Below are 59,467 nucleotides of genomic sequence, written 5' to 3' on the forward strand. Positions count from 1 at the left end.
ACCTAATAATAAGATCTATTTGAAACAATTGTTATGTACCTAATGACAGGATCGTTTTGAAAATCTCTTGTACACCTAATGATAGACTCTTTTTGAATACCTAATGATAGAATGATTTGAAACTCTCTCTTGTATACCTTATGATATGATCGTTTTGAAACCCTCTCTTGTATACCTTATGATAAGCACGTTTTGAAACTGTCTCTTGTATACCTTATGATCGTATCGTTTTAAAACTCTATTGTATACCTAACGATAGAATGTTTTGAAACTGTCTCTTGTATAGGCTACCTTATAATCGGATCGTTTTGAAATTGTCTCTTGTATACCTTATGATAGGCTCGTTTTGAAACTGTCTATTGTAGGCCTATACCGTATGATCGGATCGTTTTGACACTGTCTCTTGTATACCTTATAATCAGAATGTTTTGAAACTTTCTCTTGTAGGCCTATACCTTATGATAGGATTGTTTTGAAACTGTCTCTTGCATACTTTATAATAGGATCGTTTTGAAAAAGTCCTTGTATACCTTATGATCGCATCATTTTGAAACTCCCTCTTGTAAACCTCCTGAGACGTGACTGTCCACGCTCTCTGCACCATAATCTCAGGCTGTTCACGATTGGCCGACAGCTCCATCAAGTTGAAGCTGCAATCAGCGTCTAGAGGCAGGAATATAATATCACAATCCTGTGGACATTGCAAATTCATCAATTCTTTTCATATTATGTCTCACTTCAACACCAAAAACACACTACAATTTTTTTTTAATTTAAAAGTAAAATAATTCGGGGAATAAGAATCTTAGATTGTTTCTAATATAGTAGCTAATATAGTAGGTAAAGTAGTAAAGTTCCCTTTCAAATCTGACGGTCTATGCGGCTGGTAAGTAGAGCCCACTTGTTTCTGTGACCGAGGCATATGAAGGGATAGTGTGGTCAGCCGCCTTTACTTACCCTAACGGGAGTTAGGTACCCATCAGAGCTTGGTGGACTCAGAGACGGTCTACTGACTTCAACCCGGATTCGAACTCTAGACTTAGAGTAAGCAGTCCAGCACCGCTAGGCCACTCCGTCCGAAAAAACTAATATACATTATTGCAAATTTTCCAATTCATTTTGTTTCATACATAAAATAAAAGTAAAACAAGTAAGAGCCCATCACACATATTCGATAGAAAAAAATTTGAGATATAACCTGACATCATCACAACGGTGACCGGAAAGACGCACCACGGAAAATTGCGCAACCGAAAAATGCTCACAAAAAAAGCGCGCAAGGGCAATTTTTTTTAAATCGAGCATTTATAGATATTAACAAAGAGTGACTACGTGTACATTGTAGCATAAGAAAACATTTCAATAAAATAAGACAAATTTTAACTGTATTTGTATAATTAGTTTTTATTTGCGCATTTTTCTGTTTGCGCATGTTTTCCGTTGCGCATTTTTCTGTTTGCGCATGTTTTCCGTTGCGCAATTTTCCCATAGCGCAATTTTCTGGTGAACCCATCGCAACATCATGTACTTGCCTGTTCATCAAAGGGAAAGAACTGTAAATTATTGGAGCACATCGTCTCAAGCACCAGCCGTGTTTTGAAGTAGACGACGCTGCTGGAGGTGAAGACTAGGAGGTCCGCAGTCGGGCTCATGGAAGAATGTGAGTTGTTTACCGAGTTCAACACGAAAACTTTTGGATGCCATATTCTAATCAAATGTTAATTATATTAAATTTCAACATCTTCAAATATCAGTTATTATTTATATTTTAGAAGTATTTTTTTAATTACAATTTTGTTTTAAACTGAATTGTTTTATAGAAATTTATTTATTTTTAATCGAAGCAAGAAAAGCTGAATTGAGATTTAACATGATTTCTTTATACCGTTCGTAACACATGGCGCAGATGAAGTAGAGTTTAACTATTTCAATGACTGCAGCAGGGGGATAAATGTGGTCAGCACTATGCCCGGCCGCCTTTACTTGCCCTAACGTGAGTCAGATAGTCATCAGAGTTTAGTGGATACCGACACGAACCCAGGATTCGAACTCGATATTTTTGAGTTCGCAATCGTAAACTCTACCATTCGACCACGCCGTCCCCAGAACTTACTGATTAGAACTGATTTTAAGGCTGGTTATGGATACTTTAGGTTCAGTGGGCCACGGAGTTGCGGACTTCCAGGAGAACTCAATGTAGGCCCTCGTCTTCAAGACACCCGGGCTGTCTAGCGATATTACCTGGGACACGAGAGGGGGGCAGGTAGAAACGACGTTAAGATAGACATGAAACTGACATTTTTAATGACATTTTGACGCAAACACTTTTTATTACGGGGTCGTCCATAAATGACGTCACACTCGAAGGGGGGAGGGTGGGTCGGTATTTTTGTGACGGTGTGTGATGAGGGGGAGGGAGGGGGGGGGGCTTTCAGATGGTGTGACGTCACTTTTTTTTCATTATAAAAAAGCAATATTAGAAAATGAGTTTTAGCCGTTATTTCGCGTTTTAGAATTGTAATATGAATTGATCAAAATACTCTATGTTGACAAAATTCTTACAAGATTTTGGAAAAATATCGATCTTTTACGAAATATTCAACAGCAATTTTGAGAGGGGTTGTAGGCTGAGGTGTGACGTCATTTTAGGGGGGGGTGTGGCTTTTTGTGACGACGTGTGACGGAGGGGAGGGGGGAGGTAAAAATCGTCAAAAAAGCGTGACGTCATTTATGGATGACCCCTATAGACATCTATCAAAGAACTGTGGTTATGATACGTGCATTCACACGTATTGGACTTGTCTTTCAAAAAAATAGATGAAAAGGGAATTTTAAAATGTCAAAAAGACATTGATTTTGCCCAGTAAAAAAGAAACAAATACGAAGAGGTCGCTATTAAGACGCAATTTGATATGGACTATCTATAAAAACATCTTTGACAAAAGATCACAAATAAGTAGCTCATAACACAGTTCCCCAAAAACACAAAGTCACTTACATTGTAATTACATTTCACCAAAAACATAATAGTAGGTCATCAAAATATTACACACGTCACCAACATTACAATTACAGGTCACCAACAACATAATAGTAGGTCACCAAAATATTACACACGTCACCAACATTACAATTTCAGGTCACCAACAACATAATAGTAGGTCACCAAAATATTACACACGTCACCAACATTACAATCACAGGTCACCAACAACATAATAGTAGGTCACCAAAATATTACACACGTCACCAACATTACAATCACAGGTCACCAACAACATAATAGTAGGTCACCAAAATATTACACACGTCACCTACATTACAGTTACAGGTCACCAACAACATTATACTAGGTCACCAAAATATTACACACGTCACCAACATTACAATTACAGGTCACCAACAACATAATAGTAGGTCACCAAAATATTACACACGTCACCAACATTACAGTTACAGGTCACCAACAACATAATACTAGGTCACCAAAATATTACACACGTCACCAACATTACAGTTACAGGTCACCAACAACATAATACTAGGTCACCAAAATATTACACACGTCACCAACATTACAATTACAGGTCACCAACAACATACTACTAGGTCACCAAAATATTACACACGTCACCAACATTACAGTTACAGGTCACCAACAACATAATACTAGGTCACCAAAATATTACACACGTCACTTACGTTGCAATTACCGGTCACCAACAATATTAAGAAACAGGTCACGACAACAAATTTCACAAGTCACCAAAACATAACGACACAGGTTACCTATTTTACAATGATACGTCACCAACATAATACTAGGTCACCACGATATAACTACACGGTTCATTACTATCATAATAAGACAAGCTGAAAATAAAAAAACAATAATACAATTTAGAATCCATCTGTCTGATAATCAGGTTCTCTTACTAAACATCGTTTATATTTTTATACTAAGTAAAGTTCCCTTTCAAGCCTGATGATCTACGAGGCAAGTGAAGTAGAGTTCACCTGTTTCAGTGGCCTCGGCATATGAAGGGATAGTGTGGTCAGCACTATGCCCAGCCGCCGTTACTTACCCATCATAGCTGGGTGGACGGTCTGACTTGAGCCCTGATTCGAACTCGAGACTTACAGGTTAGAGGTCCCCCTTTTATTTTTATGAACTTTACTTATTCTTTAAAACTGCCCAAAAAAAAAAAAAACTTTAGACATTCTTAATTAATTCTCACCTCGTGAAGAAAAAATGTGAAGTTTATTCCCACATTGTTGATCTGTGAAAAGGTAGGACACGCCTTCAATGACGGGGTTTTCAGTAAGTTTGTCCTCAACACATTGATGTTACTTTCTTCTTTCCCCCTGGCTATCCCTATACACCACGTCGACAGCAGGCAGATGTAGACTATGTCAGGTGGGAGGGCATACATTTCTGGCACTGGTTCTGGTTCCTGTCTATACAGAAGTTTTTAATGTGTATACACACACACACACACACACACACACATATATATATATATATATATATATATATATATATATATATATATATATATATATATATATATATATATATATATACTCCCCCCCCCACACGCACCCAATGTATGCCGAAGTCATTAAAACAGATGAACTCTACTTTATCTGCCTTAAGAAGCACAAACCGGAAAAATGATAATGAAGCTTGTTTTCTTTCGATATCGCTGTTGCTGTTAAGGTATGAAGTTGGATAATATTCAGTGCTATGATGTCTAATAAGGTCAAGGTAAGAGTTAGGGTTAGTGACAAGATTGTTATAAGGGTCATTGCCAGTGTCAACTAGCTAAAAATATACCTTCGGATAGATCCGGTCTACAAATTTTTAGATCGCTCAAACTCAAAACATTTATTATTTTAGCTTAAATCAAGGTACATTTCCTTTCTTTTCTTGGGTCTATCAAAAATATGTATTGTATTACTGTATATCTACTATGTATAGATTCTAGATCTAAAACATAAGATAAGATTCTAGAACTAGATCTAGATCTAGAATCATCTAGATCTAGATGGGTTCTCATTTATTATCAATGTATTAATCTTCTTTTATGATCAAGTCACCTAATCAGGAGAAATTCATTTGCTGTGTTAATGTCACACAAATTTTAAAAATATACCTCGCTGTATATCACAAACTACACATTCTCACTCACCCGAATACAGTGTGTTTTATTTCATCACAATATGATGTTGAATTGAATGATGGAAGAAAATTCGGAAGTCTAACGCGTTGTGATCTTATGACTTTGTGAACACATTTAAACTTCCATTAGACATAGCGGTGCGCAAAAAACTTTCACAAAAGTACAAATCTTTATTTGGCTTGGACTAAATAATTTGTTTACCTTGAACTTGTATGTGACCTTTTCCTCTGTTTACCAGTATATTTGAACCTTTCTTGCATATCTGTTCATCTGCTTACCTTGATATGTGACCTTTCTTGTATGTGCTTACCTGATTCTGTAGCAGAACTAAATACAAGAATTCTAATCCAGATCTAGTGCACTTCCGATCAAGACCATGTCTGACTTTTATCTCTGTGCAATGCAAAATACTGGCATCTGGTCAAGCAGTAGAGCATCAGGGTATGTGCGGTGTGTGTGAGGGGGGGGGGGGGGGGTTCAGACCTCAGGGTGAAACGAAAACACACCCATTGTACGAATATCTGCTCCGTCGGTTTAAAGTGAACAAAGCATTAAAGTTACGTGCAATGAAAGCAATGAAATGACTATATGCACATAAAAAATGACCTTAGGGCAATTATTCAATCGGGCGTTGTCGCATTCGGGCAAGTCTCTTTCGGGAATTAGTTCTAGACCCATATATATATATATATATATATATATATATATATATATATATATATATATATATATATATATATATATAACATGTTTCTAAATTGCTTGTAAAAAATAAGGTCATGTTTATTCAAACAAAACGTCGCTAGATGATATTCACGCAATAAATAACAACATGACAAAGTTGAATTAAATGTCGTTTTTAATTTTCATACAATATTTTTGTTATAGAAATGAATACAGATATGTGTGCACCTTCAAACAATAAAGTTACGTAAACCCCCTTGTTGCCATTGCTTATTGTACCATTCAACATCAGTTACATTCACGTAGTGCTGTTGTTACCATTGCTTATAGTTACATTCACGTAGTGCTATTGTTACCATGCTTATTGTGTCATTCAACAACAATCATGTCAACGTAAGCGCTATTGTTACAATGTTTATATTGCTAATCAACATCGATTCTGTTAAAATTCAGTTTGTTTGTTTTATCGACTGACTAACGACAACTAATGATGACTGATGTCTTTAATTACAACAAAAACATTACAATCTTTTCAGAGTTATTGAACACCTGTTATAACTAATTGAACAATAGCTGACTTTTAAGTATGTTTTAATTCATTGGTTACCTAACTACAATAATGAAACAAAGATACAACGGGTTGGTTAATATGTTTCGATTAACTGACTAACTACTGACAATAATGAAACGTAGTTTTTAAAAGATAGTTAATGCATTTTAATTAATTGATTATTTTTTTTACAGTAACGAACCGAGGTTTTAAAAAAGAATGTTCATGTGCTTTAAATTTGTTAACTAATTAAAGTAATGAAATGAAGCTTTAAAAAGTTACGGTATAACACAAATGAGCAGTGTGGAGGTCTATATTTTTTGTTGTACCTACTTGATGATGCAAAGTAGTATTTTATTACACTGCCTCTTTATATTTAATCTTATGTCTACTAATTTTAAAACTTAAAATTGTTACGCAGCTAACCCACATTTTATTTTATTAAACACCAAATTTAGTGTCTGATTAATAATCAAACTAATGATTTTAAAATACCCAATCCATGAAAAATTTTTAATCTGAATCAACAAAAAATGTATTTAACCTAGGTCTATATAGAAAACTTGATAACAAATTACTCTAGCAAATGAAGCAATTAATACAAAAGGATGATGCAAATTACTGCTTTGGTTGCGGGAGCTCAATATAGCCACACAAAAAATAGTTGACTTTAGTCTAAAGCTAACAGCAGCACGAAAAACGTCGTGCATGTCACGTGAAACAGAACAAAGAAGATCACGTCCCACTGTTTAGACGTGATCCCACAACACTGGCTGTTTTTAGCTTTAATCTCCACGCTCTTTTTTAAATGGATTATTTCCCTTTCATCACTTTGCACTTTGTCCCAATAAAATTTACCCCGAGTTTCCATGTCCGATAACTCGTGCTTGATTTTTCTGGAGTTACCGGAAATTACTTTTTTATTTTCCAGTCCGACACCGACTAAATCTCCTTCGCTTGAACTATCTTCAACATACAATCGATGCAGTTTAAAAATCGACCTTTTAACGTCTTTTTTCACTTTTACAAGCTTCTGTTCCATATTGTACTTTTGCATGACGAATATCGAAGCAATCAGTGCGAGGAAATTTCCGACCAGCACGAAGGTTAGAAACAGCGACAGTCTAGGCAGGTTGGCCACGGTGATACTACGTGGCATGGTCGCCCTAGAGAAATAAGTAAGACAGGAGCAGAAATGTTAAAGACAACATAAGCAAAAAAATTCATAGACAGATTTGGTCTCTCTCTCTCTCTCTATATATATATATGAATATATAATAAATATATAAATTATATATATATATATATATATATATATATATATATATATATATATATATATATATAATTTATATATTTATTATATATTCATATATATACTATATATATATATATATATATATATATATATATATATATATATATATATATATATATATATATATATATATATATATATATATATATATATATATATATATATATATATATATATATATATATCCCTAGGGGGGGGGCGCAAAATGCTTAATCGCTATTATCAAAAAGTACCTAATAATTAATAACTTTTATAAGAAGTAGCGATCTATTGGTGGAACCCAGGACGAACTATTAATTTTGCACCTACACCCCAAAATAAGGTCTATATAGGCATATATTTATTCGCGATGGTGAAAATGCAACCCTACATCCCTAATTTGGAAAGGTCGGGGCGCTTTTTACCAGTCACTTTGCCTTTGTAATTTGGTGTCACATAATTAATGTAGAAAACGTTTAAATAAGTTCGTTAGTTAAATTTTAAACATTTCAAACGGTTATTTAATTTTGATAGGACTTGTAAGTCTCGTTTTCTCTTACTTTGAATTAGATATTTTTCCTGGTGTACAGAGCTTTGTTATGACGGGGTGTTCAAAGTAGTGTACTTGTTTGGTAAGTTTTGATGAATCGTTTAGATTTGGGAGTAACGGCTGAAGGCTGTTGCTGATATGGTTTAGTAGGTATAAAGTATCGAAGTGTTAAAGTGTCATAATTTTTATTCGGCTGTTTTTTAGTTGAAGGTCTAGTGGAATCTGATTTGTAATAGAGAATGAGAATGCAAGTGATGAAGTATTTTAGTTCTGGAGTTCGAGAGTATCGATTATTGTGGTATTAAGGTACCGAATTATATTGACTTTTAAAGTGTAGTAGTAGGTCCAGTGAAATCGTTGTTGATTGGGAGTATCGTTTGTAGAGCTTGGTGAAGTCAAGCGAGTTGGTGTCGTAGTTCTGGAGCATCGAGTCTAGTTATGTTTAGGTATCGAAGTTTGATATGTGTTGTGAATGTAGTAGAGTACATCGAATAGTTGAGTTTTTGTGCGTTATATGATTTCAATTCAATAATTGTTTTATAGGTAATCAACAATTCTAGCCATGTCTAAACAGTTTCTCGTATTAGATTTTTAGATAGGCGTCCCTTTATTTAGGGGATCCAAAATTTTTGTTTGTCTAATTGTGTTGCGCGAAAGTGAAAATAAATGCCATCAAAATTGAATGGAAGTATGTTATAATAAAGCTAACGTTTTCAGACTTTCAAACAAAACCTACAGTTAAGTATTTAATACGTAAAATAAATGTTTTTCACATGGTTTCATAGCTAATATAAAATATTTGATATAATGTTTACATAATGAAATTTAGAGCGTTTTATTGTGAATTTCAAGCATGTCTTAGTGACACTTGGTTAATTTAGCTATTCTTGTTAAAGTTATTCCCCTTTAATAAAATTTTGGTATTTGGATTTTTAAATGGGAGATAATTCGTTGCTTAACTTTACATTCATTTCAAATTCCTGCACCTTAGGTTGACAGCGTAGATATAAATACAACTTTAATTTATTATTTGCTACGAGCCGACCCGCGATGTATCATACGCCGCTATTTAGTTGTTTTTTCTACTTTTCAGTAATTCATAATTTGTGAATTCGACAGTACCAATGCTGCCACTGAAAATATTTGCTTTAAAACACTAAACCCCCCTTCCCCCCCCCCCTTCCGTGAAAGCAGCCTCCTCTTAGTTACCTCCTCTAAGTTTAAAATCGTTTCAAACTAAATTATCTGCCCCTAATAGCCGTCACCAAACCCTGCTCTACGATTGTTTTGTAAACATTTAGCGTGAACCACAGCTCACCTGACCATGTGAGGGGGAGGGGGTGGGGGTGGTAGCGATAGAGAGGAAGAGAGGGGACTGCAAGGAGCGCTTGCAGCTTGTTTTCTAACGTCTCCCAGAAGAGAATTGTATATATAGATTGTTAAAATTATATAGAGCTTAAGATCTAAACAAAATAGTTTGGTAGGTTTTTTTAGCACTATCAAGTTGAAAGACAAATACATCAGTAGCCGTTATAGATTGCAATACTTAATGATAGTAGACATACAGTCGTAAATTAAACATCTAATTAATTGTCTTTTCATATTTTTCACCCTCTCCTAAAGGATTTATATATAACATTTTAGGCTGGAATCTATATTATTTATAGCATTTTATTTTTCATAAACCAAAAAATCTTTGAACTTACCATGGGAGGACTGCAGGGAGCCCAAAACTACAAGAACTTTTTTTGTTTCTGTGTTTTTTTCCAGACTTTTTTCCTCCCGGGAGCGCGGAAAGGGAAGCATTTAAAATTTTCTAAGGGGGGGGGGAGGGATTGAGGAGGGCTATGTCGTAAAGTATAAAATAGACTCGTGCACTTAGCAACAATTTCAATAAAATGTGATTACGCTTGCAAACTGGAATTGAAGATATTAGTACAAACTTCTGGGACGAAGGAGGCAAGTAAAATTAGATTATTTTGATGTCTACTTATTACGTGTATGCAATTGATAATAAATTAATATGTCACTTATAATTCATTATTTTCTTATACATATGTTTTAGTAATTATATTGTGTGAAAGGGGGCGTTTTAATAAGTTTTGCCTAGGGCGCTAAATAACCTGGCGCCGACACTGCCCCTCCCACCCAACGCAACGTCTTCCATTTACATGACATTATACACAATATACACAGGGCGGAACTACAGTGCCGCCAGACCCCGCAAGGCGGGGGGGAGGGGGGCACGCCATTTAGGGGCCCATAGCCGACAATAATAAAATTTTAGAGTTAAAAAACAATTTTCTTGCATTTTTGACTTGACGGTGAAAGCTTTTTATTTAAATAACAAACAGAACTACTACAGTAGTGATGTTATACAGTAGCTAACACATGCTGTTGCGTAAAAAAATATATGCCTGAGCTGTAGTGTGAAAGATAGGCAAACCTTCAAAACCCTTATATATATATATAGGGGGGGGAGGCAGAATATTTTTTTGCGGGGTGGCCCTTTATTTCTAACATATATGTTAAATATTGTAAAATTTGTGAGTTTAATATGTGATTTAATTTGAGTGTACACAAATGTATAGTTATATTAATGTTACTTACCCAACATGTTTAGAAAGAGTGCATTGGATACGAAGATTGTCACCAAAAACTTACCCAATCGTGTTTAGAAAGAGTGCATTGGATACGAAGATTGTCACCAAAAACTTACCCAATCGTATTTAGAAAGAGTGCATTGGATACGAAGATTGTAACCAAAAACTTACCCAATCGTGTTTAGAAAGAGTGCATTGGATACGAAGATTGTCACCAAAAACTTACCCAATCGTGTTTAGAAAGAGTGCATTGGATACGAAGATTGTCACCAAAACTTACCCAATCGTGTTTAGAAAGAGTGCATTGGATACGAAGATTGTCACCAAAAACTTACCCAATCATGTATAGAAAGAGTGCATTGGATACGAAGATTGTCACCAAAAACTTACCCAATCATGTTTAGAAAGAGTGCATTGGATACGAAGATTGTCACCAAAAACTTACCCAATCATGTTTAGAAAGAGTGCATTGGATACGAAGATTGTCACCAAAAACTTACCCAATCATGTTTAGAAAGAGCGCATTGGATACGAAGATTGTCACCAAAAACTTACCCAATCGTGTTTAGAAAGAGTGCATTGGATACGAAGATTGTCACCAAAAACGAGACTTTGCCACCGAGGCTAGGAGGGATCCAAAAGACAAATGACGACATCAGTGACGTAATCAGCATGGGCGCCACCACGCCCACAACATAATAAAGAGAGCTTCTGCGAATCTGCAACTCGAACCTATAGAAACATAAACAACAATACAACAATGTTAGACTTTGGTTGAAGATAACACTATTTAATTGCTAACGTAATTAGTTAAGTTCTCTTTCGAAATGGACAGTCATGTGACTAGGGAAGTAGAGTTCACCTTTTTCTGTGCCCTCGGCATTTGAGTGGATAGTTTGGTTAGCACTATGCCCATCCGCCTTTACAATCCATAACGTGCGTCATATACCCATCAGAGATGGGTGGACGCAGGGACATTTAGAGTTTTGAACCCAGATTCGAAAACGAGACTTTCGACCTAGCAGTTGTAAGCTCTATTGTGCAGCCGAGGTCACATAAACAGGTCAATTCTGCTTCACATGACCTATGGACTGCCAGGTTCGAAAGTGGAATGTAATTACTTGAGTGCTATTCTAATGCAGTGTTACTTGACAGTTGGATTCATATTCTCTGTGAGCACCTATTGATGATTCTCAAATGCAACTCGGGGCTGTATTTTTTACACACCAGTGTAAGTTCTGTTTGTCATATTAACTTGTCGACCATTACTAAATAACAACCCCCGAAAAATACCTGAAAAAAACATTGTCTCCCCTCCCCCCCCCCCCCTCCCGAGCAATACATCAGAGCAATGTGCAGTCTCCCCCCCCCCCCCCACAATAAATTTAAAAAGGAAAAAAAAAAATTTAAAAATATAATTAATTAGAAATTAAACTCTTTAGCCTTCCTCATTTCCTCCCCCCACCCACCCCCACCCACCCCCACCCCCTTAACGAATTAGAGAAAAAAAATTATAAAAACGATTAATTCCTCATGACCCCCCCCCCCCCCCCCCCCAAAAAAAAAATTCTGACAAAAAAAACCTGAAAACGAATGTACACCTAGTAAATAAATTACCTAAACGTCGGAATGTCGACTAGACCAGGGGCGTACGTGTCCACCCCTTGTCGTCTGGACACGATGTCCCACTCCCCCACCAGCTTGAAGGGGTCGGGCATCTCCATCTTCTGACTAAGACTGATGTTAAATTCGATGTCGTCATCGAATGGGAGGAGAATGATCTCACAACGCTGTCGTGTTATGTAATGGAAACATGGTAATGGATATATAGTAATGGAAATATGCTAATGGAAATATGGTAATCGAAATATATGTAATGGAAAAATAGTAATGGAAATATAGTAATGGAAATATATGTAATGGAAATATAGTAATGGAAATATAGTAATGGAAATATGGTAATGGAAATATAGTAATTGAAATATAGTAATGGAAATATAGTAATGAAAATATTGTAATGGAAATATATGTAATGGAAAAATAGTAATGGAAATATAGTAATGGAAATATATGTAATGGAAATATAGTAATGGAAATATAGTAATGGAAATATATGTAATGGAAATATAGTAATGGAAATATAGTAATGGAAATATAGTAATGGAAATATGGTAATGGAAATATAGTAACGGAAATATGGTAATGGAAATATAGTAATGGAAATATAGTAATGGAAATAGAGTAATGGAAATATGATAATGGAAATATAGTAATGGAAATATAGTAATGGAAATATGGTAATGGGAATATAGTAATGGAAATATGGTAATGGAAATATAGTAATGGAAATATAGTAATGGAAATATTGTAATGGAAATATAGTAATGGAAATATACTAATGGAAATATAGTAATGGAAATATATGTAATGGAAATATAGTAATGGAAATAGAGTAATGGAAATATTGAAATGGAAATATAGTAATGGAAACATGCTAATGGAAATAGAGTAATGGAAATAGAGTAATGGAAATATAGTAATGGAAATATAGTAATGGAAATAAAGTAATGGAAATATAGTAATGGAAATATTGTAGTGGACATATAGTAATGGAAATATACTAATGGAAATATAGTAATGGAAATATATGTAATGGAAATATATGTAATGGAAATATAGTAATGGAAATATAGTAATGGAAATATAGTAATGGAAATATATGTAATGGAAATATATGTAATGGAAATATATGTAATGGAAATATATTTAAACATTCAACAAGTAGAATAATTTGATTAACAAGCGAAAATGTGTTTTTACTTTCTCGTATATGCAAAGTATAGAGAAAGTATTGTAATCGTGCAAAACAAAATCGAGATTTTTACAAATCTCGACGTTTTACATCTCACTGATACGGAAAAACATAATTTTGCAATCTTGTCCGTATGTCTGTGTGTCTGTGTGTGTGTGTGTGTGTGTGTGTGTGTGTGTGTGTGTCCGTGTGTAAACACGATAACTTGAGTACCGCTACAGCTAGGTTGATGAAATTTCATATATAAGTATTTTATCAAAATCGTAGATCCGTATCAACTTTTGAGCGATTTCCGATAACCGGAAGTGGTACTTTTCCTACTTTGAAATTTGCAAAAGCCTATAACTTGAGTACTATTTCAGATAGATAAACGAAATCTCACATGTAAGTAAAAGATCTAATTCTCTACCTTTTGTTAAATTTTGAGTCATTTCCGTTGAACGGAAGTAGTAATTTACGCTACTTCCGATTTCTCAAAAAAACTAATGTAAATTTTTAAAGTACTAATAATATTGCGCACTATTATGCTCTTTTTTATTTAGCGTTCACTTGGTGTGCAATTCTTTTGTCTACGAGATTTTATTCTATTTTTAAAACCTTAAGTATTTAAAATGGATTAAAAATCATGTCTATAGCCCGAGTTCCCATCCCCTGTTATTTTATATAAGAATATTCGAGAAAGTTTAGGGGAGATCACTCCCGGTTTATTTAATTAATAAATTATTTCTTATTTAATAGATAAATTGAAAATATCATTATCATCATCGACATCATTATTGTCATCATCATCATCAATGTCGGTCCCCTGTGGGATATGAAGTTGCTACCATACATTTGCTTCTTATTAATTTTGTATGCGATTCCCATGACGTACCGGCCTTACGTGGCGTGCAAGCAGCCGAAAGGTTTTCGTGATTTCATTTTTTTTTAAATTCATAAAAATCGTTTTAATAATAAGCGGGTTATTATATAATCTATTTAATACTTTTACTAATTTTTCTTTATAGTTATTTATTTACATGACTTCATGTCTTGAAACGAATCTGTCAGTTAGGAGTGCCCGAAATTTCGCTCGGGCGTTTCGATCTAGACAGATAGACTGACGACAGACTGACGACAGACAGAGGAACCAAGTTAAATAAAAGCTTGTAAAAACCACATAAAAAAGTCAAGTACGCTTTACAATGTATATCAGTAGTATTTCATATAAAATAGAGTTTCTGTTTATCGCCCCCCCCCTCCCACACATTCGTAAATCAAATGGTAACATGTAAGATCAATCGAGGCAGGAAATTTTTAAGTCCTCCACTTATATATTACACGGGTAATACCTATAATCAATAAAACAGGTAGTTTTGGGGTCCCCCTATAGTATATCAAATGGGTAATGTCTATAATCAATAAAACAGATCAAGCAGGTAATTTGAAGGTCCCCCCCCCCCCCCCACACACACACGTATATCAAAGGGTAACGTGTAAGAGGCAGGAAATTATTAGGTCATCCACTTATATATAACACGCGTAATGTAGTTTGAACGTTTTAGTCCCCCCCCCCCAATTCCACACACCTGTATATCAAACGAGTAATGTGTAAGATCTAGTGAGCAGGTAGTTTGAAGGACCCCCGCTTGTATATTAACTGGAAATGTAATCAATAAAACAGGTAGTTTTAAAATCCCCACATGTATATCAAATGTGTAATGTCTATAATCATTACAACAGGTAGTTTTAAGGTCCCCCACCTGGTAATCAAACGGGTAATGTGTGAGATCAAGCGAGCAAGTAGTTTGAAGGATCAGCGGCGTACACAAGGCTACTGTGCCGTCATAGGAAAGAAATAAGGTGTCGCTCTTGGGTCGGACGTAGACCAATTCTGCCTCAGCCGAGTTGGTGACTAGAATGTGTGGATGCCAGAGCCTTTGGAATAAAATGTTAGATTAAAATGTTTATTTAAAAAAAAAGATTATGTAACAGAAATAAAATGGAATCTCATCCATTGTTAGTTTTCAATAACTCTGGAGAAGACACATACTTAAATATTAATAAATAGTGGTGAGTATTTACAAAAATTATTATAATGAATGTTTTTTTTTTTTTTTTTTTTTGAGAAAAATGAAGTTTTATTTCTTCATTAAAAAACATCTAAGTTACTTTACAAACATATCTAAATCTACTACTTGCGAACTAGTTTAATGAGGGTTTCTTTCGGATATTTCTCTCCTTGGATGGGGCATTTGTAACCCATAGATGTGTAGGGACACTGGTTAAATAGGACAGTTTTATTACTATTTTTTTTGTAAATGTAAGCACTCACGAATGGTAAGGAAAAGTCAAGTTTGTCACGTTGTTGTAGTCAGCTGGTTCCCAGGCTAGGTCAAGGTCATGCCAGAAGATTTGCACATAGTTAACTGATGTGAAGGACTGCTCGACCTCGTCTCCTTTGAGAATCTAATAGGTAAGTTTATAAATATACTTAGTTAAGCCATATACGAACGTTGAAAACATTACATTAATAAACTATGTGTTAATTTTATCAAGATTTATTAGCATCATCCAGAGGCGTAGCTAAGTGAGGGTGGATGGGGTGGCCGCCCAGCGCGTTAATCGTAGGGGGTGCTGAACGGTGTTTTTAAAAAAAAAATGAAACGTTCATTCTGATCTGCATTACTGAAGTATACACATTCAAATTTATTTATTTTTTAAATTGAATACTATTTTGTTTTCGAGACTAATTTCAATGTTTTGTGCGACATGAACATTTTTAAAATTCAAGTAAAAGTAGTACCCAAGCTTTCCAAATAATGTAAGGGGAAGAGGCGCTTTTTTCTCCAACATGAATAACTTTATATACATGGATACGGGGTGCTAATAAAGTAGTTAACCCTGGCGCCGGATTGGGTCACTACGCCTATGCCAGTTTTTTCCCTATTCGTTCCCAGGACACATGGGACAGATGAAGTAGAGCTCATCTGTTTCAATGACCTCAGCATACGAGTGGTATTTGGTTAGTACTACGCCGCTTTTGTTTCATAACGTGAGTCATGTACCCATTAGAGCTGGGTGGACTCAGGGACGTACTACGTCTAAATCGCTTCATGAAATCAAGTTAATTCATAACCTAAGGAAATTAAATTGTATTTATTTCATCGCCATTCAGAATATCGATTGTTGGGTATGTACATAGATGAAATAGCTTTCCCTGCAAACAGGGCAAACTATTGAAGCACACTTTAAGGCTAATTAGTTCATTAGCTACCGAGAAACTGCATGTCATATAGTGTTTGGTACGTTGACGCGCCGGTACTAGAGATATGCTGAATTCTAAATGTCACAAAAGCATTACAAAATCGCATCTCCACCAATGCTCCGCCTTTCATCTCAACACAAACAGAATTTGTTTCATATATATTTCTCCGGTGGGGACGCACTCATTTTTCCGTTGGCGATCGGTGGTTAAAGTATATATTTTCTATAATAAATTTATATTATTTTATTATTTTGTTCTGAGGTCGGTGAGTGCTTAGCGGATCACTGCCCCCCTCTCCCCCCCCCCCCCCCCCCACCCCTCAAATCGAAGAGATGCCTGAAAGAAACTGACCACAAACATGAGAATAACAGTAAAAATATAATTAAAACAATAACTCACATACCTCGTAAGTCCAAAACAATATGTTCAAGTTCACAACAGGGGCCGGGCTCAACTTGAGCCGCACAGCTTTGTGGCTCCAGATCTCATTCTTGAGCCGAGCCTTAGTCTGGCGCCAGGCTGACATGTTTGTGTACAGGGAGGTCGAGACGCCCAGCAAGCTTGATGTCATGTACACAAGTACACATAGAGGAATTGGACGCTGATACATTGTTGCAATAAGTTATTTTACTTGATTCCCGGCGCTTCGTCCATCCAACTAGTTGGAAAATTGCGAAAGGAATTTCATTCACTTTTACCGAACGCAGTTACTACAATGGTCAAAGCCAGTTAATAATTAAAAAAAACATAAGCTTAGCGAAAATTAGATGTTTAATTATTTTTAATATTAGTAAAAAAAATTACAACATAAATTACAAATGATCACTTCATTCCACATCGAGATCTGTCCTAAAAATGTCAATCTATGTTACCTTACATTCTGCCAGCGGGATTTTACATAGGACTAAAACATCAATCCCACAAACAACTTCATCGCTTGTCTGCCACACGTTACCATCTTTCACCCAAGTCCTTATCTCTAAATTATTTTACAACTGTTATCTTCTGTTATTCAATTAAATGAACCACTATAACAGCAAATCAAAACAAATGTCATTTAAAACATCACTATGGCTGATATTCTTATCTACAATCAACACTACTTAAATTTCCTTTTAACCGTTGGTTGCCATCCATTTATTGTAACTTTTTTTAATGTAAATAATTATTCAGTATCGCTTTTTATTCCAAATGGCGAAGCCTGTGTTTAGAAAATTAAATTCTGGATGTTTAATCTATAACCGAAATATTAAAATCTGTTAAAATAGTGTGATTATGTTAATTTACACCTTTTATATTTGTGTTTGCCTTTCCGTTGTGTTTGTGTTTGTGTTTGCGTCTGTGTTTTCTTTTATGTTTGCGTTTGCGTTGTATTTGTGTTTGCGTTTGTGTTTGCGTTTGTGGTTGTGTTTTCTTTTGTGTTTGTTTTTGTGTTTTCTTTTGTGTTTATGTTTAGTTTTGTTCTGTTCCCAAGTTGGTACATTAAAGAATGCACGATCGCGGGTATGCAGATAGTGTATATATATATATATATATATATATATATATATATATATATATATATATATATATATATATTACAGTTTTGGGCTTGTTATCCGTGCTTATTGTGCCATTGATCAATAGCCTGACCCTTAGGCGTAGTCTAAGTCCAATCTCTATTGCTTAGACATAAGGGTATTATTGCTTGATCAGTAAAGTAATGGTAATTGATTTTAACGCACTTATCGATTTTTAACCATGCTATCTGTGCAGTTGATGCACCTAAAGGACTATAAAACAAAGCGGTTTTGTAAACCAAATACTAAAGCTGATATGGTATATGTTGCAAGTTGTGTAATATATTAATTCAACTTAATTTTGAAACCCAACTACTACTCCCCACCCCCTCACGCACACACACAAACTCTCTCTCTCTCACACACACACACACACACACAATAACCTATTCTTTTATCTCAATCCATTAGCGACTTTCTAAAACAGAGCAGACCAATAACATTTTAATTGATGTGATATTGCTAGACGTTAAAACACAAGCGTCCCATTAGTAAGGCAAACACTATTTCTATTCATCAAACGGTGCTCACGGCAATCTGCATGATACGTAAGCTACACAACATTAATGACGGTTATTCAATAGTTGCTACATTAAATGTGGCGCTTTATTATATTTGTATAACTTAATTATAGTCAGATAGCTGACAAGCTACGCTTGTTACATACAGTGTTTCTTTCAGTCATTTCTCCCGAGGAGAAGGGAAGGGCAATGACCTAACCCCGGAGCATCACCACCATCCCAGAAAAAAATTGATAAAATATACAACGTGTATAGAAACTATAGAAATTATGAATAAGTTCGTAAAGTTCCGTTTCAAACCTGATGGTCTATGGGGCAGGTGAAGTAGAGTTATTGAATATTATTATCTTTCCTGAAAAAAATTGAGACATTTTGTATATTGACTACATTTCGTCGCCTAGCAACTAAAAACAACAAGACAGGACATTTTCTCGAAAGAAGCATAAAAGTAGAGTTTCTGTGACCTCAGCATATGAAGAGATGCCCAGTTAGTTACCCGCCAGAGCTGGGTGGACTCAGGGACGTTCTACTGACTTGTGTTTGTGATTCTAACTGGAGACTTACGGGTTAGCAGACCAGCGACCTACCTGTAGGTCACTCCGCCCCATATATATATAAATACATAAATAAATATATATATATATATATATATATATATATATATATATATATATATATATATATATATATATATATATTACAATTTAATAAGTATCTGTCCTCTCCCGAGGAGGTTTCAAGCACCCCCTCCCACGGCAATAAAACGTCCATAAGAGTCCCTGATTACAATTGTTGACAATAAACTGCTGAGCGTGGCAAGTTTTAAATACAAGTCTTCAATGGCGACTAGAATACTGACAATGCAATATTAAGAACTTGACGTTTGACATTGTTCAATGAGCAGTGGGCGGTGTTGGACAACAAACTGTATGAAAACTGAGTTGATGGTTGATTAGACTAGTGGGGTAACCCAGGGAGTGTTGGGGGTATGGGGTTATATTCCCCCAACCTCACCACATGTTTACACAATATAAAAAAAGCTCATCTCAAGTTAAAGCTATTAGCGACGGTGCGCTCGTGACATTTAATAGTTTTTACTAGCCACACCCAATCGTTAAATTTACACAATACTTCAATTATGGTTTTACGCCTAACCCTAATACTAAACATATAACAAAGGACGTTATAAGCAATACACATGATATGGTTGGAGCCAATCTGTTAAATGAGATCAATAATATCACGTATATAGTTTATTCTTTTTGTTTTACAAGTTGCAGTATTAATTGTTCAAATATTTAAAAGATATTGATAGGTTTCTTTAAATAATTGAAACATTTTGAATTTTGACCACAGTCAGTTGCCTAGCAACTAAAACAATTAGACAAGACATTTTCTAGACAGCAGCATAAAAGTAATGACATTAGCAAACGGCCAAAATAATAAGGTAAATAATTGCCATGGTATCCAGAGCAACAAGATTATCACTTAGCAACCAGTACAAAACAGACGTTTACCTAGCAACTTTAAATATCTTAACCAATAATTTTTAAAATGATTTTAATTTTACTACTTTTCTTCACTTTAAATACTAAACTTTCAGTCTAATATAAACAACAAAACATAAAATGGCATACTGGTCACGTGATACAATATAAAAAACACCATGTCCCATTGCGTCGATGTGATGCCACACCCTTTTTTCTCCGGGGATTTCTGATGGTCCTTTTTCAATTCTGTCTTGTTTTGGTTTTCCAACGGCAAAACCCTGTTCCGCTTTATAAACATTTCTTGATTTTGCACACCCTTATTTGATTGTGTACCAGATAACTCTCTGGTAGATTTATTATGTTTATCAGTAGCTTCCCTTTCAGAGAGGGGATCCTGTATGACGTCACCATTCCCATTATCGTTCAAAGTGTTCGTATACTTAATTTTCGAACCATGCTGGTTCAGGGCCCTTTTCTTCTTGACTTCCTGTTCCTGACGATATTTTCTCATGACGAATATGGTGGCTATCAGCGCGAAAAAACTTTCCATCAAACCTACGACGAGAAACAACGACAGCCTGGGCAGGTTATCAAGACTCATGGTGCGTGGCATTGTGGTCCTAGAGGGTAAAAAGTAAGAAAATGTGTGTTAGTATTGTTATAGTTTCTTTCAGGCATCACTTCAGGAAGGTAAAGCACGTCTAACCCCCCCCCCCCCACCCATAAAAAAAATAATAATTTCAACAGCCCTTCGGAGAAAATAGAATAATCTGAAAGAAACAATGATAATTGTTTAACATTACATGCTATGTGTGCGTGTGGCAGTGGGTGGGTTGTTTTATTTGCTGTTTGCTTATATTTTCAATAACTGGCATACTATGCTAAAATACATGGGTCGACGCAGTCGGTAGAGCACCTGACTGCTATCCCAAATGTTTCGAGTAGTTCGAATGCAGGTTCAAGTACATAGAACGTCCACCCAGTGCTTATGGGTAACTAACTCACGATAGGGAAACCAAGGTCACAAGAATAGGTGAACTCTACTTCACTTGACCAATGGACAGTCTTCACAATTACTAATTATTGACGTTTCCGACGATACCCCTCTCTCACACTCCCACTCCTTGTAACGCATTTTACCTTCTCTATAGTGTGTGGAATAGCCTGCATTCAAATTTTTCTGCATAGATTGCATATTATGTGTCAAAAAACACATCGACTTACGCGATGTAATTTAAGAAGACGGCGTTGGAGACGAAGAGGGTGACGAGGAAAGAAACCTTCTCTCCTGAGGCTGGAGGGATGTAGAACACGCATGACGTCGTCAGGCTCGTGATGACCATGGGCACTATGACGCTGACCACGTAGAACAGAGATGACCGGCGAATCTTAAGCTTCGCGCTTATAGAGAGAATAAGACTCGGTGCTTTAATATTGGTCTTGTTTTATTGGACGAAGGGTGTGTGATTCAGTCTACGTCTATATGTGTTATTTTGCTTTTCGTTCTTTGTTGTTGTTTTTTTCTTTTCTTTTTTCGTTTTTTTTTTAGTTTTACAGGTTTTAATTTACAAAAAATACTTGTGATCATTGTTATGGAGGAAGAATTTAATTTACATAAGGTTACATTGGATTTATGTTATCTCAACTTTGTATGAAACGTGTGTGCACCTGTAGGTAATGTCTAAGTGGTTTATGGTATCGTGCCCTTACTTAACTCTAAAACAGTATTGTCATCTTTTTCTCTAACCTATTCCTACACTTAGCCCTGTTCCTAGCTATAATATTAACAGCTATTTTTGCTGAAGGAACTCTATACAACAAACTAGGAGTCAGTGGAGGAGTCACAGGGAGGGTGCGGGGGTGCGAACCGCACAGGGTGACACCACTTAGTGGGTGACACCACGACGAAAAATCGTAAAATCCACTGTAAAAACATTGTTTTATCCAGTAAAAATAGAAAAATAGTAGGGGAATAGGGATGATACCAAACCGAAATGCAAAAGTAGTAGGGGATGGGGGTGACACCCTCAGTTACTGCTCCTCGTGACACCCGACCTAGTGACGCCACTGCTATGATTTCTGCTCGTTGCCAAGCATATGAAAACTTCCTGGTGGTATTCACTTGAATACGAACGTCCAAATTTTACTTTGTTCTTGCACTATGAAAAACTTGTTAACATGTACTTATGCAAATAATTCGATGAAAGTAAAGGCGGTTGCAAAACAATTCTATCCACACGATCTCTTTTCATGCGCTGAGGCTAATAAAATAGGTCAACACGACTTCATCTGCCCTGATCTGAAGAGAACGTAACATTGTAATTTAAAGATGTGACAGAAGGTAAACGTCAACTGAATCACAGGAACAGGGTTCAAATCCACCCAAGGGAAATGTTTTGCCTGAAAGTGAAAGTACAATACCAAATTATATTTGAAATTGAGAGACGTTAGAAGATATCATGTGCGGGTGTAACTATATGATCTGTTGGATACCATTACTGAAATTTACTAAGAGATCCACGCTTTTCATTATAGTAATTTAAATAGTGTATTTTTATATATTTAAAGAAAATCATTTTTTCACCTTTTTTAGTTCATTATTATGTAAAAGTTTGTTATTAAAACTGTTTTAATGCAAATTTTTTTCAGTACTTTAAATTTATTATTTACAATAGAATTGCATGACTAGAAACTAATCCGCACCAAATGAACATGATAATGTGCGTATAATAATGCGGAAAGAGCATTACAAGACAGCCTACTAATTTTAGAAAATTTTAATTAATTCATAAAAAAATAATTAGGCATCCAATTAAGTGAAGTTTAATGTCATATTATATTTTCTTTAAGTCCAGACCCATGTGCCAACTTTGAAACGAATACGGTCATTTAGAAGTGCCCGAAATTTTGCTCGCCTGTTTCGATCTATGACGACAGGCCGACTGTCGAGAGACTAACGACAGAGGCATCAAGTTAAATAAAAGCTTGTAAAATACTAACATTGCGATTGGCATGTTGTATATAGACGGCATGTAGACATCTGTTGCCATCTGCCTTTTGATGATGTTCCACTCTCCGGTCAATTGAAAAGGATTGGGCATACTGTCAATCTCCAAGACTTTTAGGGTGAAATTACAGTCGTCAAAGTATGGAATAAATATAATCTCACAGTTCTGCAACAATAAAAAGAGAAAGAAAAGTTTTTATGGTAAAAAAAATCCTTTTAGGCTACATGAGCTACTTTATCTTTCTTTTTTTCTTTCTTTCTTTCTTTCTTTCTTTCTTTCTTTCTTTCTTTCTTTCTTTTTTTCTTTTTTTCTTTCTTTCTTTCTCTCTCTTGTTCTAACTTTCTTTCTTTCTTTCTACTTTCTCTTTTTCTTTATTTTTTTTCTTTCTATAAGGTCATTACGAAAAAAAAAGAAAGAAAATAGCTACTAAAGGTCCGTATGCGGCCATCGGACTGTTCCTAAATAAAACACCTACCTGGACATCGAACGGATAGTGTGTGAGATCAAGCGAGCAGGTAGTTCTGAGCAAGGCCGGTACCCTAAATAAGACAGTCCCGTTGTTAAACACTATCAGCTTCTGACTCGTGGGTTGGATCATGAAAAACTCATCCTTGGCTGAATTTGTTACAAGGAGCTCTGGGTGCCACAATCTATAAAAGAACAAGTAATTAGGCTACGTGGTAGCAGGGTAGCAATGTTCGGGTCATTTGAAATTGATATTTCTTTATGTGTATAGTATTTTTATTGATTATAATATTCGTAAGGCTAGATTACGAATGTTTTTATATTAACATATATTACACTTTAAAAACCATTGCATCAAAACTTATAATAAAGTTTATTTTATAAAGTCAGTTGTTTTTTGACAAGAACGTAATTGACAAACATCTCTTAAAGCATAATACCATAATGATTATATACGCTAAATGTTATTTTAAAAACCATTGCATCAAAACTTATAATAACATTTATTTTATAGCGTCAGTTATTGTTTTTAACAAGACCATTAAAGGAATACTTTACTTAAAGCATAATGCCAAACCCTTTATTTTAATTATCATATAAATGGGTGTTGTTGATTTTTTTAATTGTTACTGAGATGATCATAATGAATAATATGTCTAAGTTAGAGGCTTTATATCTTTAAACAATGGATTCAATTTAGTTTTCTAGATACTGTTTGGTCCCAACATTTGCTATTCTTTTTCGTAAATTTATATTTAGCACTAAAAAGATAATGTTTACAATTGTAAAGATAATAAATCTTTAAAAATCATCAGATAAAATTTAAATTTAAACAGATTAATAAAATTTATGCACGATATTTAATTGTGTTGATTGAATTGTTATGCACATTAATATTACAGCTATGTTTAAATTGTAGAGCGTTCGACTGCTAACGCGAAAGTCTCTAGTTCAGATCCCGGGCTTAAGTCTGTACAGTGCCCCAGATTCCACCCAGCACTGATGGGTACCTGACTTATGTTAAGGAAAGCAAAGGCGCCTGGCCATTGTGCTGAAAACACTATCTCTTTGCATGCCGATGTCACTGAAACAGGTGAACTCTACCTGACCTCCCTTAAGGATCCTAAAGTGTACTTTACTATTATTTGTTTACTTTTAATTAAGAACAAAGAAGAAGAAGAATCAACTATAAAATAATTTACTCGTCGTAGTCGAAAGTTATCTTCGATATATTAGGATACTTCCCGATGTCCCATGTAAGATCCATGTCATCCCATCTTATTTCCATGTAGTTGACCGTCGTGAATGATTGCTCCACTTCATCCCCTTGTAAAACCTGGAGATTGTTGATGTTGTTGTTGTTTTTAGCAAAATGTTTAAAAATAAATCCAAAACGTTGTTTCCTGGAGATTGTTGTTGGTTTTTTTTTTTTTTTTTTTTTTTTTTTAGCATAATATTTAATAATAAATCCATAGCGTTGTTTCTTTTTAGAAAACCTTGTGCCAACATGTTTATTATACTAAATTTATGTTAATTTTTTAACTGTTTAATAATACATGAAAGCATTACAATGTTATTAATTTTTTAAAGACCTTGTATCAATATTTACTTACATAAAAAAATTTCATCAACTTTAAACTAACTAACAAGGCATATATTTAAGTACACACATTTTTTTATATTAGCTGGGTTTAACGCTAAATAAGAAAGCCCTCTGTCAACATTGTTAGTCTACAAAAATTAATATGAACTGGTTTAAACATTACTTTATGCATTGTGCCAACATTGTTATGCTACAAAATTACAACTTAATATTAACTGTTTTTTTATATGACATTAGTTTTTTTAACAGGATAAAACATTCTTTCTACTGTGAACTTTACAATTTTTCAATACGGTGTCACCACTTAAATGGTGTCACGTGATGCGGATCGCCACGGTCTGGGATAGTTTGTTATTTACTCAACTTATTGACATCTATTTTTAATAGATCTATGTATTTAGAGCAAAACACTTTGTTCAGTGTTTTAAAAAACAAAACAAAAACTTAAAAATATCCCTTTACACTTCGCACATTAGCTTTACAAGTACAGAACACTTGAACATACGAAATTTAATTAATATAAGAAACATAAGCTAAAAAATATGTACCATATCCCTTTACTGTGCGCATATTAGCTGTACAAGAACAGAACCGCTAAACACGCAAAAGTTAATCTTTGGCGTAGCCAAATAAAATCAAAAGCAGAAAAAAAAAGTATTAATTTTTGCTAATTTTAATAATTATGATAACTAACGGTATTTGTACTTAAGAAAAATAAGCTAACAACCTACCTGATACGCGTAAAACTTAAAGCCTATGTCCACAACTGACGCAGGACTTAACTTAGACTTGACGTCAGGGTTTTCCATGATCTGACGTTTGATTTCGGACCTTGTTCTTCTCCATGTGGATGTGGATATGGGTGTGGGTGTGGTGTTGGTGCTGGTTCTGGCGGTTGTCATTGAAGTCACGACCAACGTGGTCAGTAATAAGATCAACATCATGGGCATGTTACCCAAAAAAAATGTTAATTTAGCATTTTATCCTATTCCTGTGTTGCTAGTTACGTTGGGTGGGGAAGGGGAATTAAAGACACCTAACGCCTAAAAGCCCAAATTGTGTTTCCTACTAATCTAACAATAAAGTCTTATTTCCGTAATGTGTTAAAAAAGTAAATATCTATTTATTAATTGAAATATTTATAAAATGAAATTTTTAAACACCAATCACAGTAATATATCATCTTACTAGCTCCTCTTTGTAGCTATGAATTGATTTCGCTACAAATATCCTAACATCACTAAAATTCGAAAATTATAAATCCAAAATATGCAATGTGCTCGCGTTAATTATATCCAGACTGTCCACCCACATTTGTATAAAATTTCGTCAAACAGTCAAACAATAGGCTTTTAGTTTGTTGACGTCATAACTGTTTAATGTCAATTCATGTTTTATCGCCGCTAATACACTGATGATACATGTTCTTTCAACACCTCGTATTTGATTTATTGATTTAATCTGCCATTAAATTATAACACACACACACACACATTTAGAGTTGGCTTCTTTGATACAACATAGATTGTTAAGCATTTCTTTCTGATGTAATTATTATAAACATTATATATATATAGGCCTTATATATATATATATATATATATATATATATATATATATATATATATATATATATATATATATATATATATTAGCCGTCATTGGCTAGGCGTTGCTCCAGTCATTTATATCCATACTCAAATGTAAATGTTAACACATAAATGTACGTTTTTTTGACAAAGTATTTCAAGAAAAAATAAAGAGCATTTTATCATTCTACGCTCTAAACAGCAACAGCAAGAACTTTAAAAAAATTAACCTACACAACACCTGCCATTCCTTAATACCACGTTTCTTTACACAAATTTACTAACCATCAGGCTCAAATCATTAAATAGAAAACTGTGTGTTACTTACTTTCTCGCTCCTAATGAGCAGCAGCACCAAATAATACAATTCAAATATACAAACATAAAATATCGGAGAAGTATAAAGCTTTTTAAACCTTATAATCAAACAATCGCAAAGCGTAACATTAATGTAACCAAAAACAAGCAGTGAAAAAAATATTGGAAACTGTAACAGACTATTGTAAACATATGCATACTCTATTTCTAATACATAAATAATATCCACCAGTACGTATTAAATTTTAAATATTATACACATAAATGCTAATCTATCTATCTATATATATAATTCTCTTCTGGGAGACGTTAGAAAACAAGCTGCAAGCGCGCCTTGCAGTCCCCTCTTTTCCTCTCTATCGCTACCACCCCCACCCCCTCCCCCACCCCTCTCACATGGTCTGGTGAGCTGTCGTTCACGCTAAATTTGGTGACGGCTATTAGGGGCAGATAATTTAGTTTGAAACGATTTTACCTAGAGGAGGTAACTAAGAAGAAGCTGGTGGGGGGGGGGGGGGTTAGTGTTTTATAGCAAATATTTTCAGTGGCAGCATTGGTACTGTCGAATTCACAAAATATGAATTACTGAAAAGTAGAAAATAAAACAACTAAATAGCGGCGTATGATACGCCGCGAGTCGGCTCGTCTATATAATTCTCTTCTGGGAGCCGTTAGAAAACAAGCTGCAAGCACCTCCTTGCTCCACTTCATTTCTTTCTCTCTTTCTCCCTATCACTGTCACTACCACCCCCACCCCCACATTGTCTGGTGAGCTGTGGTCACGTTAATGTTTACAAATCGTAGAGAAGGTTTAGTGACGGCTATTAGGGGCAGATAATTTAGTTTGAACCGATTTTAAACTTACCGGAGGTAACTAAAAGGAGGCTGCTTTAACGGGGGGGGGGGGGGGGTGTAGGGTCGGGGTTAGGGGAAAGGAGGGGGGTTAGTGTTTTAAAGCAAATATTTTCAGTGGCAGCATTGGTACTGTCGAATTCTCAAATTATGAATTACTGAAAAGTGGAAAATAAATCAACTAAATAACGGCGTATGATACACCGCGGGTAGGCTCATCTATATATATAAAGCAAAGTGGTCGGGTGCCCGATAGGGCACTTCCCGGCGCCGCAGGCGCGTCAAATTTGGCACGATGGTGCCTTAGGGCAATAGAACACGAGGGCCGGTGACGGTTGGCCGAAAAGTCGACGGAGAGGGGGTCAAAACTGACCTCGACTGACCGGCGCCTTATATGGGCTATATTACGAAAAAAAATTTCCTCCGACGACCCCCCTTGATAGTTTGTGAGGTGGTAGGAGAACACCTTGGGGTGTCACAAAAAACTCGGCATATCTGGGAAAACTTCGTAAAGCGGTCAAAACTGACCAGTTGTATTTCCCTATATAATCTTTGTATTTTATGGGAAAAACAGAGGGTCATTTCAACGCAGACTTTAGGGTACTTAAACTCAGTATATCTGGCTAATTTTTTGCATGCTCCTAGGTCAATGGCTTGACCTTTAGGGAAAACTGTCGGTTACACTCAAAGCACTCGACGAGGGCTAAAAAGTGACCGCGAGTGAAATTCTCTTTATATGAGCTCTATTACGAAAAAAAAATTCCTCCGACGACCCCCCTTGAAATTTTGTGAGGTGGTAGGAGAACACCTTGGGGTGTCACAAAAAACTCGGCATATCTGGGAAAACTTCGTAAAGGGGTCAAAACTGACCAGTTGTATTTCCCTATATAATCTTTGTATTTTATGGGAAAAACAGAGGGTCATTTCAACGCAGTCTTTAGGATACTTAAGCTCAGTATATCTGGCTAATTTTTTGCATGCTCCTAGGTCAATGACTTGACCTTTAGGGAAAACTGTCGGTTACACTCAAAGCCCTCGAAGAGGGCTAAAAATTGACCGCGAGTGAAATTCTCTTTATATGAGCTCTATTACGAAAAAAAAATTCCTCCGACGACCCCCCTTGATATTTTGTGAGGTGGTAGGAGAACGCCTTGGGGTGTCACAAAAAACTCGGCATATCTGGGAAAACTTCGTAAAGCGGTCAAAACTGACCAGTTGTATTTCCCTATATAATCTTTGTATTTTATGGGAAAAACAGAGGGTCATTTCAACGCAGTCTTTAGGATACTTAAGCTCAGTATATCTGGCTAATTTTTTGCATGCTCCTAGGTCAATGACTTGACCTTTAGGGAAAACTGTCGGTTACACTCAAAGCCCTCGACGAGGGCTAAAAATTGACCGCGAGTGAAATTCTCTTTATATGAGCTCTATTACGAAAAAAAAATTCCTCCGACGACCCCCCTTGATATTTTGTGAGGTGGTAGGAGAACGCCTTGGGGTGTCACAAAAAACTCGCCATGTCCGGGAAAAATCGGGAAATGGGTCAAAACTGACCAGTCGTATTTCCCTATATAATCTTTGTATTTTATGGGGAAAACAGAGGGTCATTTCAAAACGGATTTTATGGCACTTACCCTCTTTACATCTGGCTCAGTTTTAGCATGCTTATAGGTAAATGGCTTGACCTTTAGGGAAAACTGTCGGTTACACTCAAAGCACTCGACGAGGGCTAAAAAGTGACCGCGAGTGAAATTCTCTTTATATGAGCTCTATTACGAAAAAAAAATTCCTCCGACGACCCCCCTTGATATTTTGTGAGGTGGTAGGAGAACGCCTTGGGGTGTCACAAAAAACTCGCCATGTCCGGGAAAAATCGGAAAATGGGTCAAAACTGACCAGTCGTATTTCCCTATATAATCTTTGTATTTTATGGGGAAAACAGAGGGTCATTTCAAAACGGATTTTATGGCACTAACCCTCTTTACATCTGGCTCAGTTTTGGCATGCTTATAGGTAAATGGCTTGACCTTTAGGGAAAACTGTCGGTTACACTCAAAGCACTCGACGAGGGCTAAAAAGTGACCGCGAGTGAAATTCTCTTTATATGAGCTCTATTACGAAAAAAAAATTCCTCCGACGACCCCCCTTGAAATTTTGTGAGGTGGTAGGAGAACACCTTGGGGTGTCACAAAAAACTCGGCATATCTGGGAAAACTTCGTAAAGGGGTCAAAACTGACCAGTTGTATTTCCCTATATAATCTTTGTATTTTATGGGAAAAACAGAGGGTCATTTCAACGCAGACTTTAGGATACTTAAGCTCAGTATATCTGGCTAATTTTTTGCATACTCTTAGGTGAATGGCTTGACCTTTAGGAAAAACTGTCGGTTTGACTCAAAGCCCTCGAAGAGGGCTAAAAAGTGACCGCGAGTGAAATTCTCTTTATATGAGCTCTATTACGAAAAAAAAATTCCTCCGACGACCCCCCTTGAAATTTTGTGAGGTGGTAGGAGAACACCTTGGGGTGTCACAAAAAACTCGGCATATCTGGGAAAACTTCGTAAAGGGGTCAAAACTGACCAGTTGTATTTCCCTATATAATCTTTGTATTTTATGAGAAAAACAGAGGGTCATTTCAACGCAGACTTTAGGGTACTTAAGCTCTTTATATCTGGCTAATTTTTTGCATGCTCCTAGGTCAATGGCTTGACCTTTAGGGAAAACTGTCGGTTACACTCAAAGCCCTCGACGAGGGCTAAAAAGTGACCGCGAATGAAATTCTCTTTATATGAGCTCTATTACGAAAAAAAAATTCCTCCGACGACCCCCCTTGAAATTGTGTGAGGTGGTAGGAGAACACATTGGGGTGTCACAAAAAACTCGGCATATCTGGGAAAACTTCGTAAAGCGGTCAAAACTGACCAGTTGTATTTCCCTATATAATCTTTGTATTTTATGGGAAAAACAGAGGGTCTTTTCAACGCAGACTTTAGGGTACATAAGCTCAGTATATCTGACTAATTTTTTGCATGCTCCTAGGTCAATGGATTGCCTTTTAGGGAAAACTGTCGGTTACACTCAAAGCCCTCGACGAGGGCTAAAAAGTGACCGCGAGTGAAATTCTCTTTATATGAGCTCTATTACGAAAAAAAATTTCCTCCGACGACCCCCTTTGATATTTTGTGAGGTGGTAGAAGAACACCTAGGGGTGTCACAAAAAACTCGGCATATCTGGGAAAACTTCGTAAAGCGGTCAAAACTGACCAGTTGTATTTCCCTATATAATCTTTGTATTTTATGGGAAAAACAGAGGGTCATTTCAACGCAGACTTTAGGGTACTTAAACTCAGTATATCTGGCTAATTTTTTGCATGCTCCTAGGTCAATGGCTTGACCTTTAGGGAAAACTGTCGGTTACACTCAAAGCCCTCGACGAGGGCTAAAAAGTGACCGCGAGTGAAATTCTCTTTATATGAGCTCTATTACGAAAAAAAATTTCCTCCGACGACCCCCCTTGATATTTTGTGAGGTGGTAGAAGAACACCTAGGGGTGTCACAAAAAACTCGGCATATCTGGGAAAACTTCGTAAAGCGGTCAAAACTGAACAGTTGTATTTCCCTATATAATCTTTGTATTTTATGGGAAAAACAGAGGGTCATTTCAACGCAGACTTTAGGGTACTTAAACTCAGTATATCTGGCTAATTTTTTGCATGCTCCTAGGTCGATGGCTTGACCTTTAGGGAAAACTGTCGGTTACACTAAAAGCCCTCGACGAGGGCTAAAAAGTGACCGCGAGTGAAATTCTCTTTATATGAGCTATATCAGGAAAAATAATTTCCTCCGACGACCCCCCTTGATATTTTGTGAGGTGGTAGAAGAACACCTAGGGGTGTCACAAAAAACTCGGCATATCTGGGAAAACTTCGTAAAGCGGTCAAAACTGACCAGTTGTATTTCCCTATATAATCTTTGTATTTTATGGGAAAAACAGAGGGTCATTTCAACGCAGACTTTAGGGTACTTAAGCTCAGTATATCTGGCTAATTTTTTGCATGCTCCTAGGTCAATGGCTTGACCTTTAGGGAAAACTGTCGGTTACACTCAAAGCCCTCGACGAGGGCTAAAAAGTGACCGCGAGTGAAATTCTCTTTATATGAGCTCTATTACGAAAAAAAATTTCCTCCGACGACCCCCCTTGATATTTTGTGAGGTGGTAGAAGAACACCTAGGGGTGTCACAAAAAACTCGGCATATCTGGGAAAACTTTGTAAAGCGGTCAAAACTGACCAGTTGTATTTCCCTATATAATCTTTGTATTTTATGGGAAAAACAGAGGGTCATTTCAACGCAGACTTTAGGGTACTTAAGCTCAGTATATCTGGCTAATTTTTTGCATACACTACTATAGATGACTAGGCCGTATGGAAAAACTGTTGGTCAGACTCAAAGCCCTCGACGAGGGCTAAAAGATGATCTTGAGTGAAATTCTCCTTATATGAGATATATATATAAATAAATTGACGAACGATCCCCTTAATATTATGTGACGTCGTAGACGACCCTGGAGGCTAACAAAAAAACTTTATTCCCGTCGGAAACAGCCATTATAGTTGTTAAATATGTTCATATACCGTAATTTCTTATATAAGCATAGCAACTGTTTGTAAAAAAAAAACAAAGACATACGTCATACGTTCAGTTTTCAAGGGAGGTAACGTTTTTTAAATTATTATTTTTCAAATAATTGTATACTATTTTAAACAGAAACAGAAAAGGACGAAGTATAGCATTTGTTTTAGTACAAAATTAAGTTGTTAATTTAGTTACGTATCCCAATTAAATAAATAAATAAATTTCAAAAGGCAATGTAATAAAAACTATGAGATGTACTGTTCATGGAAGCTGTGTAGTTCTAATTCCATTTGACTTATACATTGCGTACTTTCCGATATTTCTCTGCGAACGGTATTTAAATGACAAACTAAAACATTTTTTTTCTAAAGTTAGCATTACTGTTTAAATTAAAGCACTCAACACCAAATCCATCGCTAAATAATTAAGTATTCAAATTCTCAAATGTTATTTAAAAACCTAAGCGAAGCTAGGCAGTATGCCTAGTATATATATAATTCTCTTCTGGGAGACGCTAGAAAACAAGCTGTAAACGCGCTCCCTACCATCCCCAACCCTACATGGTCTTAGTGAGCTGTGGTTCACGCTATGTTTACCTTCGTGGAGTCGGGTTTAGTGACGGCTATTAGGGGCAGATAATTTAGTTTGAAACGATTTTAAACGTTGGGGGGGGGGGGGGCGAGGAAGGGGGGGGGGGTTATGGTCCTTAACGCGCTACTTATAGTGTTTTGAAGAAATATTTTCAGTGTCAGCGTTGGTACTGTCGAATTCACAAATTATGAATTACTGAAAAGTAGAAAAAACAACAACTAAATAGCGGCGTATGTTATGCCGCGGGCCGGCTCGTAATATTAAAACCTAACTTAAAAAGCATATAACTAAATTCAACTCTAATAATTTTATCCTAAATGTGACATGCTGTATCTGGATGTAAGGCGTTAGCCACTACAACCCCCACCCGGTCCTTAGCCCCCAGATCAATTACATCCTCTCATATACCACCCTGTATAATTACCCCACTAGACATTACATATTATTCAAGTAGCCTACCTATCCCTTTCTTTCCCCACATCCATCTGAAAATCCCTAATTCTGTTTCAAACCAAAATCATATGCTTATCTATAATCTTCACTATATCCATATTCGTTATGTTATCCTTTCATTACCAGGTATCCAGAACATCAATATTATCATTTAGTAACTAATATAGCACACGTTTACCTAGCAACTAATAATGAATATCATTTTACTACTTTCTTCACTTTAAAGACTAACATTTCAGTCTCATATAAACAACAAAACATAAAATGGCATACTGGTCACGTGATACAATATAAAAAACACCATGTCCCATTGCGTCCATGTGATGCCACACCCTTTTCTCTCCGGGGATTTCTTATGGTCCTTTTCCAATTCTGTCTTGTTTGGGTTTTCCAACGGCAAAACCCTGTTCCGCTTCATAAACATTTCTTGATTTTGCACACCCTCATTCGCTTTTGTACCAGATGACTCTCGGGTAGATTTATTATGTTTATCATTAGCTTCCCTTTCAGACAGCGGATCCCGCATGACGTGACCATTCCCATTATTGTTAGAAGTGTTTGTATACTGAATGTTCGAACCATGCTGGTTCAGGGCCCTTTTCTTCTTGAGTTCCTGTTCCTGGCGATATTTTCTCATGACGAATATGGTGGCTATCAGCGCGAAAAAACTTTCCATCAAACCTACGACCAGAAACAACGACAGTCTGGGCAGGTTATCAAGACTCATGGTGCGTGGCATTGTGGTCCTAGAGGGTAAAAAGTAAGAAAATGTGTGTTAGTATTGTTATAGTTTCTTTCATGCATTACTTCAAGGATAGGAAGCAAATCTACTTTCCCCCCCCCCCCCCCCTCCCAAAAAAAATATTTCATTCAGCCCTTCGAGAATAAAGTAAAAGAGACAATAATCATTGTTCAACCATATATCCTATTTATGAGTGTGGCCGCGGGTGGGTTGTTTTATTTGCTGTTTGCTTGTATTTTCAAAAACTGCCGTGCTATTCTAAAATACATGGGTGGCGTATTCAAATGGTAGAGCATCCAACTGCAATCCTAACAGTCTCGAGTTCGAATCCAGGTTCAATTAAGTAGAACGTCCACAAGTCCACCCAGCACTGTTGGGTATATGACTCACGTTAGGGAAAGTAAAAGCAGCTGGGTAGGATATAGTGCTGACCACACCATCTTTTCATATGTCGAGGTCACAGAAACAGATGAACTCTACTTCACTAGCCCCACATATCCTCAGGCTAAAAAAAGATTGTTTTTTACAGTTTGAGCTTGTCTTCACAGTTAATTATTATTAACGTCCCCAACCATACTCCTCACCATCGTTTTAACGCATTTAACTTATCTATAGTTTGCGTAATTGCTTAGATATATTTTTACTGCTTAGACTGCGTATGTGCCAAAGATCAACACGTCGACTTACGCGATGTAGTTTAAGAAGACGGCGTTGGAGACGAAGAGAGTGACGAGGAAAGACACCTTCTCTCCTGAGGCTGGAGGGATGAGGAACACGCATGACGTCGTCAGGCTCGTGATGACCATGGGCACTATGACGCTGACCACGTAGAATAGAGATGACCGGCGAATCTTGAGCTTGGCACTTATAGAGAGAATAAGAGTCAGTTCTTGAGTTGGTTTTATTTTATTGTATAAAGGTGGTAATTATATTACAGAAAATGTTGATATTGATAATTTTAAGACTTAACAAATATTTTGAACTTTTTTACTTTCTCGTATATACGAAGTTTAGAGAAAGTCTTGTAATCGTGCAAAAAAAAAAATCGAGATTTTTACAAATCTCGACGTTTTACACCTCACTGATACGGAAAAACATAATTTTGCAATCTTGTCCGTATGTCTGTGTGTCTGTCTGTCTGTCTGTGTGTCCGTGTGTAAACACGATAACTTAAGTGCCGTTACAGCTAGGTTGATGAAATTTCATATATAAGTATTTTATCAAAATCGATATGGTCTGTTGCGCATGCCTGGGTATCAACTTTTGAGCGATTTCCGATAGCCGGAAGTGGTACTTTTCCTACTTTGAATTTTTCAAAAGTCTATAACTCGAGTACTATTTCAGATAGATAAATGAAATTTCACATGTAAGTAAAAGATCTAATTCTCTACCTTCTGTTAAATGTTTAGTAATTTCCGTTGACCGGAAGTAGTAATTTACGCTACTTCCGATTTCTCAAAAAACGCATGTAAATTTTTAAAGTACTAATAATATTGCGCACTATTATGTTCTTTTTTATTTGGCGTTCACTTGGTGTGCAATTCTTTTTTCTACGAGATTTTATTCTATTTTTAAAACTTTAAGTATTTAAAATGGATTAAAAATCATGTCTATAGCCCGAGTTCCCATCCCCTGTTATTTTATATAAGAATATTCGAGAAAGTTTAGGGGAGATCATTCCCGGTTTATTTAATTAGAAAACTTACAGAAAACTTTAAAAAATTTAATAACTTCATTTTCAATTATTAATCAATACACGCAAAATAACGCAAAGATAACTAACATTGCAAGAGGCATGCTGTATATATACGGCATGTAGACTTCTGTGGTTATATGCCTTCTGATGATGTTCCACTCTCCGGTCAATCGAAAAGGATCTGGCATGCTGTCAATCTCAATTATTCTTAGAGTGAAGTTACATTCGTCAAAGTATGGAATAAATATAATCTCACAGTTCTGCAATAACAAAAAGAAAAAAAAAACGTTGTTAGGGCAAACACAAATCTTTGCTTTGCTGGTTCTGTTTAGTTGTTGTTGTTTTTTTATGTTGTAGTTTTCAACTTGTTTGTAAATAATGTCGTAGTTTATGTTGCTTCTGATAGTTCAGATATTAATTAATTTATGCAAGAGGGGGAGGGGGGCTGCATTTAGACATCAGTGTCTCTTTCATATATCTATATCGCCCCCCCCCCCTAAGCAACCCCCCCCCCCCCTTTTTTCCGCCCTGAGAAAAGCGTCTGGAAGAAATCCTTTAAGTTCACGTGAGCTACTTTCGTTCTTTTTTTTTTTTCATTTTTATGGAAATCATGAAAAAAAAAGACGAAAACCAAAATAGCTACCAAAGGTCCGCATGCGGCCCTCGGACCGTACATAAATGAAACGCCTACCTGGACATCGAACGGATAGTGCGTGAGATCAAGCGAGCAGGTAGTTCTGAGCATGGCCGGCGTGCTCAATGAGACAGTACCATTGTAAAACACTATCAACTTCTGACTCATCGGTCGGATCAAGGAAAAATCATCCTTGGCTGAATTTGTTACAAGGAGCTCTGGGTGCCACAAACTACAAAAGAAAAAGTAGGCTACATGGTAGCAGTGTTAGGGTCATAATTTGTGAATTCGACACTACCAATGCTGCGACTGAAAATATTTTGCTTGAAAACGCTATCAGTAGCTCATGAAGGACGATTTTCCTTATCTCCCCCCCCCTCCCCCGTGAAAGCAGCCTTCCGTGACGACAGTTTACAGACGACAATGAAAAGATCAAGCAGAACTTGTTACCTCCACTTAGTTTCAAATCGTTTAAACACTAAATTATCTGCCCCTAATAGCCATCACTAATTCGACCCGGCTCTAAGATTGTAAACATTCGGCGCGAACCACAGCTCACCAGACTGGTGGGATGGGGGTGATAGCGATATGGTCTGTTGCGCATGCCTAGACAGCAAGGTTGGGGGCGGGATGAGGGTTAGAGAATCGGCGTGCGTGCGTGTTGGTTTCCCACATGGTTGGGCGACGTAGAGAGTGATATATATATATATATATATATATATATATATATATATATATATATATATATATATATATATATATATATATATATATATATATATATATATATATATATATATATATATATATAATTCTTTAAATACTATTGCACCAAAACTTATAATAAAATGTATAATATACTGTCAGATGTTGTTTTTTAACAAGAACATAAATGGAAAATATCATTTAAAGCATAATACCATAATGATTATATACACTAAATGTTATTTTAAAGTTGTTACAAATATGATCATAATGAATAACATGACTGAGTTATCGATCTATATCTTTCAACATCGGATTCACTTTTGTTTTCGAAATGCGGGTTTGGTCCCACTATTAACTATCCCTTTTCCTTAACTAAATAATTAACACTAAAACGATATTGTTTACTATTGTAAAGATAATAAATCTTAACAAATCGAATAAAATTAATATGTACACAGATGAATAAAACTAATGCGTTATACTTAGTTATGTCGGAGGAAATTCACTTCAATATTACAATTAATATTAGGGCAGTATGGTTGAATGGTAGAGCGTTCGACTGCTAACCCAAAAATTTCGAGTTCAGATACTGGTCTTGAGTCTGTACGACATCCATTGAGTCCACCCAGCTCTGATGGGTACCTGACTCACATTAGAGAAACTAAAGGCGGCTAGGCTGAGCACGACATCCCTTCACATCCCGATGCCACTGAAACAGGTGAACTCTACTTCAACTGCTTTAATGACACTAAAGTTTTTGTACCTTTATTTTAATTAAGAAGAAAGAAGAATCAACTTTAAAGACATTTACTCATCGTAGTCGAAGGCTATAAATGGTGTCTCTGGGTGCTCCCGAATGTCCCATGTAAGATCCATGTCATCCCATCGTAGTTCAATGTAGTTGGCTGTCGTGAACGATTGCTCTACTTCATCCCCTTGTAAAACCTGAAAATTGGTTTTTTAGTCAAAATGTTTAAAATTAAATTCCTTGCATTGCTTCTTTTTTGAAGACCTTATAATGCTAAATTTATGTAAGAAAATATGATAATACATAACAATATTAAAATAGTATTTTTTTAAAAGAGTTTTTAATAAAATTTATGTCATACAAAATTTTTATCAGCTTTAAATTAACTAAACTGACCAATAAGGAATACATTTTAAGTACAACATTAAATGTTGATTTTAATTGGGTTTAACGTTAAATTTAAGCATTGTGCCAAGATTGGTAGTCTACGAAATAAAATGTAATAATAACTGGTTTTAACATTATATTAATTATTTTAACAGGATAAAACATTCCCCACCACAACCTCAAAATTTAATCAGAAACGAAAAATGTCATTGAAAACGGATTTTTATCCAGAATCGGCATTTTAACCGTATCCAGAAATTTAACAGGATATGAAAATGTCCAGAGTTTCTTCCATGCATCTCTTCGGGGGGTCTCTGCACCCCCCCCCCCCCCCCACCCCGAAGAAAGTCTACCGCCCCCCCCCCCCCCCGAACGAGATGGAATTTATATAGTAAACATATACTTTTACTAGTGTCCGCCGTCCGCCCACGAAAAATGTTGACCGCCCCCCCCCCCCCCGAAAATATCAAGTGCCCCCCCCCCCCCCCCTCCCCCTGATGAAAAAAGTCTGGAAGAAACACTGAAAATGTTATGTATAAGCGGGAGAAATTTAACCCGAAACGAAATTTTACTGAACAGGGATTTGATCCAGATTTGGTAACTTAATTGGATCCGGAAAATTTACCGGACGAATACGGAAATTTAGGCAGAAACGGAAATTTAACAGGATACGAAATTTCATTGAAAAGTTAACTTTATCTGGAATTGAATCTTTTACCGATCCGTAAATATAGCCGGATAAGGTAATTTAGAACCTTAAAAGGCACAACATTTAACCGAAACGGAACTTTTTCGGAACCCTGCATTATAACATTACCCTGAGAATTAACGTAAACAATCCAAAGAAAAAAAAAGGATTTATTTTCTCTAACTATAATAATTAAGATACTAATAGTATTTCACGTAATTAAAATAAGCTAACAACCTACCTGATACGCATAAAACTTAAAAGTTAAGTCCACAACTGACGCAGGACTTAACTTAGACTTGACATCTTTTCTGTCCATGATCTGACGTTTGATTTCAGACCGTGTGCTTCTCCATGTGGATGTGGATGTGGGTGTGGTGTTGGTGCTGGTGCTCGACATTGACGTCACGGCCAGGGTGGTAAGTAATAAGAACAACATGTTGGGCATGGTACCCAAAACTGTAAATTTAGCTTTTATCGTATGAGTGTGTGGTGAGTGGGTGGGGGGGAGGGAGGTTAAAAACACATAAAATGCCTTTGAAGCCCTGTGTTTCTTACAAATCTAGCAATAAGACTGTTATTTCCGTAATGTGTTAAAAAGGTAAATATCTATTTATCAATTCACAAACAAATCTGAACTAGATCTAAGCAACACAATCAGTAATTTTATTATATTTAATAGCTTACTATAAGTAGCATGTCCATTAAACTGACATTTTGTTTTCATTTTTGTTAAGCCAACATGAAATATTTAAGCACCAATCACAGTATTATAGCATCTAGTTCCGCTTTGTAGCTATGAATTCATTTCGCTACCACTATCCTAACATTACGAGAATTTGAAAAATAGAAATCCAAAATGTGCAATGTGCTCTCGTTAATTATGACAGGACTGAACTCCCAAAGTTAGGCCTATAAAATGTGCGGTCAACAGTGGCGTAGCCAGGATCGTCTCAAGGAGGGGGTTCTAATTTTTACCCGGGGACAAACTTTCGATTTGCACCCCCCCCCCCCCTCAAACTTTCGAATTGCAACCCCCCCCCCCCTCAAACTTTCGATTTGCACCCCCCCTCAAACTTTCGATTTGCACCCCCCCCCCTCATAATTTTTATATATATACCGAGGGGTCTATGGGGAGGTTATGACCTCCCTTAACCTCCCCCCCCCCTGCCTACGCCACTGGCGGTCAAACAACCAAACAATAGGCTTTTAATTTGTGGACGACATAACTGTTTGCTGTCGAATCATATTTAAACGCTGCTATTACGCTGGCGATACACGCATCAAGATCGTTTATCGAGAGTTTGGTCAACGAATTGTATTTGTTTTATTGATTTCATATGCAATTAAAGTATAACCATAGTCATTCTGAGTCGGGTTGATTTATGTAACATTGGTTGTTAAGCGTTTCTTTCTGATGTAATCGGGTAATCATCATAGGGTATACTAGCCGTTATCGGCTAGGCGTTGCTCCAGCCATTTATAGCCATGTAAAAATGTACATTTTAACACACATGTTAGGGGGTCGGTGTGTTCGAGTCGGTAAAACTCAAGTCTCGAGTTCGAACCCTCGGGCAGGTGAGGCTCATTAGCTTGGGACAACTCCAAAATTAAACAACTGCTGCCTTTTATTTTGTTCTTTGTTGGACAAAGGCTATGGATGCAAATCCAAAAAGAAAAGCAGGCTGAAATCGGAGTCAATGGCATCAATTGCGCATAACCAGTTGATACGTATCCTTAATATCCAACACTAAAATTAAGAACGAAGAAGAAGAAGAACACACATGTATGTTAGTTTACAAAATGTTTAAAGAAATTAAAGAGCTTTACATAATGCTACACTCCAAACAGCAAAAGCAAGCGATTCTAAAAATTAACATACACATCACCTTCCATTCCTCAATATTACCTTTCGTTACACAATTATACTAACCGTCAGAGTTAAATCATTAAATAGAAAACCGATTGTTTCTTACTTTCTCTTTCGTAGTGAGCAGCATCATCAAATAATACAATTAAAATATACAAACATAAAATATCGCAGATTTAGGATGAACATAGGTCTGAACACACTATCACTTCCTATGCTGGGGTCACAGAAACAGGTGAACTCTACTTCACTACTTCACCTCCGTCGTGTCCCGCCAACTCCTGAAAGGCAACTTTATTATTCACGTCTAAAAAGAAGTCACACTCAGCTTACGTGTTTTTGTCTTTTAAAAATATCGATAATATTTTTTTAAGTTCTAGCCTGATTTGAATAGCAAATGAATAAATTATTAAATCTAACGTCAAAATAATGAATTAGAACCAATCGCGTGTGTAGTGATTTCGCACTGTGTACTTTATATGATGAAAAATTCAACAAAAAAAAATCAATATTGACATGTTATGTCGCGGACCCGCACCACCTGCAAGGTGTCTAATACACTATCACTCGGCCCAGTGGCGTAGGCAGGGGGGGTAAGTGGGGGGTCATAACCCCCCCCCCCCATAGACCCCTCGGTATATATATATATAAAGTATGAGGGGGGGGTGCAAATCGAAAGTTTGAGGGGGGGTGCAAATCGAAAGTTTGAGTGGTGGGTGCAAATCGAAAGTTTGTCCCCGGGTAAAAATTGGAACCCCCCCCCCCCTTGAGACGATCCTGGCTACGCCACTGACCCGGCCTGCTGAGTACATACCATTGGGTGCAAATATAATGAGTTATTTTACTTGGAGACAGCGTAAGAAAGTTAAATTACGCGAATGTTATTCAGTGTTTCTCCCAAATGTATTTCTCGGGAGGGGGCAAACAAAAATTTTCGGGGGGGGGGGGTTGGGGACGGACACTGGTAAAAGTATATGTTTTCTATATGAATTCCATTTGGTTCGGGAAGGGTGGAGCGGGCGGGTACTGGTCAAAGTATATATTTTGTAAATAAATTCTATTTCTTTCTGGGGGGGGGAGGAGGAGGCTGAAAGAAACGCTGATGTCAAACTGAAAGATGGCCTGAGTAAAATCGCCATTGCCGTGGGGCAGTAGACACTGTTGATCTACAGCCAAAATTACGTTCGAATTTGTATTGTAATATTCTCCTCCTGTCGTGGCTAATACTGATGTTGAATGTGACGAAACGGATTTGGAGAAAAGTTTACTTAATTAAAAGTGTTATTTCTTGCGGCATTTTTTTTTCCTGTTGCAGCACTTTTTTTTTAATTTTATGACACAATCGGCTACATCAAGATCTTGACAACATACCCCGTCCTCCCTTACTCATCTCATACTACGCTCCTTGTTACCTTTTTGTTTAAATTGTAATTAATCATAGGCAATATATTCAACATTGAAAGTCATATAATAAATCACTTCAAACATAGACTATCAAAAAGTTGTATCTGCTACAGTGCTGCATTTTATCATTCACACTACATAGATAATATTAAATTATTATGTAAGCCTACACGCTTTGAACGAAAATCTATGCAACAGGAAAGACGACTTCTCAAGTTACGTGTAATTTTGTTTATTCCTGGTTACTCTCCCTTAGAAAAAAATTTGAAGTTTAAAAGGATTTATCGAAATTAGCTTAGTTTAGGCATTAGATACAAACATATCTAGATATTGTTTGAGCTAAATTAAAAAGCTCTATCCTACTAAGCTTTATCTTAATACTTAGTATGCCCAATTACATCATTGTCCTCATTCATAAAATAAAAGGCTCTGGGACTGTCTCAGTGCCAATTTTAAATCTGTTGCAAAACAGCAATAAAACTTTTCGACGAAAATGAAAGGCGGAGGTAGATCGAGATCTATAATACTCCCTTAAAATAATACTTTTTAAAAAAAAAACTGTCTAATTTTTTTTTTAATTATTAAAAGATAACATTTAAATAAAATACTTTGTGTATGCTCTTTTTATTCTTCTTTTAAAAAAAAGAGTATGAATGTAGATTTCTATACTATAGACTTATATATCTAGATCTAGATATAGTTAATAACAGAAGAGGAAATTTTAAAAGTTTCATTAGTGTTTTATGTTGGCAAAATCTAGCTTAGCCATTAATTTTAAAAAAAAGAAAACAACAACGTAAAATTAGAAGTAGCTAAAGCTGAAAATATACGATTTATAAGTTTCAATGAAGAAAGGGAAATCGTGTTGGATTGAGGAGAATGGGAGAAAGATGGAGCATGCTTATTCTGAGTTGTGTTATTTATTATTTTTTTTTTGTTGTTTAATTTTTTAAAATCTACTGCCGTATTAAATTATTTTTAACGTTTAGGCTAGATCTCTATCAGGATCTATCGGTCTGATGCAATCGGCGATTTCAGACTACTTTTTAAAAATCTATAAATATACTTTTACGGTATTCAGGAGCATTATATTAGGTTGAATTTATAAAGTGTAAAATACATATAATATTATATTTACATAATTGATATGATCTTTGAAAAACTATTTTCGACATTATGTCAATTTTTATTCTTGTTGGTCAAGTTAATATTTAGAACTACTTTTCAGAGTGGATGCTACAAGTTCCGGCGTTAGTAAAATGTTCTTCAATTGAGTATTTACTGAGTTGAAAATATCATGGAGAGTCAGATCTATCAAATACTGAAATCAAAAATATTCTTATAAGTTCAACAACTGTTATTATGGAGTCATCGCTAACGGATTTAAATTCAGTCAAAAGTAATAAGTTTCTTAAATTTGAAATTCAAAGAGATTTATATTGGAAACATACGGTTGATGCTGCTTGTGCTTGTGAACAAAATCGACCGCGTTTTTCAGACATTCCTCGCAAACCAGTGGGAGTTGTTACAAGTAGATTTCCTGTGAATGGTAAAGGACATTCTGACAATCAACAAATTCTTCAGCTGACTGAAGTGCAAAATTACAACAACACAGTGTCACATCGTATTCTCCTATATTGTTTCTTAATTGTTTTGTTTCATAAATACAATAAAATCAACCAATTTTGTTGTTTGAACGAGGCCAGCTGTTTCTGTTCTCACCTACCTGAACAGCCAAGTAGATTTTCTAGATTTAGAGAATCTAGATTCTAATTAATTTCTGAGAATATTTTATTGTAATTTGCCTTTGGAGACTCTTACTTTTAGTTCATCTTAAATTAATGAAGTCTCTTTTTTCCTTGTGGCCATGGCGAACTCAAGCAAGTAGTAAAAGTAGTGTAGTACATGAACAAACAAGGGATGGTGATACTCAGTTTCTAAGCAGAAGCAGCTCCATGGTGGATTCAACTAAATTAACTTATAATCCCAGCAATTTATTTCAAATCCATAGTTCTAAATCTACAAAAATGCCAGGACTTATTCGGCTGAATAGTGTTGGTGAAATTTCACATGAAAGTTCAGATAGATTGAATTTTGTTCCAGCTTACTCGTACGCCAGTCATCCCACTAACATGACATCTATTCAAAAAAAGTTGGTGTCATCGTCATCATCACCTGAGCTTCTCACAGGCCTGAGTAATTTAAAGAGGAGCCCAACTTTTACCACTGCAACTGAGCCTAAATTTTTTAGCTTGCCTAGAGTACAGCAGAGCATGCATTGTTCAGGAGCTTTAATGAAAGACCAAAAAAATTATCCCAAAGGCATGGCAGCATCTTTTATTGACCCTTTTGACAATATCAGTCCAGAATTTAATCACATCTTTCCAATTAGATTAATGGGAGCTTACAGCATTGTAGGCGACTGCAAAAAGGAAAATTCTCTAGGATTAAACAAATTACCAAGTGATAGTGTTAAAACAATGAAAGTTACATCTTCAGATAATGACCAAAAGGTCAATGGAGAGGCTGACTCCCCGCCTAAACAGCCAGAAAATGTAGATGTACATACAGTTTCAATTGTTGAGAATGTTATTGGTGATAAAGAAGTCTGTGATAATTCAGAAATTGTAGAAAATGTAACCCTTGGCAGCAATTCTACTAGTTTTAGTTTATGCCCTGATGTGGTGAAATCTGCAGAGGGTACAGCGAAACATTGTCCTCATGCCCAACTAGTAAACAAGTCAGACGTATTGCTAATGCCAAGAAAAGTTGTCAAAAAAGGTCGTCCATCTTCAAAGAAACAGAAAAAAAGAATGAGGCAGAAGAAAAAACATGCCAACTCTTCAACCCCCAGTGTTGAAAAGAGTTACGATAACGTTAATCCTTCTGTCAAAGATTCTGCCTGCCAGGAAACAAACACTTTATTATCATGTGAAAACAACCATGTACATTCCACAAAAGCTCAAGTTAAAGAATCTATGCAAAAGAAACCAGCAGAGTCTAATAGTGTTAGTATATTTTTTACACTAGATTCAGACTCTGATAATTCTGATACAAGTGATTGTGAAGATAACAGCACAGATTGGTCTGATGAAGACTCTTTGACAGATGCTTTCGCGCATACCCTTCAGGCTTTTTCTGCATATATGTCTGATTCCTGCGAAAGCACACCAGCAAAGAAAACTAGCTTTAGCTGCATTGGTGTTGTTTTACCAGACGAGTTGCATTTTCAAACTGGTCTTTGTCTCGATCGATTGATCTCTAAATTGCCAAATAAAGATTTGTGCTTAGGTTATTCAGAAGATGACAGCGGTGATTCTGAATTGTTAAAAGAAATTAATGCTAAATGGGAGAAAAACTACCCATCAGCTGGATTTCGCAGCTGTAAGCGTTCCTGTTCCACTGATATTATTCAAGATCCTAGTATCAAGGTGTGTAAATTTAATTTGTCATGCTACTATTTGCATCTTGTTTACAACCAGTTAACCTTTTTTTTTTGTCCCTTGAGATCATATTTTTGGGTACTGATGTCTATGATGATATTCCTAGCTAATGAATAGCCAATGAAGTAGGCCTATAAATAATTAATTAGCCTGATGGGGTGTTATTGTTATTTTTTTAAGCTTCCCTTTTTACACTTTTACTTAAAGTTCTGATCTCTGGTAGTCATAAATGAAAGTGTATGTATGTCCTTTATCCATTAATACACCTTTCATCCAATCGCCATCACACTTTGGGGTGTTGATGAGAATACAGGGTTGCTGTTGTTAAAAAAATAAAGTTTTGTCAGGGCTGCACCCATTTAGGGTTAGATTTGGTACTCCAGGCTCCCCCTTGAGCACCATGGCTTCTGTTTGTTTGAATCAGGAGCATCAGCCAGCTGTCAGGTGACCAGCAGCAACACTGGCTTCCCTGTGAGCACTACCATGGTGCTTACATTCTTATTAAAGGACACAGTGGTTGATGTTAACAAAACCTGTGGCACACTGCAACACCCGACAGCTGAGGTGTGTTCTACCTCACAATACTAGTATTACTACTAGTTATAACAAAATTTAAACTGTATGTTTGTTAGTTTCAGAAACTGCTGTACTGAAACTTGCTCCCATTTTTTTAACATTAGCATACTTTTAAGGAAGCAACTTTTTTAGAAGTCAAAAATAGTGTCACGAAATTTTGAGGGCACATTTAGTGAGCTCTTGCATATACTGGAACTGCATTGAAGTTTGAAGTAGAAGTTCTAGAAATTATACAGGGATAGTGTTTATTGAATGATGAGCTATTATTATTTTCCTAGATCATCAAAGCCAAGAAACATTGACAATGCATTATTCACTAGGTACTTGAGGTGTAGCAAATATTGTTTGTAGGAAAGGATGCTCGTGTTAGGGTTATATTTGGTTATGAAACATTTAGCAGTATCTTGTAATTTACCTGCATATTATTTTTATCGTACTCAATTTTATGTTCATTGTAATGGCATTTTTTTTTTTTTGGTTACACATGTCTAAGTAGTTAGTTTCTTTTTCAGGTTCATTTTGCCGCCGAACCTAGGTTGCTGACAGTTCACGTTGTGGGTTCAGAAGATCGTGGTGGCATTTGGCAGAACTATGCTTTGGACAGGGAGCGTTTTCAGAGGCGCATTCAAGAAGCTAGCAGTATCATTTCACCTATCTTGGGACAGCTTCATCGTAGGAAAATTGTAGAACGCAACAATTTATGTGGATCTCCTCACTAAGTTTTGACTATTTGTAACTGTAGAGTATCTCACTTCTAGTCCTGTCACATACAATAGACTCTTGTTTCTGAGAACATTTTTACTGATAAAAGCTTTTATAAAGCAAATATATCTTGTGTATGTTGATTTCTTGTATTACTTGTACCCATCTGTAATTGTATTATAGTGTATTTTAACTTACTCTTATTATTACTAATATAATACTGTTGTGATGTTTTTAATTTATTAGCAGTGTGTTCTTGCTTCAAGCTGCAGGGCTGTCTATTAGTATGATTTTCTTCATAATATTATGATTTTGAAACCCAAATTATAGTGTTACTCACTTGCGTTAAATAGCAGTCTATTTGCCCTCCTTAATATTAAAATCCAGTTGTCAACAACTCAAATTTGCAGTTTCTCTTTCGTCACTTTTCTGTACCTTTTTTTTTTTAAATTTCTGCTAGTTAAAATTTCACTTCAGCTCTTATATTTAAATCGGGTACGTTTTATTTACATGCATCCCCTGTAATCCAACCCACCTGACAACATTACATTGGCAGGGATTGTTATAGGTGTATGCCTGTGTGACAGTCCTAGCCAACATGGTGAGGTAAATTTAGATTGCTCTACATTAAATGAATTATTGCACACTTAAGTTCTTCCTTCTATAAAACTTTTCCACTGCATTGTTGGAAGTTAACACCATTATCTGTCATAGGACGTAAGTGGCTGTTTATGTATTTTTTCTTCTCTGAAGTAAAACAAAAGTTTAACTTAAGTAGTTAATTCCGTGAAAAATAATACATCATGAGTGACAAAAGATTTGTTAAATTACAATCATTTCAATGTTCACTTTCGGCAAAAAGAATGAAATGCTAGTGATATTGTGCTTCAGGAAAGGTATTTTTGGGGTAAGCAGCCCTAAACCTCTGAGAAAGTCCTCAAATTGTATCCAGGGAGTGGTTTGAAGTTATACCAGGCAGATTTTTTTTTTAACAGCTGGTGATTTGTGAACCACACAAGTATTGTTCTGTTCTTGTTAGTGTATGTCATGTATTTCCTTAGTATTGCTGCTAATTTTTTTGTATTTATTTTGACTTATTTGGCTTTTTAAAGTTTTCTTCATTAAATTTTGATCAATTTTTAGAATTATATGTTCAGATAAGCCCCTGGTATAATACTTTTAATACTAAGTGCATACGACTTGAAAATTGAACAGTCTGCCTTATCTAGATCTAACTGAAGTATTTATCTGAAGGTTTAAATGTTACTTTCTCTGTTTCTTGTTTTTAAAAATACTTTCAAATATAATAAATGAAAGGTAAATTATATTTTTCTAAAGCTACCTAGTAAAAAAAAAATAATCTTGCCTAGTTAATTTATAGTAATTTAAAATTATGAATGTAATTTATGTTTATGTGGTGTATGTGGATATCTTATTAGCAGTTTTCCCACAGTAGATGGCAGTTATAGCCTATTATAGATTGCACTGTTCAAAGTATGTTTTTGTTACAATTACTTTTTTAATTCCATTTTATTTTAATATAAATCTTACTAGTTATGGTTAGGCTTTCTTCTTCATGTTAGTACTTTTCTTATTAGATTGGAAACTGAGAAATTTTCACAGCTTATTTCATCAGGTTTCTTCACACCTATCAGATCACTCCCATTTGACACAAAACTAGATCAGTGTTGCATCATCAGATAGGTGATGTGTTCATCCTGTCATTTGTTGCCTGCCAGGTCTAATCAGCTGTGGTCTTCAGCACCTTGCTGGTGTAGTGGTGGTGGATCATGTTGTAACAGCCTATTAGCACACTTGTGTTTATATTACAGGGAATAGGGATCATGTTTTTGGTTGAGGTTTAGTTACAATGAGGCTGAGCCTTTGTCAACACATTTTGTTCAATTTTTTTCCTTTCTTTAAACTTTAAAGAGAACTAGTGATTGAGCAGTGTTGTTAAACTCTGGGTATCCCTTGGCACCTAATGTCATCTGAGTATCCCTTGGTACCTAACGTCAATATGATTGTGTTACCTTTTATTAATAACTGTGGACACATTCGGTTTAAAAATGGCAATCCATAACACCTCAAATCAAAGTTTTTATCCTTCTTGGTACATTGTGTACAAACTATAAATATGTATAAAATAGTTGTGGCTGTTTTAATAGTTCTCCATATACTATGAATAAAATAGTTGTGACTATTCCACTCAAGCCTTGAGAATTTTGCTTTGATAGCAACATCAGCACACACCTAACCACTTTACTCTCAATACCTACCGTGTTGATCTATTAATGTCTATTTCTGATTGTAATTGTAATATTGTCCTGAAATTAAATAAATTACTGAATGTACTTTGCAATGTGAAATGGTGTCTTCTGTTATTTTATACTTAACTGTTACAGGAAAAAGCCTCAAAGAAATCAATTTTAGGTGTAGGTGGTTTTACTTGGAAGATGGGATGGTTAATTAACTTTTACGTTTAGCTGTCTGTAGTCTCCTCTTAATGAATTAATTCATCTTGAGGATAGGGACTTACTTCTATAAAATATATACCTGATTAACTACTTGTTTAAATAGTAAAATTTATTATTAGACTGCCTTATTAAACACACCAAGATACTAGCTGGTCTTAGTTTTCTTAGAGCTCTATTCAAATGGTCAATTAACTGCTGTTTCACAATTTTGTCACTTAAAATGATAGATCTACTTGTATTGTAGGCTACTTGTCCTATTATTTTTTCCTGGAAAAATTAAAAAGGAAAGTTGTATTGATCCTCACATTAGCACTATTTTTATCCAGTTATACTCTTGTCTTAAATTCTACCAAATAATATTCTGCCAGTGTATTGTGGTGGAGGGGGGGGGGGGGGGGGGGCAAATATTTAGTATACAGACCTAATGCTAAATTAGTTAAAATGATCACTATTTTTAACAACGAATACCTCTCAAAGTTCTACAACCCAATGTATTCTGCCAGTGACCTACTTGTAGTTGGGCTACATGACAGCTATTAATAGAATAGTATTATGTTGTTATGAGAGGATAGCAACAAAACAACGTCAAGGCACGACTACCTGTGATCACGACTTCCTTGCGTGCACCGCGTACGGATTTAATTAATGGAGGCTTTTTTTATGCCTGACACCGTCGACTCGTGTTGAGTGTAGCGATAGGTGGTGAAGATTGTAATTTGTAAAGATGGCTACAACGCATATGGGTCTCGGTACTTTAGTCGTAATGTGTATTGCCTACAGCGTCTTAATTTTATATAGCCAGCTTTGTTTATAATTTATAGTAGAGTTAATCTTCAACCAAAACGTATCCAACAGCCATCATATTCTTATTCGAGTTCAGTCGCCCTACCAACTGACCCACTATTTCGCCCCTAGACAAAATTAAACCGAAACAAACATGTTTCTTAGTATTTAAAAAGAAGACCTAGATCTACACGATGTACGATAGCGTTGCCGGCTCGACACTTTAATTTACCCATCCCCTCTTTCGGCCTACCGAAATTTAAACAGCTTACTTTAGTTAAATTGGACATCGAACTGATGGACTTATATTACTTGTTTGGCTAATAAGTGATTGGTTTATCGACATTTTGTATGACATGTACTAGATCTAGAAGGGAATAGGTTACTAGTACAAGAATACAGAGGTCTGTGGCCTATTTACTTCGGTCAAGCTACAACTTAGTTATTTCCTGGAGTGTTGGCGTAGACAGGGGTGGGCCAGATAGCTGTCTCAAGTAGGCCTACATTGACAGGCATCGGTTCGCTTGTGTATGATATATAAGCCCTGAATAGGCGATATACTGTAGGCCTATATATATATATATATATATATATATATATATATATATATATATATATATATATATATATATATATATATATATATATAATTATATATATACACGAATTGTCCCTATATAAACGTATATGTTTATATAGTCTTAATCCGTTTAATTACCCCCGTCCACGACAAAAACCTGCATAAAAATCATTTATTTACAGCACAGTAGACGTTTTAGCTACTGATATTAACATCGTGGCCTATTTTGTTATAAAACAAATATCAGATCAGAATCGACTATGTACATTACGTAGGTCCAGGGGCGTAGCGAAGGGGGGGGGGGGGTGCGGACTGCACCGGGTGACACCATTTAGGGGGGTGACACCAAGGCAAAAAATAGCAAAATATATAGAGAAAAACTTGAGGGGGGTGCAAATCAAAAGTTTGAGGGGGGGGGGGGTGCAAATCGAAAACTTGAAAGTTTGTCCCCGGGAAGGGTCGCTACGCCTCTGGGGTGTGACACCATTAAGTGCCGCACCGGGTTACACCCGACCTCGCTACGCCACTGCGTAGGTCTAGGCTGTTTTTGCCACGCCCACAAATTTTAAAAAGGCCATTTCTTAGCTCCTAATGAAGCTAGAGACACAAAATCGGTATCAATGTGTTAGTGGAAAAAATCTAGTTTATTCTGGTATAATTTATTTCGAAATTAGTGGAGTTTAAAAACTACGTGCAACAACCTATTAATACATGTATCTTTTGAACAACTGTTGTTTCTAATTCTACTTCAGGTTAGATCGAGATCTTGATTTAATTCAAAACAATTTTATGTTTGTACAAAGCGAGTCTAATTTTTAGGGAATTTTAATGTATTAACCTGAAACAATGTTATTTGTCTGATTAGTTTAAAAGATTAGTTTTCCCAATAAATATTTTTCCTCATTTCTACCAGTACATCTAGGGGATTGACCTGTGACTAAGAGAGTTATTTTTAGAAACGATGACGCGATTCTAAAAATAAGTTTCGGGAGGTTTCTCGCGTCGTCACGTAGGTCTACCGGATTTTCAAAACTAGATTTGCCATTTGGCCGCTTGCAGTGTTGGAGTACGTGTAAACAAACCCTAGGTTTCCATTTGACTATTTTTAGCTCTTGTGACGCATGGGGTCATGTATTGTTTACGTTTAGCCTAAGTAGTGAAACACTTCCACATTTACTTAAAAGGGCAAGCAGTATTACGCACAAAAACAATAAACAAAGTAAGAACGAATGAGAAAACAAGAGGTTCTATAAATAGAACCATTCAACAACAAAAAATAGAAACAGCGTTTGTTGGTTTTAGTTTTACGTTTCAAAAGATTAAAATCCAACGGAAAGAAACGATTAAGATTTAAGATAGCTTCATTCACTACGTCCATTAAGTTTGGGAAAAAATGTATATTCGCTTAGTAGGACAACATAAATAAGTATTTTTGGATATCCATAAATAACTTCAAGTAATGTTAGCGAATAGTATTTGTTTCTCTCATTATGTCATAATGGATCGTCACAACATTCCCCCCCCCCGTCCCCCCCCCCTCCCCCGTCCCACACATCAAGCTAACAAGCTTAAACCTCCATCCTCATGCGGGCTAATTTCAATAATTTTTATTTTTAGAAAATTATGTAGACCTTTAAAAAAACCACGCACGTCTATTACGTAATATGTTTAACCCTACCCCCCCCCCCCCCCCCATAGATCATCGCCACCAAAGTCGGAATTTATTTTTTTATCCTCCATGAGTGTGACGTATTGTCTCTTCAGCGACAACATGCACTTGAATCCTCCAAATGTCACGTGATTATTTGATTTATTTATTTACAAGATACGGCATTAAATATTGGGCTAATTTTTTTTTTTAAATCTGTTTTAAACACATATCACCTTGTTTATGATTGGAGGTATACTTTTACGCAGTAGACCTATAGTTTATGGCAAGGGGATAAATACGTTTTATTTGCTTCAAATAAGTCAGCCATGAAAGTTTCAGCATAAATGTTTAGCCTACTCTTAAAACAAAAAATAAATAACCTAAATATACTAAGTTGCTGTAGCCTTAGTGTAAGAAGTGGATATAACAACTACTACTATAACTATAACAAAAGTATTCAGATCCATTTTAATATTGGCCAAGGCTAGATCTAGAACTAAGAGTAAAAAATTGTTTCCGAATAACGATAAATCAATATTCGCAGCCTAGAAGTATTCAAAGAGCCAAATTGTTTCACGTAGTCCCAAGTCGCAGTTTGTCTGCTTTTTGGACGACGCATAAAGCTGATGCAAGGATCATGACAGAGCAGTTCATAGTTTGCATGCGGAATAAAATTTCACGTGTGCCAACTGGACTGAGTTAATGTAGGAAATATTTATATTGGACATTTACTGATACGGATATTGATGATATGGGATATTTATAGTGTACATAGTATTATACTATAGTATTAAAATAAGGTTTTGAAATAGTTTTAGGCAGCGTAGAGATTTTACTTTTACAAGTACTTAACCTTTAATAAAACTTCGTAGAAAAGTTGGTGAGGTGTTTTCATTTCCCATTGTCCATTCGTAAAAAAAATCGTCTTTTTTTAAAACTTCATTTAATAGCTATGTCAACAAAATACTTAGGCCTACGTACGCCCCCTTATTCGGAAAGCTACAGTAAACTACCATTCCTACACCTTGTTTATGTGTGTAGGAGGGGGGGGGAGGGTGAAAGTTTTTCCATTTCCAAATCCTAGAGTGTGTGTGTGGGGGGGGGGGAAAGTTTTCCATTACCAAATCCTAGAGTGTGTGTGTGGGGGGGGGGGGGGTGTGAAAGGTTTTCCATTTCCAAATCCTAGAGTGTGTGTGGGGGGGGGGGTGAAAGTTTTTGACAACGTTTGATGAAAGGTAATAATATTATGTGTGAGAATATGTGATGTCACATTTTTGCATTTACAAAATTATTTTTTTAAATTGGCTTTAGCATGATAAAATTCGTCCTCTTTTTATAGACGACAATCATGTCAATTGTACCCAAAAAAAGTGTTTCGATATAATTTTACAATTTGAACCCTGATCCAAAATACTTCATAGTCTCTTTATTTATTTATTTATTTATCTATTTTGTGATTACCAGTGATGGGGATTTAAATATGACATAAAAAATTAATCTAAGGATTTAAGTATTGCTACAATAGTTCTAGACACTCACTTAACAATATTTATTTTCAAAATAAATTAGTTTCGGTATAACGATCGAAAATTAACATCACCCAATACAAGTGTATATATAGTATCATTTAAAACACTATGGCATAACTTGTTTTACAACTTTTGTTATACCAGAAAAAAAGGAAGTATAGCTCGGCCTAACTGGAATTTTCTAGAAGCGTTTGAATTTCTTAGTAAACAGTGACGTCAAACTTGCACTATTTTAAGAGCTGACATCACCACAAATTACCTCTATGATTTTCCGTTAAAATCGGTGATTTAATGGGTAGAATTTTTAATCAACAGATAAAGGTGGTGTGGGAAAACATGGGGCACTGGAAATTCGATTAACAAAACAAACGGTCAGAAATGGCAACATGTAAACCTAGTACCTGATTGAAGTTGAGGTAAGAAACGGCGGCTGGGCATTGAAATGACCACACCGTTTCTTTTGTATGTCGAGATTAAAAAAAAAAAAAAAAAAAAGAGAACTTTACTAAATTGTCTTTACTGGTCCTATTGCCAGGTACAAAAGAATAACTGTAAAACTATAATTCGGGGGTAGTATATTTATTTTAAGTAGCTTATATAATTATCAAGTATCAATCCTAGGTGTGGGGTTCTCCGCTCCTCCTTGGCTACGCCTCTGTGTGTAGTCACTATGTTTGTGCGTGGTCGGTCTCTTAAAAAACAACAACTAGTGAACTTGTAGATCTAGATAAGATGATTAGAGCCGGTTCTGTACCGTGTGGCATACTAGAATGTTCTTAATTAATAAACCCATACCATTGTTTTTGCTAGTCAAGCTAGATCCGTCTATGTCTACAAGGCAAATAAAAAATGCTTGAAAATTGGTGGAGATCATTCTGACAGTTTTTTAATCAATAAGAAGTTCTAGACACTAGAACTGTGATGTAGATTGTGTATTAAAAGTAGGGTTTAAACACTACATAAGGTTTCAAATTCTCCTAAATCCAGTCATATAGTCATATATTTGACATTCAAACATTTTATTTCTATATTTCACTGAAATATCTCACATTTATGTAGTTATTATTTTGTCTGTTATGAAGAGGATGTGTCTAAAAAATTTATACAACATTGCTTGCAAGATTTATAGAAATATTAAAGCACTGCATGTATTATGTAGCATTATTATTTTTTAAATTATCATTTCTTCATTCGCACTGATTAGCTAGTCTTCCCAAATATATAAACTAGAAAGTAACAAGTAGAAGAAATTAGCTGCTTCACAATTTCAACTCGAATTCGAAACTTAGCCCTAAAACTTTTCCTAAACACTTTTCCTTGCTTTCTTTATTATAACTAGTCCTACTTCTAAAATAAACAGAAATACTGGGCATCCAATTAAGAAAAGATACACAAAACAAAATTTTAAAAAATAACCATGCAAATTAACCCAACATATATCTTAATGCGGTGGACTTATTTTTTTACATTTATCCAGATTATATTTAAAATGACAGGCTTCCTACGTAGCTCTACATAGATCTAAATAAATGACTGACTTCAAATGCGCCCAATTTACGCTCTAAATACCACACCACCATAAATCCTAGTCCCCTCTGTTACAAAGGGGTAGGCCTACAACTTTCAATGACCCTTGAAGCGCTTTGCAATAGGGCACGTACACCAAAACCTGATGCAATCCCCTTAACCCTTGCCGTCACAGATACGTGAGGGGAAAGAACACATTACCTCAGTTACTGTTCTTGGTCAGCAAAATTTCATCATAGTACAGTCAAGGGTTAATTAATCATTGCTGATAACGTTTAAAAGGTTACAGTAGTTCTAGTGTTGTACACTCGTATACGCATGTTTGTTTTAAAGCGCTGATTAAGCATTGATAAGCAAGTAGTGGTTGATGATAGATTGGATAGTATCTTAATACAAGTTTCTTAGAAGCTAGGAAATATGTTAAACGGGCAATATGGCATGGTGATGTTTATCTTGAACAGTGTTTCTTCCAGACTCTTTTCTCCGGGGGGACACTCGAAATTATCGGGGGGGGGGGGTGGTGGTGGTAGACTTTCTTCGGGGGGGGGGGGGGCGGACACTGTTTAAAGTATAATATTTTCTATATAAATTATATAAATTTCTTTTCGTTCGGGGGGGGGGGGTGGTAAAAATGCCTGGAAGAAACTCTGATCTTGAACTGTCCGATAGGAAAGTACCCATTTTGTAGGTCCATGAAACGATTGTGTTCCTGTATAGACATATACGCACTTATAAAAACACATATGCTTTGAACGCTTTACACACACACAAGCACACATACAGTGACACACAAGCACACATACAGTGACACACAGATATGGGCTTGTCCATAAACAACGTCACACTCCTAAGGAGTAAGGGAAGGTTTTGAAATTTTGTGACGGGGGGTGGGGGTGGGAAGAGGGGGTAGGCAGTTCAAATAATGTGACGACACAATTCGACATTTAAAAACAAACGTTATCAACTGGATTTAAGCTGTTATTTTGCGCTTTAAAAGACTATTTTGTCTGAATTTGATGGAAAGGGATTAATATGCTCGATGACCGAGCTCTGTAGATATTTTTAAAGAAATTGATTTAAAAATAAAATAGCTGCAATTTAAAGTTGAGTTTTAAGCTGAGGGGTGACGTTATTTTAAGGGCGGACATCTGGCTGTTTGTGATTTATGAGACGGTGGAGGAGGGGGGGGGGGAAGAGTCACGTCATTTATGAATGCACATATATATATATATATATATATATATATATAGAGAGAGAGAGAGAGAGAGAGAGAGAGAGAGAGAGAAAGATAGACATAGATATAGATATAGATATAGATATAGATATAGATATAGATATAGATATAGATGTAGATGTAGTTGTAGATGTAGATGTAGATGTAAATGTAGATATAGATATAGATATAGATATAGATATAGATATAGATATAGATATAGATATAGATATAGATATAGATATAGATATAGATATAGATATAGATATAGATATAGATATAGATATAGATATAGATATAGATATAGATATAGATATAGATATAGATATAGATATAGATATAGATATAGATATAGATATAGATAGAAAGATATAGATATAGAATACACACACAGAGCCGGAGTCTCGATTCTGGACAGAAAACCGTTTGTTTTTAAAATGAAGACTAATCAGTACCAGTATGCAGCCCTGAGACAATTGCCGTAATACATGTGTTCACAGCGTGACGTGCACACAGACACAGCAGACGTCCCAACATTAACAATAAGCGAAGGGCGAGAGGACAATAGGCAAGGTGTGCTAGGTACATCAATGTCGTCACGTACACACCGTGCTGGGCGGCTGGTGACCCAGAACACACCAGTCAGGACGTCAGAGGTGTGCTGCTATCGACAGCCAGTTGATCCCACCTGTACTTAATTTTTTGTCTAAGAAATTACCCCTCCCCGTGGTAATTACCCCCCCCCCCTCCCCTTTAAAATATATTATACCTATTCCTTGGCCTATGCCAGAGTCAATACCGACGCCTCTAACTGTACCCGTCACTATCCCTACCCCTTACCCAATCCCTAGCATTATCCCTACCCATGAGCATTACCATTATTATCACCATGACCATCACTATTTCCATTACCATCACCATCACCATCACCTTGACCTTTACCTATAGCTATAGCTACACCTACACCTACACCTATACCTATACCTATACCTATACCTATACCTATACCTATACCTATACCTATACCTATACCTATACCTATACCTATACCTATACCTATACCTATACCTACACCTACACCTACACCTACACCTACACCTACACCTACACCTACACCTTCAACCTACACCTACACCTTCAACCTACACCTACACCTACACCTACACCGACACCTATACCTATACCTTAACCTTAAACTTTACCCGTACATGACCCTGACTCTATATCCACCCGCAACCTTAAACGAAAAGGTAAAAGTAACACAGTAGCGTAGCGAGGGGGGGGGGGGCTGGTGGGGGGGGGGCAGGGGGGGGGGGGGACATATGTCCCCAGGCGCCGACCTTAGGGGGCGCCAAAATGGGTTTGAAAAATAAATTGAATGGTTGAGGGGGGGGGTGCAAATCGAAAGTTTGAGGGGGGGGGGGGTGTGCAAATCGAAATCTTGAGGGGGGGGGGGGGGGGGGAGTGCAAATCGAAAAGTTTGCCCCCGGGCGCCGGGAGGGGTCGCTACGCCTCTGATGTAACAACCAAATATGTGTAATGTATATGGGTAACTGATGTAAGGATAATGACTAAAGAGAGGGGAGCAGGCGAATGACCGGGGGTAAGGTAACGTCCTGCTCCTATATCATCGAAACAGAACGGAATGCTCCACGAACACCACACAAACCACCGCAGTGAGTAGATGTCCACTGCCCACCACAGCAACGCCACTGTTTGCTGCATGCCGTCCATTTTGTTGTGAGGAGAAAAAAAAATAGGAGGAAAAAAAGTAGGACAGGAGTGATTAATCTCCAGCTGAAAACACATTAATTAACAACGAGCTGCAGTTAGGTGTGTAGTGTGTACCCAACACAGCCACTACTTCTTTCTATAGCCTGGCACTGAAATATAACATGGGATTAAATTATTGCTTATGTTTCGGTTAAGTGTTAGGATAAGCGTCAGTTCTTGGGTTGAGACCTTGGTTAGGAATAAAGAAAAATCCTCACGTAGAAATCAATACAAACAATTGTCGCAATGTTTTGTCAATGACAGCCGTGTTTTGTTTAATTTATTGGAGTCAATGGGACATGGTTGTGACGATTAGTTTTCGTAGG

General features: G+C 36.1%; 3 protein-coding genes across 3 annotated transcripts in view; 1 reads left to right on the forward strand and 2 right to left on the reverse strand.

Moving 5' to 3' along the window:
• Positions 1–5,282, reverse strand: part of LOC131950098 (acetylcholine receptor subunit gamma) — a 7,461-nt gene extending 2,179 nt beyond the window's left edge. The window contains exons 1-5 of the mRNA XM_059312142.1: positions 5,193–5,282; positions 4,239–4,458; positions 2,114–2,241; positions 1,533–1,707; positions 531–691 (exon numbers count right to left, since the gene is read on the reverse strand). Coding sequence (XP_059168125.1) covers positions 531–691; positions 1,533–1,707; positions 2,114–2,241; positions 4,239–4,433 — 659 coding nt within the window. The 5' untranslated portion in view covers positions 4,434–4,458; positions 5,193–5,282. The remainder of the gene's footprint in view (positions 1–530; positions 692–1,532; positions 1,708–2,113; positions 2,242–4,238; positions 4,459–5,192) is intronic.
• A 28,969-nt stretch (positions 5,283–34,251) lies between these two features.
• On the reverse strand, positions 34,252–40,013 carry LOC131950105 (neuronal acetylcholine receptor subunit alpha-3-like). The gene is made up of 6 exons (XM_059312149.1): positions 39,855–40,013; positions 38,602–38,735; positions 37,140–37,314; positions 36,563–36,708; positions 35,440–35,616; positions 34,252–34,756 (listed from the first exon to the last, which is right to left on the reverse strand). The coding sequence occupies exons 1-6, from the start codon at positions 40,011–40,013 to the stop codon at positions 34,252–34,254; spliced, it is 1,296 nt and encodes a 431-aa protein (XP_059168132.1).
• Positions 40,014–44,157: 4,144 nt separating this feature from the next.
• On the forward strand, positions 44,158–49,971 carry LOC131950100 (uncharacterized). The gene is made up of 2 exons (XM_059312144.1): positions 44,158–46,318; positions 47,419–49,971. The coding sequence occupies exons 1-2, from the start codon at positions 44,729–44,731 to the stop codon at positions 47,623–47,625; spliced, it is 1,797 nt and encodes a 598-aa protein (XP_059168127.1). The 5' UTR covers positions 44,158–44,728; the 3' UTR covers positions 47,626–49,971.
• The last annotated feature ends 9,496 nt before the right edge of the window (positions 49,972–59,467 follow it).

This window comes from Physella acuta, unplaced genomic scaffold (genome assembly GCF_028476545.2).
Source record: "Physella acuta isolate Inbredline_101_S28 unplaced genomic scaffold, ASM2847654v3 ptg000737l, whole genome shotgun sequence".
Lineage (NCBI taxonomy): Eukaryota > Metazoa > Mollusca > Gastropoda > Physidae > Physella > Physella acuta.

What these genes read in the sequence shown, in the direction of transcription:
- LOC131950100 (XM_059312144.1), top strand. Translation starts at nt 44,729, where the DNA reads ATGAAGTCTCTTTTTTCCTTGTGGCCATGGCGAACTCAAGCAAGTAGT. An exon ending in TTCAAGATCCTAGTATCAAG is followed by an intron (nt 46,319 to 47,418) that starts GTGTGTAAATTT and finishes TTTCTTTTTCAG; the next exon opens with GTTCATTTTGCCGCCGAACC.
- LOC131950105 (XM_059312149.1), bottom strand. Translation starts at nt 40,013, where the DNA reads ATGTCGAGCACCAGCACCAACACCACACCCACATCCACATCCACATGG. An exon ending in ACCACAGAAGTCTACATGCC is followed by an intron (nt 35,617 to 36,562) that starts GTATATATACAG and finishes TCTCTCTATAAG; the next exon opens with TGCCAAGCTCAAGATTCGCC. An exon ending in GTCTTCTTAAACTACATCGC is followed by an intron (nt 34,757 to 35,439) that starts GTAAGTCGACGT and finishes TTTACCCTCTAG; the next exon opens with GACCACAATGCCACGCACCA.